This window comes from Aedes albopictus, chromosome 1, assembly GCF_035046485.1.
Source record: "Aedes albopictus strain Foshan chromosome 1, AalbF5, whole genome shotgun sequence".
NCBI lineage: Eukaryota > Metazoa > Arthropoda > Insecta > Diptera > Culicidae > Aedes > Aedes albopictus.
In genome coordinates this window covers 104,133,085-104,205,173 of record NC_085136.1, presented here as the reverse complement: position 1 = coordinate 104,205,173, position 72,089 = coordinate 104,133,085, and the positions used below count along the sequence as shown (strand labels likewise).

The 72,089-nt window shown below is 40.2% G+C and overlaps 4 protein-coding genes across 4 annotated transcripts in view; 2 read left to right on the top strand and 2 right to left on the bottom strand.

Annotated features, from left to right (window-relative positions):
* Window positions 1-650: 650 nt before the first annotated feature.
* On the top strand, window positions 651-2,136 carry LOC115253466 (serine protease Hayan-like). Its single transcript, XM_029855445.2, has 2 exons — window positions 651-1,046; window positions 1,110-2,136. Exons 1-2 carry the CDS (start codon window positions 956-958, stop codon window positions 2,105-2,107), a joined length of 1,089 nt encoding a protein of 362 aa, XP_029711305.2. The 5' UTR covers window positions 651-955; the 3' UTR covers window positions 2,108-2,136.
* A 20,008-nt stretch (window positions 2,137-22,144) lies between these two features.
* LOC109409534 (serine protease persephone) lies at window positions 22,145-24,320 on the top strand. The gene is made up of 2 exons (XM_019682972.3): window positions 22,145-22,577; window positions 22,641-24,320. Exons 1-2 carry the CDS (start codon window positions 22,478-22,480, stop codon window positions 23,654-23,656), a joined length of 1,116 nt encoding a protein of 371 aa, XP_019538517.3. The 5' UTR covers window positions 22,145-22,477; the 3' UTR covers window positions 23,657-24,320.
* A 10,190-nt stretch (window positions 24,321-34,510) lies between these two features.
* Window positions 34,511-44,647, bottom strand: LOC134285428 (uncharacterized). The gene is made up of 2 exons (XM_062846116.1): window positions 41,889-44,647; window positions 34,511-36,970 (listed from the first exon to the last, which is right to left on the bottom strand). Exon 1 carries the CDS (start codon window positions 44,484-44,486, stop codon window positions 42,237-42,239), a length of 2,250 nt encoding a protein of 749 aa, XP_062702100.1. The 5' UTR covers window positions 44,487-44,647; the 3' UTR covers window positions 34,511-36,970; window positions 41,889-42,236.
* A 27,437-nt stretch (window positions 44,648-72,084) lies between these two features.
* Window positions 72,085-72,089, bottom strand: part of LOC115256661 (serine protease persephone) — a 1,616-nt gene continuing 1,611 nt past the window's right edge. The window contains exon 2 of the mRNA XM_062846114.1: window positions 72,085-72,089. This exon is cut by the window's right edge and continues 1,108 nt beyond it. The gene's annotated coding sequence lies outside the window, so the exon portion shown is untranslated.

The following is a 72,089-nucleotide window of genomic DNA, read 5'->3' as shown; positions in this document are numbered from 1 at the left end:
TTCAGAAATTCCTCAAGCAGTTTCCTCGAAGTTTTCTCATCTGGGATTATTTTCTTTTAGGAATTCTCCTTTTGAGGTTTTTCCAGAACCTCTTTCTAGAACTCCTACAGATGTTTCTTTTAGGATTGCTCACAGAGTTCCTTCAGGCATTTTTCTAAGATTGACCAGGAGTTCCATTTTTGATTCCGAAATATGTTCTTTCTCATAATGGTTAGGAAGTTCCTCCTAGAACTCCTCAAGGAGTTCTTCTTTTTCTTCTGAGATTCCTTGAGGAGCTCTTTCTGGGATTTCTCCAGTTTCTTCTGAAACTGATCCACCTGAAGCGCGAAGCAGCAAATGTCAAAGTGGTGGTGAGTACGTCAAAAAAATACCGCATAAAATACGGAAATGGCGCTCTACTACATATATGCTCGGCGCTGAAGTAGGACCATGCTGTAACCAACAAGATGAAGATAGGTAGATCAACTCATTTTAGGTTTTGATTTACCTGGATATTACGTGAAAAAAAACAAAGGTTTTTCGTTCGAAAGTTGCGTGAAAGCTACACGTGTGATGTGTATACTGGTTTTTCCGTGTACTCACCCTCATATTTTTCACAAATTCCCTCTCTCTCTCTCTCGTTTTGATCCTCTCAAACGACGATCATCATCTGTCGCGCAACAGCAGCGACGCTGATAACGAATCGTTGCTCACGACGCACAAGCCAGGTCCTATAAGATTGTACCCTACTAGGTTCTGACTACCGTTATCCGTAGTCGGAGAGCGAACTTCAAGTGGGTCGGAACAGACCTCGCATCGGTCGTGCCGGTCGGTTTTCCCCGTGGTGGTAATAGTATTTGAACTCGCGTAGATCAGCGTTACACACTTTCGAAGACGTGACATCAACGTAGATCAACCGGATTATACAAGTTAAGAGAGCTCAACAAATTGTTTCGATTACTACTTCGGTTTGAGTATGGATCGAGCGCTGAACGTCATTATCGCGATGCAATTCGCCTGGATCGGGCTAGCATCTGAGATTACGTTTATTGATTCGCTACTTCATGGTAGGTCCGGAAACACCAGTGATTAAAGTGTCGCCAAACGTTTAATCAGTGATTTGCTTGCAGAGGGTGACGCATGTACCTTGGCGGACGGAGTAACTCGTGGAACGTGCCGGCGAGATACCAGCTGTCTCTATTTGAAGACTGTATCACAGGATGAGTGGAAAACTTGTGCGTTCGTTGGGAATTCTGCGATCGTTTGCTGCCCAGATAAGACACCAATCGCCCTTCAAGATGTACCAGGTCGTTTCAAATACAAAAGCGATGAAATGTGTGCAAGTTTTAGGGATACTCCTGTAACCACGAATCACATTCTCAACGGAACGGAAGCCCAGATCGAGGACTTTCCCTATCTGGGTGCTCTGGCACTCCAGGAGTCTCATGAACCAAAGTACGGTTGTGGAGCCAGCCTTATTTCTGATCGATTCCTACTCACTGCCGCACATTGCGTAGTTGGCAAAAAAATTGTTCACGTTCGGCTTGGAACTCTGAGCCTCGAGGATAATACCGTTGGCGAAGAACCGGTTATCATTGGCATCGAGGAACCAAAATACATCCATCCTAACTATACCAAAGTCAATCGCAGGATGCTCAGAAATGACATTGCCTTGCTCAAGTTGAATCGCACGGTAGTAGAAGAGTTCTTGATACCGGCCTGCCTGTATACGGAACAATCCGATCCCTTGCCGGGTGTGCCGTTGTCGATTGCCGGATGGGGTGTTACCGATGCTAATGATGGGGACATGTCTCCAATCTTACTGAAGGCTCAGGTGTCGACTTACGAGCGAGATAAATGCGACTCTGATATGAAAAATGACTCGAATCCATTTGCGAGAGTTGGACTAGTCAGCGGTCAGTTGTGTACCCTCAGTAGAAAGGAAGGGGAGCTTATGAACGATACTTGCCCCGGAGATTCAGGAGGACCTTTAGAGCTATCCGTCGGTCGTCGGAATTATATTGTGGGCATAACGTCCACAGGTATGCCATGCGGTACCAATTTTCCAGGTATATATACCCGTGTATCACAGTACATCAGATGGATTGAGTCGATTATTTTTCCCTAATAAAAAGAGTGTGAAATTATTTATTCAAATTTTCGTTTGTTTTCATTTCAAGCCGCGGTGAACTATTACAGTTAACGATTTCATCCATCAAGTTGCGCGGTTGCATTTTTTGCAAAACGTCTTTTCACCATTTTTACACCCCTTCATTCGTTTAATTTAACATCAAAATTTATGATATGTAACACTGAGTCAACAATTTACCGCCAACGTCAGTTATGCCCAGCGCTCGCCACGCTCCACCTGGTCCGCCCATTGAGTGCAGCGCGCTCATGGTTCGTCCTTCGCCGCCGCACACCGTTCTCCTGCACATCGCCGAAGATCGTCCTTAGCATGCGTCGCTCGAAAACGCCAAGTGCTTGTATGTCCTCCTCGAGCATGGTCGGTCCATGTCTCGTGTCCGTAGAGGACCTTCGGTTTTATTGGCGGCTTGTACATGGTACATTTGGTGCGGGGTGAATCTTTTTGACCGCAGTTTCTTCTGGAGCCCGTAGTAGGCACGACTTCCACTGATGATGCGCCTTCGTATTTCACGACTCATGTTATTGTCAGCCGTTAGCAAGAAACCGAGGTAGACATATTCTTCTACCACCTCGAAAGTACCAACATATTCTTAGTATTATAGCCACATTCACCACCGCGGTGTACGACAGTATCGACCGCACAGAGCTATGTAAAATTATGGACGAGAATGGCTTCTCCAGAAGGCTCACAAGACTGATCTAAGCGACGAAGGACGTTGTAATGGTTTCGGGCGATCTGTCAATTTGTCTGTTTTGTGGATGACATGGATATTATTGCTAGACAATTTGAAACGGTGGCAAAACGATACATCCACCTGAAACGTCAAGCAACAAAGTTTGGGCTGGTGCCACTATGGGGCGGCTCCATACAAACAGGTGGCCAAAAATATTTTAGCGTCAATTTTATAATGTACTGCCCCTTTTCGAAGAGTTTATGCCCTAAATATATGAAAAACATGTTGAACATGTCATAAATACTTCGTAGGTCTCCAAACTCCTTGGAAATTAGCCCTACTCTTTAATGGTCCGCGAAGGAATATAGAGGTCCGCAAAGATCTACAATGGTCATTGAATATTATTCAAGGCCTTTTGGTTATGTCGTGCATGGTGCGCTCTCATTAATTGATGGGTTAGGGGGATTAGGGGCATAATGAACACCCGGGGCGAAATGGACACCCCTGTTTTTGCCGGAACCATTGACTTTTATGTTAAACTTTTAATGCCTAAGCTGCCGTGTGCAGCATAGTTGTCCCAAGTTCTATGGGAATCCCTATTAACATGGGACAACTATGCTGCACACTGCAGTAAGGGTAAAGGAACAGGTCATGGTTCTATTTTTCAAAAGTACCATTTATATTGCTGCAAAATAACCAAAATATCATTGAAATTAAAATATGTTTTTCATATGATGAAATTCTTATAATTTTGAAGCAGCAGCAAATAAGGTATTACGAGTGTTGGAGTGTGTCCACCATAACAACAAGTGAATTGTTACCTTATCTACATGTATACGGAGATTTAGCAATGGATGAAGTATTTTATTTTTGATCAGAATTTACTTTATATAGCAATTTTAATGTTGTAGTCGATTCGGGGCGAAATGAACACCGGCAATTTCGAATGGATGTACACGCATTGCATACTGTTAGGCGTTTTAAACAGTTTGGAAAAAAATAACCCGATTATTTTAGCCTAAAGTTTATTTAATTAACTTTGACGTTATGTAAACTCGTCTAAGATGTAGTATTACATCTGTGGCATTGATCTCCGTAGGCAGATTACTTAACTGATCGATGTAATCAAAGAGATAGCATAAAATATGCAGGGGTGTCCATTATGCCCCGATGGGTGTCCATTAGGCCGTCCCTTATTTTGCAAAATTTAGAAATGTTATAAGTTCGTTAGTGGAAAATGATCGTTTTAGCTAAAAAATTATCGTGTCAAAATTTGAAGCCCGTATCTCAAGGCTAAGTGGTCCCTCAAGGGGCCTAAAGTTGACAAAAATTGTATGGGATCAAAAAAACATGACATTTTTTTCGACAAAAAAGTACGCTATTCTACTAAAACCGGTGATTTGAAAGGGCAAAAAATGTGCTTAGATTTGCGATATCTCTACTCGTTTCCAAGAAATTGACAAAAAACAACTGAAAAATCAACATTTTTGACCATTTTTTTAGATTCCGAAGAAAACTCACCCTATTTTGTTCAATAACTCAAAAACGAGTAGAGATATCGCAAATCTAAGCACATTTTCCTAAAATCACCGGTTTTAGTAGAATAGCGTATTTTTTTGTCGAAAAAAATTTCATTTTTTTTTGTCTCATACAATTTTTGACAACTTTAGGCCCCTTGAGGGACCACTTAGCCTTGAGGTACGAACTTCAAATTTTGACACGATCATTTCTTAGCTAAAACGATCATTTTCCACTAACGAACTTATAACATTTCCAGTTTTTGCAAAATAAGGGACGGCCTAGTGTCCATTTCGCCCCGTACCTTTCCTGCTAGCTCTAAAAAACACACGATTTAAAATTCGTTATTTCTTCAAAATAAAGACATTCTAAATGCTCTGCCGTTCTACACATAGTTGTCCCATGTTGAAAAACTTGAAACTGAGGAAATCGCGATTTATGTTTCATACAGGTTTTTCATGTTTTTTGGTCAAATGGTAGAACAAATCGGATTTATGTTTTCATAGTATCGTTAGAAATCGCTTATATTTCCATGCCTGAAGTATTTCCAATCAAATATTTTTAAAAATATAGTAGGGGTACTCACTGAACAGATTAAATTGCTGCGTAAGCCATGATTTTCTGCTTATTTGAAATGTTTCATGATTTTGCAAATGAAATAATCAAAGATTGCCTTGGCGATTGCGACGTTTAATCAGTTTAATCAGTTTACGCTGTTAAGTGAATCCCCCTAGTGTTTTCAGCAAAAAAATGATTAGTGGGACTGTTATGCCTAGAAATGTGGTCATGTTGGCGAAATTTCTACGCATATCAGTCCCACGAAAATTAGTCGCCTCTTTTCACGTTCGATGTAATCTGTTCTGTACTTTTTTGTTATGTTTTTTAATAACAAACAGTGTTAGCTTCTCTTATAACATTATAAGACTCTCATGCATAAGGCTCAATTGTCTCGAGGCAAAACGGAGCCGAAAGACAACATAAGAGTGACATCACATTTTAAAATTTTCTTAATAATCGGGTAAGTAGGAACTAGGTGAGTGAGTTGGTGAATTAGAAGTTGATTAGTGAATTAATGAGAGGATGAATGTGAGGTGCTCCAAGATTAAGTGAGTTGGTGAGTGAGTCAGTTACGAATTAGGAAAGTTACAGCTTACAGGGAGTTGTCCCGTTAATTTTAATGTGTTGGTAAGAGAATTGTTAAATTGGTGAGTGTGTGTGATAGTAAGTAAATGAGTTAGTGAGTCAGTGACATAGTGAGCAAGTGAGTTTGTTGGTTTATGAGTATGTGAGATCTGTTCCGTAGGAGTGAGTGCATTAGTACGGGTGGTGGGGGTAAAGTGGACAACCTAAGCATTTTGGTCGTTTCCCGCGGAAATGCGGCAAAATCCATCTGCTTTTTTTCGGTCAAATATATTCTTCAACGTGGACTTTATTGGTTTAGGGTGTAAAACTTGTAATAATATAAAAATAACTCACGAGTAAACCTTAGCAATTTTAAGCAGATTTTACACCATTTCCGATTTTTCACGTGATTTTTTAAGTTTTTGTCATCTTGAAGAGGTTTATTTGATTTTAATGTTCAAGATCAGCAAAAGTATAATGATTCATGCTTAGGCATAAGCTTCAATCGTTGAAACATTTTGAAAAACAATAAAAGCTATAAAACTGTACTCTGTCCATTTTACCCCACCTGTCCACTTTACCCCCACCACCCCTAAGTGAATTGATGAGTTTTAAAGTATGGGTTTCGTGGCCGTGCGGTTAGCAGCGCCAGCCATTTAGGCGAATTGATATCCACGTAGTGTGACTTCGATTCTCACTCCAGTCTGAAGAAACTTTCCATCAAACGAAGAATTCTTCATTGGGCCACTGGGTGTCGTACACTCAAATCTCCATTAAAGAAATAAGTCGGGGATATTTAAATGTATTCATTACGTAAATGGATTCATTTTTTTACTTAAATAGCTCTTCCATCGCAGTTTACGTCGAAATATATACAGTACTGTGGCTGTCCCGGCAAACTTTGTCTTGCCAAACTGAGATGGTTTGACAACTGTTGAGGTCATTGCTGCACCGCACTCTAGATTGGTTTCATGTTGATTTTGAATATGAAGGGTCAGAATGCCGTTGGTAATGGTACGGTTCTATATTCATCCTATTCGAAAACAAGCAGTTACGGCACTATGTTCACTTTTAATACAAATTGGTCGGCTGTTCGAGTCCGTATGAAGTTGATATGTGAAAAACACGTGGAACACTAGCGCCATCTACGATTCCGTAGCGGAACTATCGCTCATGATTTACACTGTTATCATGTTTACCGCATCTATCAGAAAAGCGCCTCTATCGGCACTTTAGCAAAAAGGCCGCTGCTTGCTTACTATTCAATCAAATTATTGGGATAACATATTGAAATAAAAAAAGTGAAACTCATCAACTGACTTACTAACAATATTTCAAGCTTGCATAAATTCTGAAAATTTTCATATATACCAGTCATTCAATTCAACAACCTCTTTGTCATTATATTGGATTGGCTTCGTCATGCTTCACGTCATTTGAGCCTCTTAATCAAGTTAAAATGTTTATGTTTGGTTTATGAGCTTAACGAGCATTGCATCAATGTTTGAATTTAGATTGAAACTGCAAGTTGCGAAGAAATAACAGTTTTTGTTTAACTGGAAAACAAGTTTCGTTCCAGCTGGAGCGTAATGCCAACATAAAAGGAGAGTTTTTATCATACAGTATTGAAATAGCCATACTATTAGGTCAAGTAAGTTACTAAAAATGCTAAATGTATCGGTTTTACGTAAACAATTTATAGTGGGACTGTTATGCGTAGAATTTTAGTTGTGGAACAGACATGCGTAGAAATTCAACAGTGGGACAATTTGACTTTGTTAGAATATTTGGGAGAGCTAATTAATATCGCTCGTTCGGCTGGAGCAAGTGGCTTCCAGAACGAAGCAGACAGTGCCGATTAGTGTGCACCATTTTATGTCCCGTAGCCGAGAAGAAAGAAGATTGTGCCATTTTGACCCGCGAAAAGTGACTGTAGCCGTGGTGGTGTTCGATCGAAATCGAACCGAAGAGACTCTGCCAGTGTACCGTCTACGTGTGTGTAGGTACGGCGGGTACGTTCGAGTGTTGTTGGTTGTACCTTCGTGAGCACAGTGTGCGCCAACGGAAAAAAAAGAACTTGCGTAGAAATGACAGAGAAAGTCAGGCCAAACATGTCTAAAGGTCCAATCTGCAGAAGAGAGGCTCTCTTTGCCCAAGTAACAATTTCATTGCTGATGGGTTTTGTTTTATTAAAGTTTTATTACAGCAATAATCAAAACTATCAGTTTTATGACTGCTTTTATGAAAACCATTGATAAAATGTTTTATAGTATACTTGAAGATATCCATAAAGATAGATTTTAAGAGTAAACAAAACTTTCCGATTTGTAAACCATCTGGCAATTATTATTACCACAATAAAACTGTTAAAACTCTCAACAGATGGCGATCCGTTCGATTAGTAACGACATCTGTTGGTGGGAAAGCAGAACTACGACATTTCTAGATTTATTGCGGTCATCATAAAAGTAAACTTGCTTTCGTTTTATTTTCGCTGATAATGGTTGTCGCCATATTGAAGAATTAGCTAACGTGAATGGAAAATAGTTAATTTTGCTCAAATTTGCAATGAATTGATAGTTTGCCACCATTTCCATAACATGCTCACATAAATAAACTGTCTCTGCTGAGTTTTCTTGTAATTCGAGATAGTTTTACTAAATAAACAAATTGATTCATTTCAATCCAAGATGATAATATTCACTATTCTTGAAGCGCATTAATTTTATGATTCTGCCACCCCAATATTCACGGAAAAATTGAATGCGCATAAGCCTACCAACACAATAACAACTAAAATATTACTTTGAAATGACCGCTTCTGCTTACGAATGATGTATCGTCCTGAACTTTGCGTGCCACCGAAGAAGCTTCTCTGCATCTTGAGCTGTCATTGTTTTTGTTGAAAAAAAAACAACAACAATCGAGAATGGGAAATTTCTCTACTAGGTTTTAAAACGGTTTTATTGCTACTCTTAATGCGGTTTGCAAAACCTCTCCGAGAGTGGTCCACTTAGCCGGAAGATGCTCTTAAAGAGGTTATCAAGAGGTTTTGATGTATAAATCAGTTTTATTGCAAGTTTTATAAAATTGGTCATGAAGATCTCTTGTAGAGCCGCACAAAACTTAAAATGTTACTTGGGTGGTTTCCCTCTGTTTCGTTAATATCTCAGCTGTTTATTTGAATTATGATTGTCTCCTTGCATGGAGCGATGGTCAAAACAATCGTCTTTTGATTTGTACTGCAAAAGTAGTTGAAAAGTGTACCATTACATTGCAATAATTGAAAGAGAAAGTGAACAAAGAGAGCCTCTCAAATGCAGATAGGACCTATTGAAATGTTTGGCCTGAAGTGTTAATTGCGCGTTTGAACAATAAAAACTTTCAATCGTGGAAGATCAAAATAGAAATGTTATTGATCAGCTACGATCTGTGGCATACGGTTTCAGAAGCGAAACCGGTGCCGGTGACTGCGGCGTGGTCTAAAGAAGATCAAAAGGTAAGAGCCTTGATAGTGTTAAACGTCGAAGATAGTCAGTTGCCGCTAGTTAAAGACGGGAAATCAGCGATCGATGTGTGGGAAAAGTTAAAAAGTACCACGAAAAAGCCACGGTTACGTCGCGAGTGTCGCTTCTGAAGAAGCTCTGTAGTTTGAACTACGAGGAAGATGCGGATATGGAGAAGCATCTATTCTCCATCGAGGAACTGTTCGATCGGCTATCGTGTGCGGGGTAGAAGATCGAGGAATCGCTACAAGTGGTGATGGTGTACCGGAGTCTGCCGGAATCCTACAACGGACTGGTGACGGCCTTGGAGAGCCGTCCGGATGCCGACCAGTCGCTAGAATTCGTGAAGCAGCGGCTGATGGACGAGTACCACCGACGGATGGAGAAGCGGCAAAGTGTGTCCGAGAAGCGCCACGACCGGGCGCTGAATGTGAACAACGGAAGCAGACGAAATGGACGAGTGCGACAGCGAGTGTGCTATAACTGCCGGAAACCGGGCCACTTCCGGAGAGAGTGCCCGATGCTTCGTGAAGAAGGTAGAAGTGATCCGGAAGTGAAGAAGACGGTGGCGAAGAAGATTCCGGGAATTTGTTTCGGCGTGGGAGGTCAGCGAAAGCGCAACAGCTGGTATGTGGACAGTGGCTGCTCGAGCCACATGACCAGTGACCGCAAATTCTTCGTGAAGATCGACGAGCGTGTGAAGCAGGAAGTGAACTTGGCGGACGGCTCAGTGATCAGGTCCGCCGGTTTTAGGGAAGGCTTCCTGGAATGCGTCGATGGAGACGGAAGAAAGAACAAAGTGCACGTGAAGGAGGTGTTGTATATCCCTGAGCTGGACTGCGGACTGCTGTCGGTCCGGAAGCTGGCACGGAAAGGACTAAAAGTGAACTTCGTGAAATCCAAGTGCCAGATTGTGAATACCAGCGGGAAAGTGGAAGCCGTCGCGGAGCTTCGTGGTGAGCTGTATGCCCTGAATGTAGCTGGAGGAGCGGAGATCGGCAACCGCCGGAGAAATGCAGCTGGGCATCGCGTTGAAGAGGAGTTCGACCAAGAAGGTTTTTATGACTGTTTTGACGAGGGACTCCGATACTAAGTGGAACTTTGTGGTTTTGTGATAGGACTTTGTGTGATACTTGACGAAGCAGAAGTGTTCGGTGCAGAAGGAGGAACTTTGTGTAGGCTGTGTTGTCCAATGTGAACTTTGAAGACTTTGTGAAATTGTAACCTTTGTGAACGAACTTTGTGATAGTGATGACCAACATCGAGGAGGAGTGTTAGAATATTTGGGCCGGCCTAATGTATGTTGCGATGTTTATCATCAATTGCCCTGCGCCGACCCTGCCTAATGTATGTATATTGTTATTGTTTTGTACATGATTGTTGTTGCTAAATAAAACTGACCGCCGCGACGTGCACACGCATCTTTGTGTTGCTCCGTGTTCTCCGCCGTACGCGATCCGAAACATTCCATCGGTAGTTTGTTGTCGGTCCCCTGGGTAGCTTAGTGGTCCATTGAGGATAGTGTTGGCCTCAGTAATTAATCCAACAGACTTGACATGCTTTTCATTGAGTCTTCGAACAAAGTATGTTATTTTTTTATGTTATATGAAAATATACTTATAAATAGAGCGCCTGGTGCAAAAAAGTCAAAATCGTCAAAAAGTGACATGGGACAACTATGCTTATAACGGCAGTGCTGTAAATGATTGAAATACGTAGGAAACAAGTGTAGTGATTGAAATGTTCTTGGATCATGAGGGATAATAAATATAGGATATGAATATAATCCTTTATTTATTATCCCTAATGATCCCTACAACAAGCTAAAGTTGTAAGCCAACTGATAATATGTCAAGTTTTTCACTGTTATACAGTCCTATGTACTCATTTGCTTAGGGTGTCCATTATGCCCCTAATACCCCTATAGAAATTTAAATAATCAACTTTACACACCACAGTTTCAACAGCATGAAAAATCAAGGGCATTGTATACTTTTAGTAGGCGTTTCATTTGTATATAAGGGTTCCTGCTACAATTTACAAAATGGATTCTAATTTGTAAAAACACGCTCCACTAAGAGATACAGATCAGATTTAGACCAGATGATTGAATTTCCGAGAAAAGCGGCCATGACGACTAAATGTTTCTTCCAAGGTATTGTTAGGGTATATGGTGATTTCATATTGCAATATCTCAATCATCGCCGAAAACTTTATTGGAATGGCAGAATAGCAGCTAGTAGCTGCCAAATTTGATTTCAATGTCTCCCAGGGATCCTTAGCAATGACATGGAAGTAGTCCCGAAGCAAAACTTTGCCAAACTTTTGTTTGTATGGAACTGTTTGTATGGGGAAAATTTGATGTTTTTTTAAATGTAACATCATTTAATAGTTTTAACCTTTCTACGTCTGATATATCATTCAAAAGGATTATAAAAAAACCTTTAAGTTTGAACATCCAGAAGTTCAACATTTTTCATACATGCCGAAGATATGCGAAGTTGAACATTTCATTCATTTTACCAAAAATTGCCAATGGTCTTATTCAGCTGCCAATATCTCGATAAGTAAAGGGACTAGCAAACTAATATTCTGGGGTTTACTGGTCCAAGTGGTCTACTTTCTACTATCGGACCTAAATCTCAAATTGAATAAAGTCGTATTTAGTTTTTAGGCCACCTGAATCCCCTTAGTGCGCCACCTTCAAGGCGATGAACAGGCAATGCGTTGGGACCTCGTATTCGCGACATCTTTGGAAAATTTATCGCACGGTGAAGATCTGGTCCGTTGACGATCGGCCATCGACGAAGCCGGCTTGATAACTTCCCACAAACGACAAAAGATGATCTAGGATATCTCTTTAAAGGCGACATTTCGGCTCGCGGCACGAAGCCTTTCCGGAATGCGTTGAGCTGGTAGTACATCCATGTTTCTTGTGAACGGCATATTGAGCTTTGCAGGAATCATTTCAGTTTCCGCTTCACTAGGGTGAATCCTGTCATGCACAGTATCCGTATTTGCATAATGTAAAATACATTCAACCGGAATCGACCGCGTGCGATCATTACAAGACTGCGTGCAACAAAAAATGGCACAACTAATCGAAATATGAACAATTACAGAAAATTCGACACTGATTTTTCATTTGGGCCTAACTGACATTTTCGAATTTTCTTCATCGATCCTCTCTTTGTGTTATTAAAGAATGTATATTAAGCTTGCCAAAGTTTTTTTGCTTGAAATGCGAAGAAGACGACTACATCTTTCTGTAGAAACAAAAAGAATAATGATTTTGTTTGTTTTGATCATGTTATTAGCGAAAGAGAAAGTCGACGAAGAGAAATCGATCAAGTCAGTTTGGCCCTTTTGAAAAATCATTGTCGGCTTCTCAGCCAGAAAATAAATTGTATGCAATTTCGTTTAGTGTTACTGCCAATGCTGAAAAACCGAAACCCGCGCCGTACCTTTACGAGAAAACTGAACAACTAAACAACTAAATAGAATCGTTGCTTATGAGTTTCATCTATGTTCTTGTATTATTTTTTTTTCGCGTTCCCTTGTTAATAAGATTGCGGATAATACAACCGCTGTACATATTTATTATCCGCGAATGTTCGCAACGCGTAATATAAGTTAAAGGTGTGATGAACAAAAATACATTATCGTTAATGTTCGAAAAAAAAAATCGAAATTATGGAACTCGGCACGAAAACGTGGTCTACTTGTCACTGTATCGTACGGTAATCTTGACCTTCCTAAAGAAAGAGATACTTCGCCGTTTTGATCGCTGATTGCCTGCTTGTAAATCTGAAATAGAAAAAAGTATTAAATTGTGATATGTTCTCCACTGTTATATTTTTGTAAATTGTTATTTATATATAGGTTAAATTTACCTCCATCCCTCTGAAACAAACGGTATATTAGCAGTGAAAAAAAATAGAATAAAAAATAAATAAACAAATGGTGTAAAAAAGTACACCAAATCTTGATCCTGGAATGTTCCTGCATCTAAATAAACCAGGCTGGAAAATAGCAAGATCAAAACTTGAAATGGTAGATCTTACATCGTAACGCACCATTAAAAGGTGATCTACCCACGTTACGGGTTGTCACTTTAATTTGAAGAAGAGAGAGTCGATGAAGAGAACTCTCTCATGTTACTTTCGCCCTTATTTAAACTCAATCTAGAAATGAGCTTTCCGGCTCTTCTTTTGCAATTTGTCTCGGCGATTCTATCCTTGATGGCACTCACGGCATAAAATATATTCCTTTTCAAGTTTAAACACTTTTAATTGAAATTTTAAAAGATTGTTGACAGTCATAATCTTATCCATCCCCTGTTTGTGGATGCGTGCTAGTAACTTATAGGATTAAGTGTGCCCATCGTTGTGGTATTAAGCTAAATTCATTTTAAAAACAATGATCGTACCATCTAATGAAGGTAGTTTTCTATCCAAATTTGCTTGGAAAAATATAAAAACTATTGTTTCTCTCTGTTTTCGATCAAAAATCGCTTGCCATGAAACTTGGCATTTATTTTGGAGATAAAATTTAAGTTTGGTTTCTAATGTTGCGGTATCCCATTGAAATCATATGGGATACCGCAACATTAGGAACACAGCAGCAAAAAATATTAAGCAAAATATTTTTTTGATAGGTTTTTGGGCAAATCTTAAGCACACAAATGGTGCAATCTCATAGTTTAAGCATAATACATCTATTAAAAATGCCTTTTGGTAACATTTCAGTCGAAAAAGTGCTCAATTGCCATTACCGCAACAATAGGAACTACCACAACGAAGGGAACAATTACCCTAATCAAAGTTTAACAATAGTTTGGGTCTGTAACCTTTGATTAAATCTTCTTCTACTTTTTTCTTGCTGAGCACAATTATGTCGCCAACAAATTTCTGTTGAATATTTCCACGGAGAGCCTCATTGAGGATGAGATTCAGTTGGCGGTAGCCACCATGCCTAACTGCCGATATGACTCAAAAAAAATGTCTCGAGAGCATGGTTGAATTACGAGTCATTAGAACAACGATGCCCACTTTGATGGTGGAATGACTATATGGATGAGTCAATAGACCGCCTCGCGGCGAAAATATCTGTGTTTCGATCCTCCATAACATTAGAAACAATTCAGTCCAAACATTTCAATAGGTCCTATCTATATTTGAGAGGCTCTCATTATTCACTTTCTTTTTCAATTATTGCAATGTAATGGTACACTTTTCAACTACTTTTGCAGTACAAATCAAAAGATCATTGTTTTAACCATCGTTCTACGCAAGGAGACAATCATAATTCAAAAAAACAGCTGGGATATTAACGAAAGAGAGGGAAACCAAAGAGAGCCTCTCTTCTGCAGATAGTATCCCGAATAGATGGTTAAGCGAATGGATATCTGAATTGGCGCTAGACTAGGTGCAGTAAACTCGTTCAAAATCAACTTTCCGGCAGAAAATATCCACAACAATCACTGTTAACACCAAGTTGACGCAATAAGGTACCTAATTCAGATGGAAGAAGTGGACGAAAACGATCGTTTCGTTATGAATTTAGGTAATGCGTAATTTTGTTCACCTGTTGTGCCGAGAATGGAATCAAAAACCCTATATATCGTGATGCAGGCATGAAGATACTATTTCCCCAAGGAAATTGAGAATAGTTTCATTATAAATAGTTCATGTACCGACCAGGAATCGAACCCGTCACTGTCAGCATGGTATTTTCGAATACACGCACGTTTGCCACTTCGGCTATATCGACGATCCCATTTTCATTTTCATTCGATTGCTACAACACTGGTTCAACAAAGTAGAAACATTGATTTACACATGTTAAAGCTAAGTGGTATGAATTTTAAAATACGAGAATAACTAATCGGAAGTGCAATATGTATTCTGTATGTAGATTATACATCATATTTTATAAATCCAGTTTGCTTCTCGTAATTTTATCGACACACGAACCCAACCAGTAGTGGGGAAGATTTATGAACGTGAAGCTCGCACATCACTCAACGCAAGCGATCCCCACATCACAGACAAACAGACGTAACAATAACGTTCTGAATCCAGTGTTGGAAATACTCACTTGCAAGAGTGATACTCACTTGCTTCTATCTAAGTCTAGAAACATGCTATCAAAAAAGGATGTTTGAAGGGGTTATAGATTGTAGTTTAATCTAAAAGTTTGCCGAATAAAGTAAAGGTCGCAGACGTATACCAAAGTTGTGAGAGAGCTGTGAGTACCTGGTGAGTAAAATTCGTGTAATTTATTCTCACCTTGTGCTCACAGCTCTCTCACGGTTTTAGTATGCGTCTGCGACCTTTACTTTATTCGGCGAACTTTTAGATTAAACTACAATCTAAAACCCCTTCAAACACCATTTTTTGATAGCATGCTTTATGGATTGAGATAGAAGCAAATGAGTATAATTTTTGCAAGTGGGTATTCCCAACACTGTCTGAATCCATGCCAATTTTTTACTTTTATATGTTTTATCCGGCGAGTCGGTTCTAACGATTACTAGATGCTAAGAACAAATCAGTTCTAATTTGGGGTAGGGTAATTTGCCAATTGTTGCACACCTCGTAAGAATAACACGGAGTGTGCAACAATAGGCGTGTTTTTAGCCATGCAACAATTGGAAAATTACCCTATCTTCGACGACGTAAATTTACATGTTTTAATCTCTAAATTTGTGTTTTTGAAGGTGCTCGAATAGGTCAGGTCCAGGACATCTAAAATTTCATGGGTTTTCTCTAGGTGCGATTGATCTTGAATCAAATCGTGGGTTGCTGTGGTAGCCCATAACCGCAGAGCACCCAAATGACTTCGAACTGGCTGATGACGTTGCTATTTTAGCTCAATGGTGCTCTGATACCGTCTTACCCCGCTGGTTCGACACGTTTTAATACGACACTTTTTAATTCGTACCCGAATTGAAAAGTGGTGAAATGTCACAGTGATGTACACTGTAAATGCAAAACAGTTTGATATTGCGCTTATACTCGCACCCCCAGCAACTCCTCTTGCAACCGTCAATAACGGAAGTTCTGATTTGGTGCTATTCGACACCCAAACTGGCTGGAGACCAACCCGAATGAACTGAGGATGGCAACAATCGTAGAAAGAACGAGCTTTTCATTCGCACCAGCGCAATATCTGTTTGAAATTATATTTCATAACAAATCCAGAAATCGAAACAAAAACAAAAATAGAGTTGCCAAATTTCAATAAGCATGGTGGTGTAGGGTGACCAGTTTGTCGAATTAAAAGTTTACCCCGGTTATTCGACAACAGTCGGTGTCGTATTAGCGGGGTAATACGGTATGCAGAGTAAGCTCGATGATCGTCATGGGCGTAGCCAGAGGAGGGCAGGGGGGAGGGGGGGGGGGTGTTGGCCGTGCCCCCCCCCCCCTGGCCGTCAGATTTTTTTTGAATATCGAGCCAACTCAAAGATTATCAATAATTCAGAGCTCCAGGAAAAAATATCTCAAAAAATTTAGTATTTTAATAATTTTGTGTTTTATCCACAATTATCAAACCTTTTTCACTCCAGAATCACAGGAAATTTTGCCAAATATTTCTCAGAGAACCACTTCAATCTTATCTTAGATTTTTTTTTCAAATAACAAGCTTGGTTGAATGGCTAAATTTTGTGATGTTCATTCATGGAATACAAAAACAACATGCTAAATTTTCAAAATAAAGGAAGGACTTTGTAGAACGATATGCTGCTATAGAGTGCAGTTATGTGCTACTGCCACACGAATTTTCACTAGTATTCAATTAAAAAAAAATACCTGGGATTTCTTAACGAATACTTTCAAGGATTCTTTTAGCCATTTATTCAGGAACTTCTTCAGGGAATCTTTCAGAAATTTCACAAGGGACTTCTCCAGGAGTTTCTCTTTCGTGAATTCTTCCATGGGCAGGGTTCCGAAAGTGATTGTTTCAGGGTTTGTTCCGAGAAATGCTTCAAAAATTCCTCCCACGATTCCTTTAGATTTTTTTATAGATACTTCTGCAAAGATGCATCGACGAATTCCTCCGGGATTTTTTCCATAGCTTCCTTCAGTGATGGCATCATAGATTGCCCCAGAGAATTTTTCAAGAGTTCCACTATGGGTTACATCAGACTGGGATATCTATAGAGAGTCCCCCAGTGATTGTTCCATTGTTTTTTTTTTTTTTTGAGGTTTCCTCCAGCAATTTCTTCAGTGATTCTCAAAGTAATGTCAACAGAAATTGTTTAAGGTATTTCTGCAAGTGTTCCTTCAAAGATTTCTTCAGGAATTTCTTCTTATATTCCTTCAAGAATTCCACTAGAGATATAATTCAATCTGGAATTATCAAAAATGTTTCAGAATATCTTCCAGAAGCCCTTACAGGAAATTTTACCAGAGATTTCCTAAGGAAATCCTCATGGGATTGCTTCCTGCATTCCTCATGTTTTTTTCAGGAATTCCTCCATGTTTTCCTTCAAAAATTCCTCCAGGGATTCACCCGGGAATTTCTTCGGTGCTTCTTTCAGGAACAACTCAAGGGTTACCCCCAGGAACACTTTTTAAGGAGTTCCTCTCATGGTTCCTCTTGAACTTCTTCCAGGAATTAATCCAGTACTTCCTCCATGGACTGTTTAGGGATTCGTTTAGGAATTCTTCTAGGCATTGCTTCCGGGATTCCTTCTTGGATTTCTTCAGGAGCTCCTGCAGGGATTCCTTCAGGAACTGATACAGGGATTCCTCAAAGAGTTCCTCCAATAACTCTCCAATAATTTCTTCAAGGATTCCATCTGCAATTTCTTCAGGAATTCTTCCTGGGATTTCTACAGGAATTTCTCAAGGGATTCCTCCACGAATTTCTTCAGAGATTCCTCCAGGAATTGTTCCAGGGATTCCTCTAAGCAATCATCCAGGGATTCCTTCAGAAATGCTTCTAGGGATTCCTCCAGAAACTCCACCAGGAATGCTTCTAGAGATTCCTCCAGGAGTATTTCCAGAGATTCCTCCGTTAATCCTACAGGCATTTCTCAAGGATATCCTCCAGGAATTTCTCCAAGGATTCCTCCAAGATTTTCTGCAGGGTTTAACTCGGGAATACCTTCTGTGATTCTTTTTGGAACAACTTATTTTAAAAATTTCTACAAAGGTTCTCCCAGGAACTCTTCTTAAGATTCCTTCAGAAATTCTTCCAGAAATCCTTCAGAATTTCTCCAAGAATTCCATCTGTGATTTCTTCAGGAATTATTCCTGGTATTCCTCTATGAAGTTCTTAAGAGATTCATCCACGAATTTCTTAAGGAATTCCTCTAGAAATTTCATTTCATCTTGAGATTCCTCCAGAAACTCCGTCAGAAATTCCTCTAGAGATTTCTCCAGGAGTTCTTCCACATTTTTTTCCAGAGATTCCTCCAAGAAATCCTCCAGGTTTTCCTCAATGCATTCCTTTAGGACTTCCTCCAAGCATTCCTCCAGAGATTCCTCTAATAATTGCTTCCAGGATTCTTCCAAGAATTCCACCAAGAATTCCTACAGAAAATTATCCCGGTAATCTTCAAGGGATTCCTCTAAGGATTTTCCCCAGAGACTCCTACAGAAATTCATCCAAATATTTCTCCAGGAATTACTTCAGGGAATCCTTCCAGAATTCCACTAGGAATTCTCCTAGGCATTCTTCCAGAGATTCATCCTTGGATTCTTGCAGAGATTTCTCCAGGATTTTTTACAGCGGTTCCTCCAGCAATTCAACCAGATATTTCTCCAGGAGTTGCTTCAGGGATTCCCCCAAAAATTCCTCCAGGAATTCCCCAGGAGTTGTTCCAGGAGTTTCTCCTGGTATTGTTTCAGGAATTCTTCCTAGGATTCCTTTAAAAATCCACGCAGGCATTCCTCCAGGGTCTCCTCGAGGAATTTCTCCAGGAATTTATTCAGGGATTCCTTTAATAATTCTACCAGGATTTTCTCTGGAAATACCTTCTAGAATTTGTTCAAGAATTCCTCCAAGAATTCTTGTAGATTTACCTCCAGGCATGGATTTCTCTAGGAATTTATCTAAAAATTCCTCCAGGAACATCTTCAGGGATTTTTCCAGGGATTTCTCCACGAATTTCCCCCAGAAATTCCTTCGAGGATTTCTCCAGTAATTTCTCCAGAAATTCCCCTAGAAACTCCTCTAGGAATTTCTCATGGGATTTTTTCAGAAATTTCTCCCAGAGTTCCTCTAGAGATTCCCCAGAAATTCATCCAGTAATTGTTGCAAGAATTTCTCCAAAGATTCCTCCAGGAATTTCTTAAAGGATTCCTGCAGCAATTCTCAAAGGAAAACCTCCAGAAATTCCTCCAGGCATCTCTCCACGTTTTAATCCAGGAATGTCTCCAGGAACTCCTCCAGGAAACTCGCCAGGAATTACCCCAAGAATTTCTACAGGAATTCATCATTACTCAAGGAATTGATCCAGTAATTGCCCCTGCACATCCTTCAGATATTATGTGAGCAACTTCTCCATGATTTTTTCCCTAAAATCTTCTTGCATTTTTTTCAGAAGTTCTTCCAGGAAATTCTCCAGGAATACCCTAAGGAATTTTTCAGGGATTCTTCCAGGCATTTTTCCAGGAATTTCTCCTGATATTCCTTCATGAATTGCTTCAGGAATTCCTCCAAGGATCTCTCCACGAATTTCTCCAGGAATTTTCCCAGGGATTCCTCCAAGAAATTTTTCGATGATTTCTCTAGGAAATCCTCCAGAAGTTCCTCTAAGGATTCTTCCAGCAGATCGTCTAGGGGTTTCTTCGGAAATTCTTGCGGAAAAGTCTCCAGAAATACCTTTAGTAATTTTTCAAAGATTCCTCCAGAAATTCCGCCAGAAATTCCTCCAAGATTTTCTCATAAGATTTTTTCAGAAATAGAAAAATAATATACATCTCCCAGAATTCCTCTGGAGATTCCTCTAGAAACTTACCCAGTAATTATTTCAAGAATTCCTCTAGATATTCTTCCAGAAATTTCAGCATGAAATCCTCCAGCAATTCCCACAGGAATACCTCGATGAATTTCTCCAGGCATTCCTCCGGGATTTTATACAGGAATTTCTCCAGGAACTCCTCCAGAAATTCCTCCAGAAATTACCCCAGGACATCCTTCATAAATTTTGTTTGCAATTCCTCTAGGGATTCCTCCAGGCATTTTTCCAAAAATTTCTTGAAGGATCCCTCAGGGATTCCTTCAGGAATTCCTTCGAGGATTTCTCTAGGAATTCCTCCAAAAACTCCGCTCCAGGAATTTCGCAAGGGATTTTTTCAGATATAGAAATAGAAATCTCCAAGAATTTCTCTGGAGATTCCTCTAGAAATTCATCCAGTAATTCTTCCAAGAGATTCCTCTAAGAATTCCTCCAGGCAATTATCCAGGATTTTATCCAGGAATTCCTGCAGGAAATACCCCGGAAGTTTCTTCAGGAACTCCACAAGAAAATTCTCCAGGAATTTTTTTTTATCTGTATTAACGAGATTTTTAGCCCTAGGCTAGTTCATCTCGGGACCCACGCTTTACTTCCCTTCCGAAGGAAGAACTCACATTTTGCGAGTTTGTCGGGAGTGGGATTCGATCCCAGGTCCTCGGCGTGATAGTCAAGTGTTCTAACCATCACACCAGATCCGAATTGCTTCTGGACATCCTTCAGAAACTATGTCAGCAATTCAGGAAATTCTTAAGGGATTTCTTCAGAAATTCTTCAGGAATACTTTTAGGAATTTTCAAGGGATTCCTCCAGACATTCCTCCAGGAATTCTTTCAGAGATTTATCCAGGAATTGCTTCAGGGGTTCCTGCATGTAATTTTCCTCGAATTTCCTCAGGGATATTCCCAGAGATTCCTCCCTGGGATCATCCAGAAATTCTTCCAAGGGTTCTTCCAGGAAATCCTCGTGGAATTTCTCAAGGGATTTTTTTCAGAAATTTCTCCAGCAATTCCTGCCAAAATTCCTTTGGAGATTTCTCCAGTATTTTTCCCAGGGATTGCTCCAAGAATTCATCCAAGAAATTTCTCCAGAAAATTCTTCAGGATTTCCTGTTGGGTCTCATCCAATAATCCATCCAGGAATTACATCAGAAATTTGTTTAGAAGTTTCTCCAGGCATTTCTCCAGGATTCTCTCTAGAGATTTTTTCCAGGCATTGCTACAGGGATTCCTCCTGGAGTTCCTTCAGAAAATTCTCCAAGAACTCCCCCAAGGAGTTTTTTTTTCTCTAAGGTGTCCTCTTGGAATTCTTCAAGAGATTTATTCTGATATTTTTCTAGGGATTCCTCCCAGAATTCCTCCAGGAATTTCTCCAGAGCTTCCTCCAAGGAATCCTTCAGAAATTTATCTAAGATTTCCTCATAAAAAGATCAGATATTACTCTAAATATTCGTCCCATAATTTATACAGGAATTCCTCCAGGTATACTTTCAGAAATTCTGCCAGGGAGTCCTATGGGAATTTCTCCGGGAATTCCTCCAGGGATTCTATAAGGCTTCCTCCAGGCAATCCTGTAGGAGTTGCTCCAGGGATTTATCCAGGAAATCTTCCAGGGACTACTCCGGGACATCCTCAGATTATTTCTTCATAAATTCCTCCCAGATTCTTTTCAAAAATTCATTCAGGAGTTCCTTCGGAAATTTTAGAAATCCTTCAATCATTTTTTCAGAGATGTACCCAAAAACTTCCAAAACCTGATGATTTATTTTTAATTATTTCAAGAGTTTCTGAAGAATTCCTCCAGCATTGATAATTTGATGTGACACGGGTAGGTCATTTGAATGTGACACGGGTGAATAGGTCTAATGCAGACGTACGATTCAGTGAAAAGAAACTAACTCTGACAGATAATGTCAGAACATGGTTTTCCGGCGAAACTAATTCGAAGATTGCTAAGAGAATACGATCTACCTAATAGTGGACCCCGGGGAGTATACTAGGTAACAGTATCACAAGTGGAGATTCGACAAAAGGGCCCGCTCCTCTCCCTAGCTACATACTTCGGTAGTCCGCAAGTGAAAAAGAAAATAAAAAGGAAGAACAAATCAGTGAAAATATTGAAATAAGATCAATATAAATAGGTACCAGTGAGTGAAGTGTCATGTCTATTTGTCTGTGCCCATAAGTTCTCGCGCAGACTGGCTTCTCGACACTCCATCCTCATCTGCCGTGCAATGCAACTCAGCGACAATCAATGATAACGAATCGTCGTCACTTGTACGGGACAAACCCTATAAAAATAAACTGTTCTGGCTGCCGTTTTCCGTAGTCGGAGGGCGAACTTCACGCGGATCGCAACAGAGCTCGCGTCGTACCTGAGGGGGTAACTAGTGTCCGGTAGATGTCGTCATAACTGTTCTGAACTCGCGTAGAACAGCGTTCACCTGTGGTTCACCAATTGCACATCCTTCAAGTGGCGATATCGTAGAGATCAACTTGGCCGATGTACAGTTTTTAAAGTGTAGAATATCTGTGATTGATGACTTCAGTAGCGGTTGAAGTATGATTAATACGTGGAATATCGTTATCGCACTGCAATTCGTCTGGCCGTTGCAATTCGGGTTAGCTCTTGAAGTTCCTTTTCATGATTCGTTGCTTCATGGTGAGTCACAGGACGTCAGTCATTTAAATGTCGCCAAACATTTAATCAGTGCTTTGCTTGCAGAGGGTGAAACATGCACCTTGGCGGACGGAAAAACTCATGGAACGTGCCGCCGAGATATCGATTGTCTCTCTTTGATGATTGTACCACAGGATAACTGGAAGACATGTTCATTCGATGAAATTTCTGCGATCGTCTGCTGTCCAGAGTTGGAACCTCACACTCTTCATGATACGTCAGATCGCTTCAAACGCATAAGTGATGATATTTGCGCAGGATTTAGCGATATGCCTGTAACCGAAAATCACATTCTCAATGGAACGGCAGCCCAGGCCGAGGATTTCCCCTATCTGGGCGCTCTACTACTACAGGATGCTCGTGACGTACTGAATGAATCATGGTACGGTTGTGGAGCTAGCCTTATTTCTGATCGATTCATGCTGACTGCCGCACATTGCCTAGTTGGCAAGAAAGTCGTTCACGTTCGGCTTGGAGCTCTGAGTCTCGAGGATGTCAAAGGCGAAGAACCGGTAATTATCGGCATCGAAGAAACGTTTATCCATCCAAACTATACCAAAGTCAAACGAAAAGCGATTCCCAGAAATGATATTGCTCTGCTCAAGCTGAGTCGCAAGGTTGTCGAAGATTTCTTGATACCGGCCTGTTTGTACACGGAACCATTCGATCCCTTACCGGATAAACCGTTGGCGATTGCCGGATGGGGTGGTAACGATACTGATGATGAGGAAATGTCTTCCATCTTACTAAAGGCTCAAGTACCGATTTACGAGCGAAATAAGTGCGATTTTGATTTAAGAAACGCCCCAAAAGGACCAACCCGACTATACGACGATCACTTGTGCACCCTTGGTAAAAGCGACGGTGAAGTTATGAACGACACTTGCGTCGGCGATTCCGGAGGGCCGTTAGAGCTGTCCGTCGGTCGTCGAAAGTATATTGTGGGCATTACTTCCACGGGTAAAATATGTGGTACGAATTTCCCGGGTATATATACCCGTGTGTCACACTTCATTGATTGGATTGTGTCGATTGTTTGGCTCAGAAAAGGAATAAATTAATCTAGTCAATTATGAAACTGGCTTTCGCATGCCCTCAATCAAACACATTTGTAGTTTGAATACGATTCAAATATATAATAAGTATTTAATTATGTTTTGCGGAGTTTCGACACCATCAAATCACACCAAATGGATAAATCTTTGATCGATTGTCAGACAATAACAGCAACAACTACAACAGCAACACGTGCTCTCAGTTCTACCATCAAAGGTAGCAGATATAGCTGGATTTCAATTATCAATGTTAATTGTATGTATGAGGCTCTGCATTTCTAACAGTGCAGTAATCAAAGGCTGTAAATTAGGATAAGTAAATAAAGAAAATAAATCATTCTGAGGATTTGAGAAGTTTGGAATGTTTGGTTTGAGATACTAGATTTTCTAAGACAACTTTTTGCAAATCTCTCGAATATAAAATACGATTCTGTTGATCACATTACAATGTGCTGATTTGTGGAGTGATAATAAAACAAGTATTAATAGTTTCGTGATTGAATAATTGAGACAGGAATACTGGTATTGTGACGAGATGAACCAGGCGAAGGCTGAAAATCTCAATAGTGAAAATAAGTTATAATAATAATTGATTTTGTTTAATATTGTTCAAGTAGATATCAGATATTAGGTAACTATAAAAATGATACACAGAAATAGTTTTTATAAGCAGGAGTTTCAATACATTTATTATCTACAATCACTTTTGTTTCTTATTAATATTTTTAGACGGGAGCCTCGTGGCCGTGCGGTTAGCGTCACCAAGCGTACCATGCCTAGGGGGTGAGGGTTCGATTCCCGCTCCGAGTGATGCAACTTTTCGCAAGAAATGTTTCTTCCTCGTATCCACTGGTGCTCATCATGTATGTCGTGTCCGTTGTCTAGTGTTAAGTTTCGTTCATTCTGTACAGCCTCTGGCTGAAGACGGTGTCCATTTCTTTTTTAAATTAATTGACAAATCATTTTGTATAAACATTATCTACAACATCTCTACAGAGATAAGCCTGAGTCCACAAACCTATGCCGCAAATTTTGGTTCGCTGCTGCATTTCTCTAACCACGCCATATCACTCTCGACTTGATCAGCCCACCTTGCCCGCTGTGCTCCACGCTGCCTCGTATATCATCCGGATTTCTTGCAAACACAATCTTCGCATTATTGCTATCTCCACTCCTTATCCTACCCGCTTTGGCAAACATCTGGGTGCTGGGTTCGCCGTCAATCGCAGTGAGCTTTTATTGTTTATTCTTCGCCGTCACACTAAGTTTGCCTGCACGCTGCGAAAGGTCGTTTAGCACTCGTCGCTCGAACACACCAAGTGCTTGCAAGTCCTCCTGGAGAAGGGTACATGTCCATAGAGGTCCACAGGTCTTATTAGCGTCATGGTATCTGCTGATCAGATATTCAAGAGGTTGGTCTTTGGGTTATGTGGGGGTCGACTCACTAGTACCTCTTTCTCTCTTCCTTACCTTCGCGATACGCCTGTTGGATCTTCCACCAACGAGTTCGAGGGAGCAGGATTCCGTAAATATGGAGAGACCCGTTTCGTCTACCCAGTTACGAGAGTCGTTGTCAACTCATCCATTTGGACAGCTTAGCCATTCGTCGGAATGTGGCCCGAGCTCTGTTCATCTCAGATGTGTTAACATCAAGGATCGATACGGCTGTTCGAGTCCGTATGAAGTTGATCATCAATATTAACTTCTTTTCTCGATCAGCCTAGATAGCTGTGTAGTGTCGGTAGCGATTGTCTCAATTGGCTAAGAACAACACTACGGACCGCCTGTTCCGGTGGTAAGAATCCACCAACAGGTGACCCCTAATTCATGGTGTGATGCGGCTTTATGCTTACCGTGCCTAGGAATGAATGGCTAGGGGGGTCTAATAAAAACCTAACCGCTAACGGAGCCTGTGAAGTACCAGGGCGCCCTCCACAGTATGTAGCCCTTACTGCGCTAACCGGAGCAATGGTGCAGTGGACCTTGTGTTTCTCCGAGACAATCAGCTGCCCTTCTTTAGTCTCACTTGAGGCTAAATAAGGGCGGGATTATGAAGATGCTGTTAATTAGTTTAAATTTTCACCAATATGGTTTCGCATTATGCGATTTACACAGTGTATTCTGTGTATCCTCGCCTTTGGCGTTTTCCAATCGATACCGATTTGGTTTTATTGTTGCTGTTCTTTGTTGTGCTGTTGTTGCGAAGAGTTTAATCTTACCTAGTTTGAGTAGTGGCTACGGTTAAGATAGCTCAGATCAATCTTCAGCATAAAAGAACAGCAACGATCAATCTTTGCAGACTTATGCAAAATGGTACATCCCAAGTGGCCTTAGTACAAGAACCTTACTTTCGTAAGGGAAATTTCTATCTAGGAAACCTTGTGAACCCGGTGTTTGCCACTTTCAGTAAACATGAAATGGCAAACTCGCGTGTCATGCCTCGAGCCTGTGTGCTTGTCAACAACGCAATAGTTGCTACACTCATCTCTGAACTAACCACCAGAGATGTATGTGCTATCACAATTGATGTATCTGTTGGAAACCTCAACAGGAAATACGTCTATTGTTCTGTGTATTTACCGCATGTTGAACCATCCCCTACGGATGCTTTCAAACAAGTCATCGCATACTGCACTTTAAAATGCCTTCCGCTAATTGTTGGCAGTGATGCTAATGCTCACCATATCATCTGGGGCAGCTCAGACATTAACTTGAGAGGCTCCAGTTTGATGGAGTACTTAAGTAGTACAAATCTTGCATTACTTAACATAGGCAACCGCCCAACCTTCATGATATCTGCTAGAGAGGAAGTGTTAGATATAACGCTTTGCTCTAGCAGAATTAGTCACGAGCTGACCAATTGGCATGTATCAGATGAAGAATCTTTATCTGACCATCGCTATATCTTTTTTGAACATTTAAATGTTACTTCGCAAACATTACGTTTCAGGAATCCTCGGTCAACAAACTGGGATCTTTATACTGATTTGGTTGCAGCCAAATTTCATGGATATTCACCATCCATTGGCACTCCAAGTGATTTAGATGATGCCGTTGATACTACAACGACCTTCATCATGGAGGCTTTTGAAGAAGCATGCCCTCTACGGTCTGTGAAGATCACAAGAGGAACCCCTTGGTGGAACTCTGATCTGGCAAAACTCAGGAAACAATGTAGAAAGAGTTGGAACAGACGACGTTCGGCTGGTTCGGAGGCTTTCAGGTCAGCTCGCAAGGCCTACAAGAAAGCTCTCCGGTCTGCTGAACGATCCGGCTGGAAAAACCTTTGTACAAATGTTTCCAGCTTGAGTGAAGTCAGTCGGTTAAACAAAATCCTTGCGAAATCTAAGGATTTCCGGGTGAACGAACTTCGTTTGCCAAATGGCGATCTGACTTCCTCTGATGAGGAAGTTCTGGAATGCTTATTCAGCACACACTTCCCTGGATGTGTGGATATTACATCTTCGGATGATCCTGATGTCTTTTCTTGTAGTTATGATTCTTTAGCTTCGGCTCGGAGTATTGTAACTATAGAATCGATTGAGTGGGCTCTTAATAGCTTTGCTCCTTTCAAATCTCCTGGGGCAGATGGGATTTATCCTATTTTGCTTCAGAAGGGATTTGATTATTTCAAACATGTTTTGAAAAAACTACTTGTTTGCAGTTTTGCTACAGGGTATATTCCCAAATCCTGGAGGGATATTACTGTAAAGTTTATTCCGAAAGTGGGTCGTGCGTCGTATGAAGAAGCAAAGAGTTTCAGACCTATCAGTTTGACCTCTTTTCTTCTGAAATGCTTAGAACGCATTGTGGATCATCACATCCGTGATGTTCATCTGGCCAACGTGCCTCTTCATGTGAACCAACATGCCTACCAATCTGGTAAGTCCACTGTGACTCTTTTACACAAGGTTGTTTACGATATCGAGAAAGCATTCGCTCAAAAGCAGTCTTGTCTGGGTGTTTTCTTAGATATCGAGGGTGCCTTTGACAACGTGCCTTTCGATGCCATATTGGAAGCCGACCTGATTCAAAACGCTCTTCAGGTAGTTGAGGGTTGGTGTCGCCAATATGGCCTTTCGGTAAATCCGAGTAAAACATCTATTGTTCTTTTCACGGAAAAGCGAAACCGTAATGGTGTTCGATCTTTACGTCTCTTTGATTCTGAAATCAATGTGACTGAACAGGTAAAGTACGTTGGAGTCATTCTTGATTCCAAGCTTTCCTGGACACCTCATGTTGAGTTCAGAATCAAGAAAGCTTGTATGGCCTTGTGGCAATGCCGGCGAACCTTTGGTACAACTTGGCGTCTTAAACCCAAGTATATCAAATGGATTTACACAACTGTTGTTCGTCCAATATTGGCTTATGGATGTCTGGTGTGGTGGCAAAAGGGCGAACTCCTACGGCAGCGCTCGAAGTTCTCTTTGACGTTGCCCCACTACACATTCATCTCAAACAAGAAGCACTTTCTTGCACTTACCGTCTATGGGTACTCGGTTTACTAGAGGAAACTCCTGTGAACCGCAGTTCAACACACACCTCGTTGTTTCCACTTTTGGTGAATTGGGACAAAGTTGTCCTTGCTCCAAGTGATCTAACAATTGCTTGTAATTTTCCATATAGGACATTTTCCACGAAATTCCCTTCCCGGGAAGAGTGGACATCTGGTTATCTGGAGAGAAGTATTTCAGACGGCATCGTATGTTACACTGATGGCTCCCTTTTCGAAGGTCGAGCAGGTGCTGGTGTTTATTCTCGTGAGCTAAGGCTGTATCAGTCTTATTCACTTGGTAGACACTGCACCGTTTTTCAGGCCGAAATCTTTGCTCTTATGTGTGGAGTGCAATCAGCACTTCAGCAGCACGTAATGGGCAAAGTAATATACTTCTGTTCAGATAGCCAGGCTGCTATTAAAGCACTTGCTTCGGCCAACTCCAGGTCGAAGATAGTTATCGCTTGTCGAACTCAAATCGAGGAGCTGAATTCAGCAAACGCTGTTCACCTTCTATGGGTACCTGGCCATTCTTCCATCGCTGGAAATGAATTGGCTGATGAGTTAGCTCGCACTGGAGCATCACATGACTTCATTGGCCCTGAGCCAGCTATTCCGGTATCCAAGTGTTGGGTGAAGCTTCAGATTGACACCTGGGCTGCCACTCAGCACAAACAATACTGGAATAGTCTGGAGTCATGTCGTCAAACAAAATTGTATTGTACTGAGCCATCTCTAGGGGTGGCAAAGTATCTAACAAATCCGTCAAAGCAGAATTGCAGCATGCTGGTCAAAGCGTTGACTGGCCACTGCCGACTCAGTTATCACATGGCGAATATTCAGCAAGCTGATTCATTTGCCTGTGATAGCTGTGAATCCGATTATGGAACTTCGTTTCATTTAATATGTAACTATCCAGTTTATGGGCAATTGCGTTTCCGAGTACTCGGGATAGTGTATTGTAATGGAATGGTTCGCTAAAAGCTTTGCACATTGGTAGCTACTATACATTTACATCCGATCTTTATGTAACAATATATTATACTGTTTTTCTTACGTTTGAACCATTCACTATTCCGAAACAATCTTTTTCCGTGCATTTTTAATTATTTATTCAGTTTATGATTTTTTCCGTGCTTTGTTTTTGTTGCAAAGGAAATGAAAGAGAAAAAAGTGAATAAGTTGAAACATCTATTTAAAGTCAATAAAATGTTTAAATAAAGTGGTAAACCAGGTGTCCTAAGGACTGCATATCCAAGAGATATGGTGGGCTAGGTATGTAGAGTGCGATGAGAGGAATACGAATGTAGGTCAACCCGGAAAGACGCAGTCCAGATTACCGTAAATCAGTGGATGAGTTCAACACTATTCTTTCTCTTCTTCTCTCATGTGAAATTGCCTTGTACAACAACCGAATTAAATGCGATTTATCTTTGACATTTTAAACATAAGGACTGGACACTGAAACGACTTCTGATATAAGTTCGTCTTCGCTTTTTAACCTAACTTATAGTTGAATCGAACTTGACAGTTTTCTCATGAGTTGTTATGTACATATTTCATAGTTCAGTCAAACTGGAGCCTCAATATTGCAATAACGGTTAAGCACGCTGTAATGATACTTATGTACCTCGTCACCCACTTCATGCAACTACATTAGTGGTCTAATAATACTTAGCGCGCTAGGCATAGTTCCATCATGCCGCTCAAAGTGTTGCCACAAATAATGCTTAGTTTGCAAAACCCAGTTATCTGGCTGGTGGGACATGGGAGCCTAAGCTTCAACTGTTAATGCAATCAGAGGCTACTCAGACTTAGACGAGTTTAGGTTAGTTTGGCTAGAACTGCCATTATCGAAGGAACATGACGAGATAATATAACATTATATGGTTTATCTAATGTAAAACAATACAACATAACAAAAGAGAACTATTCCAAAACCATGATTAAATTTATAACCTGTAGTGAAATTACAATTAAAAACAATATATTTACGGTACATTTTATTGTTTGAAACCATACGTGTACCATACAATGTACGGTATATTAAAGCCCACGCATCAGTATTTCAAACAATTCATTTACAATAAAATGTATGGTTTTGTAAAAAAATATATATGGAGAAAAATATTTTTTTATATTGTTACGATACTTAACAACCCGTATAGTATATTGTAAAAATCTTATTTACAATTCACCATACAGTTGTCTACATTACATCTTATTGTTTTTGTATTTTTGCCTTTCTCGTACACTAAGTGTACTGGAAAGGCTATATGTTCACTCCAAAAATGATTTTTTGATAGAAGGCCCGGAGAGTCGAGTCACATATACCAATCGACTCAGCTCGACGAATTGAGGTGATGTCTGTGTGTGTGTATGTATGTATGTGTGTGTATGTGTGTGTACAAAATAAACTCACATCACTTTTTGGCAGTAAACCTCAACCGATTTTAATGACCGATGGTTCATTCGACGCGGAATCTGGTCCCATTGTTTCCTATTGAAAATGGTTCGGATCGGTGCAGCCGTTCCGGAGTTATGGCCATTTAGGTGTTCCGGACCGGTACCCCTGGAAGGGGCCAGACATGAAAATGCAACAACCCCATGCATGCGACCCATCAAACCACGGCATTTTCGATTGTCTGATGAACGGTTAGCAGAAAAATAGTCTCAGACCATATCTGAATCGGTAGTGCTCCGGAACCGGCTCTGGGTGTCCCGCCGGAAGTGGCCAAATATAAAATTGAACATAACCTGTTCATGCGACACATCAAGCAGCGGCGTTTTCGGTAACCTGATGAACAGTTAGCAGAAAAATAGTGTCAGACCATATCTGTAGTGTTCCGGATCCGGTTCCGGCGGGGGTCACGACGGAAGTGGCCAAATATAAAAGTAAACCAAACCCAAGCATGCGACACATCAAATCACGGCTTTTACAATAACCTGATGGCCGGTCAATCAGAAAGTAGGCTCAGACCACATTGGGGGCTTCCGGCTGTATTCCGGAACCAGTTCCGGGTGTCTCGACGGAAATGGCCAATTATAAATGTGAACCAAACCCATGCATTCGACACATTAAATCGCGGCTTTTTTTTATAACCTAATGAAAGGTTAGCAAGAAACTAGTCTCCGACCATATCTGAACCGGTAGTGTTCCAGAACCGGTTCCGGATGTCCCAAGCCCATGCATGCGACACATCAAAAAGCGACAACCTGATGAATGGTTAGCAAGAAAATAGTCTCAGACCATATCTGATCCGGTCTTGTTCCGGAACCGTTACCGGTTGTCCCACCGGAAATGGCCTTATATAAAAGAGAACCAATCCCATGTATGCGATACAACAAATAACGGCTTTATGACTGGTTATCAAGGAAGTAGGCCAAGACCACATTAGGGACTGCCGCTAGTGCCGGAACTAGTTCCGGGTGTCCCTCCGAAAGCGGCCAAATATAAAATTGAACCAAACCTATGCATGCGATACAGCAAAGCGCGGCTTTTTTGATAACCTTATGAACGTTAGCAAGCAAATAGGTTCAGACTATACAGGGTGGTAGGCTCGTGAATGCAAACTTTTTAAGGAGTGATAGAGGATCATAAATGGTGAAAACAAATTTCTACGCACATGGTCAAATCTCAACCGTTACGTAGTAATTGAACTCTACATGTTTTTGACTTGCATGCCTCAAACTGGCTATAGATTGAAAACCTATTCATTGGTTCCTTGTGCAATTTCGATTGCTTTGGTCAATCACGGAGTAGCAACTAGGAATTGTGCGGTCATCTATGCTCATGCTTAAACTGGCTACAACTTGAAAATGGTCAATCTTATCACAGTTTTTTTTACCCTCATTCGAAAGATTATTAAAATTTCTACCCAATAAAGATCATTGAATCTATTGGTTTAGTTAAAAAACTTAGTTTTCTAAAGCAAGTAAGCTCAAAAGTATTGTTTTTTATTTGTTTTTGTAAATTATTTTTGAAACATGCGTAATAAATTTGAATTTTCTCCTAAGCAAATTTGTGGCCCCTATTCCGTTCTACAATTCGTTCTTTGACATCAAAGGTCTAGCTCCACTCATGTTCTTGTAATTCCGAATTCAACATCGTATTTCAGATCATGAATTTGCAACTGGTCAAAATTTTCATATACGCAAGAGAACAAAATCATGACCAAAGCAATCTAATCAAATCACACCATTTCAAATTCCTGCGGTGTTAATATAAAGTAGGATGGGGTCTCCAGCTAGCTTAGTGGTTAAGGCTACGGATCGCCAATCCGGAGACGGTGGGTTCGATTCCCGCTCTGGTCGGGAAAATATTCTCGACTCCCTGGGCATAGTGTATCATTGTACTTGCCTCACAATATACAAACTTCATGCAATGGCAGGCAAAGAAAGCCCTTCAATTAATAACTGTGGAAGTGCTCCAAGAATACTAAGTTGAAGAGAGGCATGCCAAGTTCCAATGCGAACTTCGAGCCGTAAAGAGAAGAGAGAGGATCAACGTGTTATGGGAAAATTATAATTTGATCGCATCAACACTGAATCAAGTTTTTCTAATCTCCTTTTGCGTCTAAAATTCCTGTGCACAATTAAGCGTTTAAGTGTTCTCAGGATCGGCTAATGTCGACGTAAAGACCATGAGTAGATTTTCGACGAGAAAGGCACTATCACCACTAGGTGGATCAATCTGGGTTTTTATTTTTACAGTGGTGTTTATTGTAACAATATGGTTCTAAATAGTACTGTTACAATACAACATTTGGTTTTTCTACTGTATTTTTTATTCGGGTACGCTTTATCACAGTGCCCTTCTCAGGGCGCTGTTTGAACCCATTGTGGTACGCTTATGCGTTATTACAGTGTCCTTTTCAGGACGCTATGTGAACCCATTGTGGTACGCTTTTGCGAGTTTGACGATCCTATTCCCTTACCTGTCCTTTCCCATGTCCTATCCTTTTTCCTTCCCTTCTCCGTCAGGTAAATGATGAATAGGCTCGTGTTCATGGCGATGGCACAAATTTCCCGAATGGAGGAGAACGTGCCTCTAGAGCCGACCTACTGATACCTGATACCTGATACTACTTACGAATAATTTTAAATTGATTTTATATAGATCCAGTATCATTAGGGCATAAGTTGGCCTGTTGATAGTAAAAACAAAAACAAATAACTACCATAGTGAAACACAATAGCTGAGTGTTGTTGGAGCGCATAGTTATAATTTTCCTAATGGGGAACAGTAATTTTATATAATAGAAGTTAGTGTTTCATAATACACAGCAAATTCACTCGATAGTTCACTTTTACATTTGTGTAATTCATTGTAATATAGGTACATACAGCTTATAATAACTTTGAACTTACATTTTAGTCCCTTGAATGTTCGCCTAGTGTAGCCTCGTTGTAGTCGTTAGCTTAACGTTTTAGAATAATCTGTATAATAATCCGTATTTCAGGTTATAGCGGATATTTACAACAGATCACGGTTTGACAACTATGATACCTGACGCCTATGAGTTACTATCGATCCTTTCTGATGGTGTTCGTAGATCCAAGGTTGATACGAGGTAGGTGCGCGCTGACAGCAGGGGTCTGCCAACATGGGATGACTTCGAAAACATGAGTACCCAAGTAACCATGACGCTAGATATAGAGCATTTATTTCGCTTTATAGTGTGTTATATGACCTGACCATGCTCGAGGAGGACCTGCAAGCACTCGGAGTTTTCGAGCGACGCGTGCTAAGGACGATCTTCGGCGGTGTGTAATAGTACAGTTTAGACTTCCAAAAGTGATTGGAATATAAGCTAACTTACGTTTTGTAATTTCTCGAGCTTCTATCCCGGAAAGTGTTTTGGAATAATTGCTTGTAGGAATGTCTAGGTTATTAAATTAAAGCTAATTAGATAGTACATTGAGTATATGCTTTTACAAATTACCGTATCAAATCATAACGAATCCATATTTTGTTTCGATACACGGTTGCAGCTACTGCAAATTCAATGTAGCCTAGCTGTATGTAACTGCAAATTAATTCGATTTAGTTCACGTCATTTAGCGCGTAGGTTATCAAATTTTACCTTAGGAAGTAAGTAGAATAACAAATTTAGAGTTAAGCATAAAAAATAACAAATTCAATAAATGCAACACTTGAAATAAACAATTTAGGATTTCATCACTCGCATCGTGGTTAAAGATTGCACCTTTTCGTTTCTCTTTTCCTCCTACATCTTTGTCACTCGCTCACGTCAGCAAGTTTGATGTGTCAGCCAAAAACGTCAATCATTTCCGCTACGATGAGTGGAAGGTGTGCTCAGTAACGAGGGACGTTCGTGACACTCCCCCCCCCCCCCCCCCCCAGTAACTGGACACTGGTCCTGCCTACTCCCATTTGTCCCGATGTTCAATACTGCCAACTTCACGGCTGGTTTATCGTATACTCCTGATGTGGTCTGCACCGTTGCCGATCTCACCTGACCATCTTTCGATTGTTTGACAGCAATGACCCTTCCTTTTGGCCAGCAATTTCTGGGGAAGCTGGGGTCAACTATAACGACTATGTCCCCTATTGAAATTGGTTTTACAGGGTAAAACCATTTGGATCTTCGCGTTATGGTTGGCATATATTCAACGACCCAGCGTTTCCAAAACTGGTTCGCCAGAATTTGAGACGTCTTCCACGATTGCAACAAAGAGATACCGCTATCGTCGAATGGAACTAGAGGTTTCAAACCATTTGAAGAACCCACTAAAAAGTGGTTTGGAGTCAACGCAGGGGAAGATTCATCATCTAACGGAACGTGTGTTAACGGTCTGCTGTTGACTACGTTCTCTATCTCAATGAAATAGTTTCTCAGGCATTCATCAGTAGGCAAACGTGCTGATGGCTTCACTTGAGTGAGGATGCGTTTTACAGATTGTATCAACCACTCCCACGCCCCTCCCATGTGTGGAGAAGAGGGTGGGTTGAAATTCCATGTAGTTGATGCCATCGTGAACTCTGTTACCATTTTATTGCTGTCGAGATTCCTGAGTGCCTCTTTGAGTTCTTTCGATGCCCCTACTAGGTTGGTTCCACGATCACTAACTATCTGAAGTGGAGTCCCTCTTCTGGCAAAGCAATTCTGAAGAGCCATTATGCAGGAAGTCGTAGATAGAGAGTGCGCAATCTCAATGTGTATTGCCCGTGTAGTCAGGCAAGTTACTAATACTCCCCGCCGTTTCTCAGGACGTCGACCAACAATAACATGGTAAGGGCCGAAATAATCCACACCTACGTACGAGAATGGACGAATGTATGCTGCCAGTCGTTCCTTTGGTAGATTGGCCATCATGGGAGGGTCGGGTTTCGCTTGACGAATTTTACAGTGCTGGCATAACCGTCGAACTTTTCCGCATTCTGAACGCACTCTTGGGATATAAAATTTACGACGAGACTCATTTACAAAGGTTTCATTGCCCGTATGGTGAAATTTCTCGTGTACGTGTTGCAGTACCAACCTAGTAAGAGGGTGGCCTCGCGGGTAAGACGATTGGAAACTGCGTGTCCTTGTCGGCAAAGTCACACACATCGATGCGACTCCGTATTCGCATCACACCGTGGTCATCAATGTAGGGATTGGTTTTGTACAGTGGGCTGCTCTTCGAAAGTATCTTCTTACCGATCAACGATTCCATTTCCAGCATGTAACCATCGACTTGAGCTCTTTTGTACAAAATACATTCTGCCATCATCATTTCCTCGTTAGTCAACGGCCCTCGAAGCAGTTGTCCACCTTTCATTTTCCGTAGAATATTGGCAGGGAATCGAAGCACCCACGCAGTGTGTCGCAGTAAACGGATCCAACTTGAGTAATTTTCAGGATCTAAGATCTTGTCATCTACTTCGGCGCTGTGATGTAACAATCTCGGACGGAGCTCTTCCATGGTACTTCCTTTCAACGGTGATGTTTGCCATTCGTCCATTGGCTTTGTCAAGAAAGGCGGTCCAGCGAACCACCTGCATTGGGCATCGAAACTCGGTAGCCCATCCCACTTCGTGCCCTCATCAGCAACATTGTCTTTTCCTTGAATCCAATTCCACTCTGTGATGTCGGAGGTGTCCAATATTTCTCCGACACGGAAAGCGACGAACTGGGAGTATTTCCGGTGGTCTGATCTAAGCCAGAAAATCACATCACGGGCGTCCGTCCAAAAATAGCGTCGTGTAATTTGAATGGAGTGTCCTTCCTCAACACATTTAGCCAGCCGAGTCCCAATAAGAGCCGCTTGGAGTTCTAGGCGTGGAATTGACACAAACTTCAGAGGCGCCACTTTTGCTTTTGAAGCCACCAAGGAGCAGGATATTCGATCTCCTTCGACGAACCGGAAGTAGCAAACTGCTGCATAGCCAAGTTCGCTAGCATCCACAAAGGTATGCAGCTCTACCATTCTATCGGCTCCCAGCGAAGGTGAGAAATCATAGCAACGCGGAATGCGCGCTGATTCGGCGTCAGACAGTAATCGCAGCCAACACTTCCACTTTTGCAATTGTTTTTCCCCGACCAGCTCGTCCCATTGTGTACCTTCCCTCCAAATCTCTTGGAACAGCAGCTTCAAATATACCATATAGTGCGACAATAAGCCGAGAGGATCAAAAACTGACATCATAACACGTAGGATGTCTCTTTTTGTAGGATGTTTTTCGCCAGAAAGTAGTTGTTGATGTCGTTCAATGCAAAGTTTGAAACGGAACGTGTCTGTCTTAGTATCCCACCATATACCGAGAACCTTTTCTAGAACTGCATCTGTGTCAGCGCCTAAGCTTTTTTCAGCTGATCCTGTTGTGGTAACTTCCCGCATCCATTTTCCGACCGCAAAATAGAAAATCAAAACGCAAATTAAATGAACGATAAAATGGCGTCCGTCATTTCAGAAAACGAAGTTCAGAGCGGACGGACGCCATTTTATCGTTCATTTAATTTGCGTTTTGATTTTCTATTTTGCGGTCGGAAAATGGATGCGGGAAGTTAGTTTTGGGTAAGTCGCTATGAAACGCATCTTGAGGGAATATTTCTGGTGGCCAAGAATGTCCTCTGATGTGGAATGCTTAGCTCCTCTTGCTGAATCTGCATCGCTTTTGCTGATTAATTTCGATTCAGCATCCTTTTCGCGTACATCGGCCCGATCTAGTCGCTTGCAAGTGTTTTCCCACAGACATGGGAAATGCCCGAGGAATTTCCACCCACACATCAGTTCGAATGGCGTTACTAGGAGTCTTGAATGTGGAACCAAATTGTTATGGTTATAGACGTATAGCTGAAGAGCACGCCTCCAGTTGGTCCCCTCAATTTTCGACGCTGCAAGTGCTTTCGTGATGCCCTGGTTCTGGCGTTCTACGGCCCCATTTGATTGAGGACTTAGTGGGACCGATTTACGCACTTTAACGCCTTTGTCTTCCCAGAACTTGATGAATGGTGCGCCCTGGAACGGAGGGCCGTTATCACTCTGAAGAATGAGTGGACAGCCCCATCGTTGAAATACCTCACATAGTGCCGCGTTGGTATTTTCTGCATCCATCAGCTTCATTTCAACCACTGAAATGTACCGCGAGTAGGTATCGACGACCACCAGGAATTCGCCAGATCCAAATCCGGGGACGCTGAGGAAGTCAATTTGAAGGATTTGCCAAGGACCTTCTGGCAATTCTCTGCTACAAAGTGGAACAGGCGGGTTCTTCTTAGCAAGCCGGAGACATGTTTCACACTTTCGAACGAAGCATTCCACATCAGAGGACATTCTTGGCCACCAGAAATATTCCCTCAAGATGCGTTTCATAGCGACTTCGCCGATGTGGCCACCATGAGCTGTCTGCATGACACGTTGACGCATACCATGTGGTAAGATGACTCGGTATTCCTTGAAAATGAGACATCCTAGTGTGCGACTATAAGACTGGGTGCGCCCGTCGGCCTCGCGGTCGGCGCGGTCGTAGTGTGGCGCAGATGCCTTTCATCGGGTGCAGTGTTTCCGCAAGCCCAGCTGCTATTACCTTGAACAAATTAGAGTGCTCTAAGCAGGCTATCCTACCGACTGCGCCATGGTTTAATTTGCGTTTTGATTTTCTATTCCAAATGATTCCGGCAACTTGGTTTCTTGCTTACGCTTCTTAGAGCACCTTTACCGGTGCGCGACTAAACTAAATTACATAGCGCAGTATCATAGCGCTATACCTTATCGGGGGCTTCTAACCGGGCTAGTAAAATAGCAGCGAGGCTTTCGGGAAACATCGGGCGCACAAATTTAGGCGCCCGATAGTTGCGCGGGAAACGATTGCTATTTCATATATGCCGAAAGTGCTGTATTGTTTTTATTTGATTGTTTCGAACAAAATGCACCAGTGTTAAGCAACAAATTTTGTAAACACTTGCACTTAGATAAAATATGCTGCGAATATCACAAGCGAAAATGTCCAGGAGTGCTGGAAGAATCAAAAGAAAATATCACTCCCAAACGGAAGGGACAGCCTCTACGAAGGAAGCACGACACCACAATAGAGGAGGAGGGGTGGAAGCTTCTCCGTTAAAGCGGGGCAGAGTACGACCACCGAAAGAATCACCGGAGGAGAAGCCGGAAGAAATGAGTACCACTGCTGTGGGATGTCTCCCGGGGCGCGAGCGAGAAACGGAAAATCTTGCTCTGCACGTCGAGGGGATTTCGATGAATAATGGTTCAGGAACTGTGTAGATCACTGGTCCACCCGAAACAGATTAAACGGCCATCCTGACCAAAATTCTTCCAGGGATTCCTACGGGGTTTCCTCCAGGAATTCCTCCAGAAATTCCTCCGAGGATTTCTCCAGGGATTCCTCCAATAATTCCTCCGGGAATTCCTCCAATAATTCATCCAGGAATTCCTCCAGGAATTCCTCCGGGCATTCCTCCAGGAATTCTTCCGGGAATTCCTACAGGAATTTATCCGGGAATTCCTACAGGAATTCCTCCGGGAATTCCTCCAGGAATTCCTCCGGGAATTCATCCAGGAATTCCTCCGGGCATTCCTCCAGGAATGCCTCCGGGAATTCCTCCAGGAATTCCTCCGGGAATTCCTCCAGGAATTCCTCCGGGAATTCCTCCAGGAAATTCCTCCGGGAATTCCTCCAGGAATTCCTCCGGGAATTCCTCCAGGAAATTCCTCCGGGAATTCCTACAGGAATTCCTACAGGAATTCCTCCGGGAATTCCTCCAGGAATTCCTCCGGGAATTCCTCCAGGAATTCCTCCGGGAATTCCTCCAGGAATTCCTCCGGGAATTCCTCCAGGAATTCCTCCGGGAATTCCTCCAGGAATTCCTCCGGGAATTCCTCCAGGAATTCCTCCGGGCATTCCTCCAGGAATTCCTCCGGGCATTCCTCCAGGAATTCCTCCGGGCATTCCTCCAGGAATTCCTCCGGGCATTCCTCCAGGAATTCCTCCGGGCATTCCTCCAGGAATTCCTCCGGGCATTCCTCCAGGAATTCCTCCGGGCATTCCTCCAGGAATTCCTCCGGGCATTCCTCCAGGAATTCCTCCGGGCATTCCTCCAGGAATTCCTCAGGGCATTCATCCAGGAATTCCTCCGGGCATTCCTCCAGGAATTCCTCCGGGCATTCCTGCAGGAATTCCTCCGGGCATTCTTCCAGGAATTCCTCCTAGAATTCCTCCGGGAATTCCTCCGGGGAATTCTCCAGGAACTCCGGGGGATTCTCCAAAAATTCTTCAGAAATTCCTCCGGGGAACCCTACAGCATTTTCTCCTTAGATTCCTCAATAATCTCCTCAAAGAGTTCCTCCAGGAATTTCTTCGAAAATTTCTTCAGGCATCCCTCCGGAGATTAATCTAGAAATCGGACCGGGTATTTCTCTTGAGATTCCTCCAGGAATTCTTCCAAAGATTCCTGTAGCAATTGCTCCTGTGATTCCTTAAGAAACTCCTTTAATTTCTTTTGGCATTCCTGCAAGAGTTCGTATAGGAATTCCTCCGGAAATTTCTCCAGCAATTCTTCCGGTTATTCCTACAGAGATTATTGCAGAAAATCCTCCACACACCAAATTTTTTGAAATGCTTCCAGCACAAAAAAAAATCAGCAAAATAAATTGCTGAATTTCAGCAAAAAATTTGCTGAATTTCAGCACAACGTTGCTGATCAATTGTCAAAATTGCTGGATACTTCAGCAAGTTTAAAAATAATTGCTGATACTCAGTAAATTCGTATTGCTGAATGAAATAAGCACAAAAAAAATCAGCAAAGTTTGCTGAATACCAGCAAACAAAATTTGCAGTGCAGGATTGCTCAAAAATTTATCCGGGGATTAATCCGGAAGTTCCTCCGGGAATTTCATATAAAATTTCTGTGGAGATTCCTCCTAGAATTCCTTCGAAGATTCCCCTAGAAATTCATCCAAAAATTCCTCAGGTGAATTTCCGGAGGAATTTCCGTGAGGATTCCCTGGAGAAATGCCTGGAGCAATCCTCGGGGAATAGCCGGAAGGAATCTCCGGAGGAATTCCTGAAAAAAAAACCCACGGAGGAATTTCCTGAAGGAACATCCGAATAAAACTCTGAATGAACCCCCGGAGGAATTCCTGGAGAAACTCCTAATGGAATTCCTGGAGAAATTCTTGGAAAAATTCCCGGGAGTCCTCGGAGGAATTCCTGGAAGAATCCTCGGAGGAATCCTCAGTGAAATTCCTGGAGGAATCCTTGGAGGAATTCCCGGCGGAATCCTCGGAGGAATTCCCGGAGGAATCCTCGGAGGAATTCCCGGAGGAATCCTCGGAGGAATTCCCGGAGGAATCCTCGGAGGAATTCCCGGAAGAATTCCCGGAGGAATCCTCGGAGGAATTCCCAGAGGAATCCTCGGAGGAATTTCCGGAGGAATCCTCGGAGGCATCCCGGAGGAATCCTCGGAGGAATTCCCGGCGGAACTCTTGAGGGAATCCCCGGAGGAATTCCTCGGGGAATCCCCGGAGAAATTCCTGGGGGAATCCCTGGAGGAATCCCCGGAAGAATTTTTGGGGGAATCCCCGGAGGAATTCTTGGAAGGATCCTCGGAGGAATTCCTTGAGGAATCATCGGAGGAATTACTAGAGGAATCCCCGGAAGAATTCCGTGAGTAATCCCCGAAGGAATTCCTGGTAGAAACCCTAGAGAAATTCCTGAATGAATCCCCGGAGGAACTTTTGGAGGAATCCCCGGAGAAATTCAAGGAGGAATCCCGAAAAGAATGAGAAGTCCCAGTAAAAATATTTTGTTTATACCGCAACAGTATTTGGCAACGACCGGTACGCAATCCGGTAACTAAATATAGTAGCGACCGGTGTGGAAATGAGTAACTAAACTAAAATGACAACTCTGTGGGCAATCATTTTACTCACCCAGATAGTAGCCCCCGGTAAACTTGCTCTTAGCGACCTTTTTCCTAAAAATAAACAAAAAGGCTTTTTTGAAATCAACTGAATCTTTTCTAGGTATCGCTCATCTGGAAGATGTGTCATAGTAAGCCTACTAGATTTTCCCAGCCTACTTACTATCACATTTTCTTTTACTAATATTTTTTCATTTATGTTTTTTTTTCCAGCCTCCTTACTACCGTTTTGAAATAATCTCGTGCATTCAGAAAACGAAGTTCAGAGCGGACGGACGCCATTTTATCGTTCATTTAATTTGCGTTTTGATTTTCTATTTTGCGGTCGGAAAATGGATGCGGGAAGTTGCCACACCTGTCTCACCAAGTTCTTGGACAACGGTTGGAGAATTTGATATCCAGTTTCTCATAGTGAAGCCGCCTTGTTCATGTATGAAACGGACATCTTTTGCCAACTTGATGGCTTCTTCTTCGCTGTCGACGCTTGCCAACATATCGTCGACATACTGACCTTTTTGAATAACTTCTGCGGCTTCCGGAAACTGCGATTCGAATCTGCTTGCATTTTGGTTGATAATATACTGGGCGCAGCTTGGCGAACACTTGGCGCCAAAGGTCATTACCGTTACCGCGTATTCGGCAGTAGTACCGTCGTCGTGACACCAGAAAATGCGTTGACAGTGTTGATCAGACTCATCCACTTTTACGCGAAGAAACATTTCAGCGATGTCTCCAGAAGTCCAGAGACAGCGACTGGTCTTTCTCGAAACCGAAAAAGTACGGAAGGCAAATCGTTCAGAAGATCTGGACCTTTTAAAAGGACAGAACTGAGCGAAACTTCGCCTACAGTTGCTGCCGCATCCCAAACTATGCGGACCTTATTCGGCTTATTTGGGTTAAATACAGGGAATATCGGCAAATACCAAACTCTACTCCTGGGTTCCTGAATCTCTTCGGTCGAAAGTTCACGAATATAACCCTTTTGCAAATAGTCGTTCATCTTCGATTCAATCGCTGCAGCTAGGAGTGGTTCACGTTGCATTCGCTTCATCAGGCAGTTGTGACGTCTTAACGCCATCGATTTGTTGTTTGGAAGACGAACGTCATCGTATTTCCACAATAACGAAGTTTGGTATCTACCGGCATCAAGTTTTGTGGACGTCTGCATCAACCTAATCGCCCTTTCATCTTCTGTTGACAACATTGCTTTTTGCGGCCTCACAATTCCCATGTTGTCTAAGGCAAAGTAGTCCTTAACAACTGAATTGAGCTCTAAATCACTGGCGGCCGAGTGGTGGCAAACGTGGAAGCTGTGTGGGAAGGCTGCAGGAGCTAACGCGTTTTGTACGGGCCATGCTCCAAAGATCATCCATCCTAATCTGGTCCTTGCTGCTACGGGCTCATGTTTTTTACCTTCACGGCCTGCCAGGGGATGTACAAGGCGGACATTGTTCATGCCAATTAGGATGCGTGGCTGTGCATTCGCGTAAGAATCAACTGGTAGCCCTTGAAGATACGCGTACTTGGCTGACAACTCTTCAAACGATAGCGATTGTACCGGCAGTTTCAGGTCCTTGACAGTGTACACTTCGTCAAGTCGATGCTTAACAGTTGTTTCGCGGGATCCGGAAATATCCAATGTGACAATCGTTGCTGAGTCTTCATATCGGCACGTATCGGCAGTCCAACGCAGGCACAATGGATGTTTTTCTCCTTTTAGCTGCAATTCGGAAGCGAGACCATCTTCGATCAATGTCAATGATGATCCACAATCTAGAAAAGCGTATGTGCTAATTTTCTTTCCTTGATTGTGGAGGACGACTGGGATGTATTGGAAATATACCGACTTGTTGTTTCCTCTGTGAGTGTTACACGCATGTTCGGTGGAACCTCTGCTGACCGAGTTGTTTATTGCATTTTGGTCATGTGCGCCTTCAACACGTTTGTCCTTGGCAATATTGTGCAGCAACTGGTGATGCTTGAACGGACAACCATTTTTTCCACAAACCTTGGTGGACTTACAAGGACCGACATGCTTTCCAAGGCAACATCGACAAAGTTTGATCTCACGTAGAGCATTCCAACGAGAAGCATGATCGAGATCCAAGAACTTCTGGCATTCATCTACTGTTTCACATTCTCCTTGGCACACAAGGCATCTTCGCCATGTCGTAGAAGCTGTATCCTCACATGGCTTCGCAGAAGTTTCAGCATGGGCATTCAAAAAACCGTCGTCCTTACGTACGTTGCGCTGTTTATCAGGCCAGCTGAGAACTTGAGGAACCGTCACCGAACTGGCTGCTTCAGCAAGGTTGTACAACCAATCACTGAATTGAGTTAGAGTTACTCGATACAAGCCTTGGCGGTGAGTTGCCCAGTTAAGCCGGATCATAGGTGGTAGTCGGTCCACAAGACTCTGTAGCAACGAAATATTGCAAAGGTGCTCTTCTAACCCGAAATTCTGCACTGTGGCTACCATGTTTCTCACAGCAATGGAAAAGTCAATGAGGGTGTTGAGTCGGTCGGATTTTGGCGCTGGCAAAGACTGAATCTTTTGGACTAGTGCGTGTACAACGATTTCTGGCCGACCATACAGCATTTTTAGCGTTGCTAGGACATTATCCAGGTTCCCCGGATGTAGAAGTTGACACCTTACAGCTTCCAGTGCCTTACCTTTGAGGCATTTCTGTAAGCGTATCATGTTCTCCTCAGGAGTGAAACCACAGATACGAGTCGTGCTGTCGAAGGTAGCACTGAACAACGGCCACTGTTCCGGGTCACCGTTGAACTCTGGTAGGTCTTTCGGCACAGCTTGGCGGGCGGCTATCTGACTTCTGTTCAGCATTGCAAACTCGTTCCCCAGTCCTATGGTTGATAGTGGATCCATGCTGTGGTGATTTCGTAGGCTAGGTTGAAAAGGGTAGGTTGGCACGCATGTTCCTGTTGGTTTCATGCAAACTCTGCAGTGGGGATGAATGATATGGTGGGTTTGGAATAGTTGAAGTAGCAAATCCAACTGTTGGCGTTTGTGGCTGGCGAACCGACGAAGAAGGCTGCTGAATAAATGATGCGGAAGTTATATTTGATTGCTGTGATGCGACGGGAGGTGGGACGGTCCTATGTAGGTTACCTTGTACCATACCGCTTGTTTATCTTTTGGAATTCGATATGGGTTGTCCATAAATAACGTAGCATATTTTAGACGATTCTTGACACCCGCTCCCCCTCTTAGCCTATTTTCCCATACCTAAAACATGGTTCGTAGCATAATCAGAGGCTCCCTCTCTCTCCTGAAACGCTACGTCATTTATGGACGGCCCCTAAGCATTTTTAGACAAAAGAGGTTCTGCCTCTTATGATTTCTTCAGAAATTTCTTCTCGGATCAACCTGGATGTCTGTTTTTAAATTTCTCCTGGAGTTTCTTTGGGGATCCCTTCAAATATTCCGCCAGGAATTGGAATTTTTTAACCATACTTAATACTTATGCATTATGTTGGGAACAGTTCGCTGACGTTGTGTACGATTTGGGTCTGGAATAACCCTAATGCACAAGGTGGGCTAAGAAAATCATTGGGGGATTTAACCTAGGTCCTAGTTCATCAATTCATCCAAGAGTTGTTTTGGAAATTCACCAAGATTTTACTTTTGAAAGATAGGAGTTTCTCCGTTTCTTCAAAATTTCCTACGAGAATTCTTCCAAGACTGCTTTGTGAAATCCTTCCAGGGTTTTTTTCCCGATATATCTCCAAAGGGTTCTTTCTGGGATTCCTTGAACAGTTTTTTTTCTAGAATTTCATCAGTAGTTCTATCTTGGATGCTTTAAAAATTTTCTTATGATATTTTTTACCTTTGTTTTGGTATTTTTGCGCAGTAGAAACATTTACACCTACTGGAACTTTCGCAGATGTTCCAATACAATTATATCTTTCATCTTTGTTATTTCCTCATGATTACTAGATGAACCCGCCTTGGGCTGAAAAACTCGTTAATAAAAATTATCCCCGATTTCTAACTGCGTTTTCTGGGAATCTCCCAGATGTTTAGTCTAGTAATCTTCCAGGAGTTCTTACCTAAAATCCCCCAGAAGTTTCTTCAGAGATGATGTTCTGTATGAAGATCTCCGGGGAGTTATTCCTGAGGATCCTCCAGAAGTTCCTTGTGGAAATCCTTGAGAAATTCCTTCTAGGAATCCTGTATAAATTCTTTCAAGAAATCATCCAATTGTTCCTCGAGGGATACTTTCAGAATTAATGGGATTTCTGTAGGATTTTTTGGGAATCTTTTGTTTCTTCTTGAAATCCTTCAGGAGTTGCTGGAGAAATCGTTTCTAAGATCCTACATAGACTCCTGCTTCTTTGAGAAACTTGTTTCTGAAAGATTTAAATCCTACTTCATCTAAAGGAGCTTCTGAATTATTTCCTGACGATTTCTCAAAAGAAATCCATTTAAAAATCTGGAGGAATACAAGAATCGCTAGTAGGAATTACTGAAGAAAATCAAAATTGCATTTTTGGAGCAAACGTAAGATGAAATCTCGGATAAAATTCTATAGTAATCTTCTGTTAGGCTAGTAAATATAGCTGTTTCGATCTGGAAAATTTGGACAGGGTATCAAGGATGACAAGAGAGATCTCTGGTAGAAGTTTGAGCCCCGTCGGAAAGAAATAGCGACCAGGAGAGAAGAATTCAGCACATCGCATAATTTCAAAAAAAAAGTTGATTGATTTATTTGTCTTCATTTAAGAGACTTCCAGCCCTTGGCTGGTTTGTCTCTCAAGAAAACGTGTACAAAATCACGTGAAATTTATTTCACTTAAAAAAAGTATTGTAAAAAGATTGTAGTGTAAAAATTCAGGCAAGGACAGGCACAGAATACCCTAAGCTGTTTAAGTTCTCGAAGAACACTTGAAGTGGCAGGCCAAGTTCCAGGTCCAGAAGAAGAAGAATAATAAGAATAAGAAGAAAGGAGAAGAAGGATCTTCAGAAGGAAGCTCTAATTGGTTCAATTTTTCTCATTTTCAAATAAAAAGTAAAATTATGCTTGAGAGAAAGCATGAAGTATCATTATTTATAGCTGATTTTGAAATGCGTTGAAAGTTACTGTGACGTATGCGTCTTCTATAACATCATTAGTAGTTGTTTCAATTTCATTCATCGGTGCATTCCCTCCAAGATTAATGTTAAGCTTTAAATAACTCGTGTTCGAGGGAACAAATTTGACAAAACATTTAGTGTTGACAAAAACGGAATGAAATGTTGACGAAATCGGATAGTGACGAAAACGGATAGTGATTAAAACGGATAGTGACAAAAACGGAACATACCTGTACACGGTTGCAGCTACTGCAAATTCAATGTAGCCTAGCTGTATGTAACTGCAAATTAATTCGATTTAGTTCAAGTCATTTAGCGCGTAGGTTATCAAATTGTACCTTAGGAAGTAAGTAGAATAACAAATTTAGAGTTTTTTTTTTTTTTTTATATAACAAAATTAATAGCAAGGAATTGATAGTGTTGGGTGTGACATCCCAGTGGAACCGATTGTTCCTTTTAAGGGAGCCACTTTCAACTAAAGTTTATACAAATAAATTAAAGAATAATATTTAATTAAAGACTTGTTTGTGATAGGAGGTGCAAAATTTCTTAACCAAGAATGCTGGAAACATGCAATTTATAGTGTTGTTTTAATTTCTTTTTGAAGGTATGACGGTTAGTTATTTGTTTAAGCTCATCAGGGATTTTATTGTAAATTATAGGACCAACGATCGAAATTCTTTTTTGCCCGAGTGCGGTACAAGCTCTGCTTTGATGTAGATTATTGGGACGTCTCATGGAGTATCGATGAGAAATAGAAGGCATTTGAACATTGTGGTGAAAGTTATCTCTGTGAAGTGTATCATAAACAAATAAAGCTGTTTGCAATTCACATAGACCATTTATAGGAAGTATGGAATGTGTACTGTCAGAGTAAAGCTGTAAAGATGGGAATAAAAACGGTTTTCCAAAAACTGTTTTCAAACATCTATTTTGCAGGGTTTGGAGCTTTTTTAAATGAGATTTGCAAGCACGACCCCACGCAATGATCAAATAGTTGAATGCTGAGTGGATATGGGCAAAATAAAATTTAAGCAGTATATTGCGAGGCAAAAAGCTACTAACTTTTCGTAAAATGAAACAAAGTGATGTTACTTTCTTCTCTACATGTCTAATATGCTCGGACCAGCAAAGAGTTTCATCCAAATACAATCCTAAATACTTAAATGAATCTACCTTTTCAATAACACAGGAATTAAGGGTAACTGCAATATTATTTTGAACGAGCTTTCTTGGAGAACGAAAAACCATGTATTTAGTTTTTAAGAGATTTAACGACAACAAATTCGATGCCAAATATTTAGATAGGATTTTCAAATCTTCATTGATATCAGCTACAACTGTTTCTATATCACAACGTGGATAGAAAAGTGCTGTATCATCAGCGAAAAGGCGCGGCACACCTTTTAACTGAATATTACCCAGATCATTGATATATAGTAAGAACAACAACGGTCCAATATTGCTCCCTTGAGGTACACCTACCGTAATTGGCATAAAAGAGCTAACAGAATCATCAATTGAGACATATTGCTTTCTATTTGTTAAATAACTACATATTATTTCGGTAGCAATACCTCGAATTCCGTATGCATCAAGTTTTTTGACCAGAATTGTATGATCTAATGTATCGAACGCCTTACGTAAATCTAAAAAGAGGGCTCCAACTAATTTCTTGCTATCTATTCCCTTAATTACATCGTCCAATAACTCAGAAACTGCCGTTTCGGTACTGCTTCCCTGTCGAAATCCGTATTGCAATTTATACAGAATATTGTGTTGATTGAGAAATGGTACTAGTCTATTGATGAGCAATTTTTCAAGTATTTTGTTAAACGTAGATAAGGTTGAGATAGGCCTATAGTTGCTCACATCGTTTGCATCACCAGATTTGAACACTGGAACAACCCTGGCTACTTTTAGGCAATCGGGATAAACACCGGTTTCGATGATCTTATTAAATATTTGCGATAAAATCCTAGAGAAAGTAATAGAATTAGCTTTTATTACATCAGCTTTTAAACCATCTGGGCCAACACTCTTCTTGGATACCAAACCATTTATAAGTAAACTCACTTCGTTGATGGAGGCTGGGGTTAGAAAAACAGAATTTGAAACTCTACGTAAATGTGACAATGGATTAGAATTGAGTCCAACTGTGATACTTTTTGCAAGCTCACGGCCAATGTTGGAAAAGTATTCATTGAATATCTCACAAACCTGTGGCTTGTTATCAACGTTCACACCATTTTTAACAAGAACAATTGAATTTGGTTTGGATTTTTTCCCGAAAATACGATTGATGTGTGTCCATAATTTGGAATGCGGTGTGTTATTCAACAGATTTTCATAATACAACCTCTTACAGTTTTTTTTTCCTGATATTAGTTTGTCCGAGACATGTTTAAGCATATTCTTAAGGTGTTGATTATTCGGATCCCGTTTGATCCGTTTAATGTAATTATTTTTTATTTTTATTAAATGCCATAAGTTTAAGGTCATCCAAGGACAAAAATCACCTTTGATACTAACATTTTCTGTAATTATTCTAGAATATCTATCATGTAAGGTTTTATAGGTTGAAATTATATCAGTTAAGCAAGAATTAGCATCCTGAACTTCTCCGTAAGCGTTCAAATAGTTTTTAAATTCATCATTGATTTTCTGATGATCCACAATTGTTTTAACCAGAGTTGTTCGATGTTTTTCCTCTAATAATGTGAAAGATGTTAATACCATACAGTGATCACTTTGATCAGTCAATATAGTATCATTTCTAATTCGGGGCAGATCATCAATTCTACAAACAGTGTGATCCAGTATGTTTGAACTAATTGGTCTTGTGGGAGTGGTATTGGAACACGCAAATCCATATGATTCTAAAAGAGACCTGTACTTGACTACCACATTATTACTGAAAAGGTTCATAGGTATGTTGATATCACCGACCAGGAAGCACGATCTGTTCGAGTTAGAGTTATCTAATACATTTTCCAGTATGGCCAAAAAGCTGTTGACATCATATGATGGAGGTCGATAAAATCCATGAACATCATATAAACGTTTATTAATCGAGATTTCTATGTGAATGTGATGAAAGCCGTCGGTATGTGCATTAGATTTGACCGTGAAAGGAAGGTTACTCTTGACATACACTACTAGTCCGCCATTCGAGGCATCCCTACACGAAAAGATTGAGTTGAAACCAGGAATATTGTATAAAACTACGTTTTCTCTTTTTAACCATGTTTCACTTATACAGATAACATCAATAGAAAGACGACTAAGCTCAAGCATTTCAAGAATAGAATCAAACTTGTGTAGATCATTCATTCCTCTAATATTCCACTGCAAGACACGCAAGTGGATATTATTAGATTCAGTGAGAGGACAAGATTCATTGTATTCGACAAAGTTTGCATGCAAGTAATTATCACAGACAAACAGACGTAACACTTCGAACATTTTCCAATTCAAATCATAGTCACGAAAACATATTCGCCCAATGCTAAAAGGCTTATGTTTGGCCGACCACCAACTAGGTGGCGGTAGTGAGCAAACGTCAAACTCGAACAAAAACGATGCGAGCGCCACGGTTGGGCAGTTGACCAAATATCAAATTTTGAAAAAGACCGTTAAATCGGTGTACGATGTGAATTATCAGAGTGTTACGTCTGTTTGTCAGTGTAATTATTATCATTTGCCATTGTGAATTCTAAATATAAAAGGATCAACGCAAGGACACTACTGGATACTAGGATATTTCACTTATTTCAAGACCTAACCTTTAGTTTTGAAGAAACATTTCGTTGAGGAGACAAAGAAGACGGACAGCCATTAACAAAACTCTTAAGGTCATTTCGACTTTTTATAACTGTAGGCCTGGACGATTCATCTTTTTCACTAATACTGCTCCTTCTCTTCCTGCCCAAACATACTTAAGGTTCATTTTTGCTTGCATATTGCGTACTTCATTTAGAAGCTCTAACGAAAGTGGGGTTAATTCATCTCGAATGGTTACATAAGTTGACTTCCCATTGAATAACATTGATTTGACAATTTCAGATGATGGTAGCCTTCCAAACCTCCTTTTACTAGCCAAAAAAGATTCTTTACCAGCCTTACTCTTGAAGACAATTCTAATGGGCACATGGCATTTAGTACTAGAGCTTGCTACGAATACTCGAGATGCAGATACAAGGGAATCAGGAGGAAGCACTGCCATCAGAAACTTTGGTAACTATTTCAGAAACGTTTTCATTGGATTGGACTGGGATACCATGCATTATTGCGTTATTGGAGAGAGATTCCTTATTAACTTTGTCAGCGTTACACTCCAACTGATTTACGAGACACTTCAAAGATGACAACTCCCTTTTCATAACATCAACTTCTGACCTCAGCTGACAGTTTTCTACCTTCAAATTTTGAAAATCACGCACAATATCTTCAAACTTAGAAGAGAGAAACTGTTGCGAGTCTTCTATTGCTTTAGCGATTGTAGCGACTTCTGCTTTTACTTCATTCATTTGAACAGATACAGCAGTACACACCGATTTCTTCAGTTCGGAGCTAAGGTTATCGATTACAAGTGTGCGTTCAGTTTGCATATCAATTATTCTTTTGTAAATATTGGAGCATTCAGCAGTGCAAAAATACATATTACGCTTTAGCTTCTTGATAGCAGAGCCAATAATGTTGCGGCATTTGAAATGGGCATTAGAAAAGCAGTAGAAGCACGTAATTAGTTTATCTAAATCATTTTCTTTTTGTTTACATTCCATGCAATAAGCAACATCCATAGATTTGTTCTCCGTCATTCTTGGTTTATGTACCTAGCTATGCTAAGTATTTACAAACGAAATAATAACAATGATAAAATTAAAGGTTCAACAACAATTTACGGCAACAACTCAAACATAAACACGTGTAAAGGGCGTGTAAAAATAAAGCATCTGCAAACACAGCACATCGAACAAATTAAAATCTGAAATCAAAAGACAATTTTCCTCAACACAAATTATCACGCTGTGGAATGCATTTCATTCACAACACAAAGACAAAACAAACAAGAAAACTGATAAATACGTATCACTTAATTAACCATCGTAGGTAGAAAGGTCCCTTCACAACTACTGGCTGTTTGAGCCGTCTGTCGCTGGAACTTTCAATCCACTTTCGCTAAATTCTGCGGTTTTTACACCGCAACCATATGCCTACCCGCACTATTTTGCAATAGCTACAGGCAGCGCGATGGCCCTTGCCAGAGACCAGAGAAACCGATTTTCGCGTGCTACTTGTGGATTTACTCGAATCTCAGAATTCTGGATTCTTTCTACCCAATTTCGCCAAATTCTGCAGTTTTTACACTGCAACCACTTGCATACCTACAGACTACTTTGTGGCAGTTGTAAGCAGCGACGATGGCCCTTGCCAGAGACAAGAGAAACCACTTAGTGTGCTACTATTGGGTATACTCAAATCCAGAAATAAACAACAAGACTCTCACGAGCTCCCGTTATGGGGAACCTTACAATACCTTTATGACGGCGAACGAGTGATTGTTCACAGTATATCCACACACAATACACAAAACACCAAGTAATATACACTGCACAGGCGATGAATTGTGATGATCAAATGATAACGTAAATTTGATAATTTTATGCTTTAGATAACACAAATTCCAAATACACGACTTTATGTTTTAACAACCGGACTTAAACTACACTTTAAAATTTGGATTATGAATTAAACGAACAAACAACACTATGAATTTGTGAATAATTAACACTAGGTGCTTTTGCACCAACTACCAGAAACAGTGCTGCCAGAGTTCTCATTCTGGTTAAGCATAGAAAATAACAAATTCAATAAATGCAACACTTGAAATAAACAATTTAGGATTTCATCACTCGCATCGTGGTTAAAGATTGCACCTTTTCGTTTCTCTTTTCCTCCTACATCTTTGTCACTCGCTCACGTCAGCAAGTTTGATGTGTCAGCCAAAAACGTCAATCATTTCCGCTACGATGAGTGGAAGGTGTGCTCAGTAACGAGGGACGTTCGTGACACTACCATAAATGCTTCCACCTTAATCCGTGGTGGCGCTACTAACAGTGACTCCCGATTTTGAGCAGTGTTGCAAGCCTTCTTGATAAAGTGGTCTTCGCTCTTAGGCAGGATGTGCGATTTCTGGACACCACCAGTATCCACTTATCCGCAAGCGGTAATGGCGGCAGCGGGCACAAATAACCGATTCGAATTTTGACGATTCTTGGGGATCGCAATCGGTTGGCGCCACCGAACGGTGGGTGAAGGGGGGAGGAGAAGAATGACAGTGTTTTGACTTTCCTCCAATAAACGTCAAAATTCGAACCGGTTGTATATGCCCGCCGCCACCATTACCGCTCGCGGATAAGTGGATATCGGTTTGCGTTCATTTCTGGGAATCGCCTTGATATTGCGCCGTCACATGCACGGCTTAGGGTTCCGACTAGATCATCGCTGGATGGATCGTCGGTGTTATCCTCCATAAGCAAACGCTCCACAACCGGCTTATCGAAACCCGAGGTCAGCCATCCTCTATAACAGTCGTTGACCTTCGGCTGTGGCCGTCTTCGTCCGTGTTTCACCCTGTATCGAATCGTCAGATGATCACTGTGCATGTATCCTTCGTCTGTCCTCCACTGCGAGCTAGGGTTTAGACCCGGGCTCCAGAAGGTCATCAATTATGGACTCTGCATCCAACACAACCCACGTGAGCGGCTACCCCACTTAATCGCTCAAGTGTTGAAGTCTCCTCCGATGACTACGGGGCTCAATCCCACTAGTGCGCTTGACAGCTTGATAGTTATCGGGAGGGACGCGGTATGGGTCCGAAAGTTGGGCGATGTCTGTACTTGACTCCGAGACTGACTGCCACAGCACTGTTGCTTGCGTCTCACAGTGGTTCAGGTTGAGCTGCGTGCATTAGAGTAATGCGGGGCAAAAGTTCGCATGGGGCAAAAGTTCGCAGTGGGTCTTTTTCTGAGCACGAGTTAAAAACCTAAACAAATCTGAATGGGTTCGACACATAATCAGGTCAGTTACTCGTCAATAAAAATTGGAACGATTTCGTTATGGTTTGTCAGAGTTATGCGAAAAAATGTGTTTCTAGGTGTTTTGATACAATTTTTGGACCTTTTTGAATAAGAATTTGTAGTAACAGGAAGAAGAAAAATCTCATAATCTCTTGATGTCGGAGAATCGTTATTCCATAGTAGTTCGCGAGGTGCACTCGAATAAACAATAAACTACTAGTGCTTCTTGCAGAAAGGGACATTGTTAAAACCTCGACAGTGGGGCAAAAGTTCGCAGTAGCTGTGGGGCAAAAGTTCGCACTAGATTTCTGAATCCAGTACATCAATATAATTACAGAATCTTCGAAGCAATGATGATTCCGTATAGAAACTACTATATATGTATAATATTTATTTATTTATATTTATTTATTTATTTATTTATTTATTGTCGTCAATCAAACGTAGACCAATTTCAATACATTTCATGCTTAATATCTATTTATACATATTTTATATTTATAATTGTTATTAGCTCAGTTTTTTATCATTAAAGGCCACATCTTTCTGCTATTTTATTTAGCTTCTACGATTTCGAATGTTTTGAAAATGTTTCTTCAACTGCGTTCTAGTCATATTTAGGTCAATCATTTCACAATGCCGATTATAAGTGTACATCATTTGATTTAACGGTCCATATTTTGCATAATCAGCATGATGACGTTCCGCTGTAAACAAATTTCTCTCACGTAGATGCCGGCTGGGAGCATAAAAATTCAATTTGGACAATAATTCAGGTGAATCAATACGCTGTGAGACAATATCAGTAACAAACGAAACCATAGCGTATTCACGTCGTTCTTTCAATGTCTGAATGTTGATCAGCAAACAACGTGCTTCGTATGAAGGCAGAGGGAATACTGTCCATCCTAACTTACGTAGTGCGTACAATAGAAACTGCTTCTGAATTGACTCTATGCGTTCTTCATGTTTTTTCATGTAAGGAGACCAAACAACGCTGCAATACTCTAATATTGATCTCACATACGCAATGTATAATGTTTTTATAGTGTATGGATCCTGAAAGTTATAACCAAAACGTTTTATAAACGATAACATATTATATGCTCTATGGATAATTGTATTATAATGTTCTACAAACGTTAATTTTGTGTCTAAAATTATACCCAAATCTCTTATTTTTTCACATTTTTCAACAATTTGATTGCCTAGCTTTATTGAGACATCTGATGGACATCGTTTTCTACTGTACGTTATATGATTGAACTTTTTTACATTCAATTCCAATAAACTTTTAGAGCACCATACATGGAAAATTTGAATTTCATTCTTAAGTACATCAGCGTCATGTTTATTTCTAATTTCTAGGAACAGCTTCATGTCATCAGCATATATAAGAACATTTAGTTTTTTTAGTATAAAAGAGATATCGTTTACGTATAAAATAAAAAGAAGAGGCCCCAAATGTGAACCTTGGGGAACTCCAGATGTGACCTTAATTGGTTTTGATTTTTTCTCATTGAATCGCACTATTTGTTGACGATCAGTTAGATAAGACTTGATCCAGCTGAGGAGCCCCGTTGCAATTCCCATCTTTTCAAGCTTGTAAATCAACATAGGAATGTCCAGTCTATCGAATGCTTTGCTGAAGTCAGTGTAGAGAGCTTCCACATGATTACCGTTTTCCATTGCATTCAAAGAGTAATTGACAAACTCAAGCAGGTTAGTGGCTGTTGAACGGCCTTTGAAGAAGCCATGTTGAGAATTAGTTATTCTATTTTTAATCTGAGCGAAAACATTTCTGTTGATGATTGATTCAAAAAGTTTTGGTATGCATGAAATAATAGCAATTCCACGATAATTTCGAACATCACATTTTTTACCAGACTTATAAATGGGTATTAGGAAAGATTTTTTCCATTCCATCGGGAATTTTCCAGATTCCAGCGACATGTTAAATAACCAAAATAATGGAGTTGTAAGTTCAACTGCTAATGGTTTTAAGAAAGATGGAGGAATTCCGTCTGGTCCAGAACCTTTTGTGATATCTAGGTCATTGATTCTAGCCAAAATGTCTTTGACATTAATGTGACTGACACTAACATCGTTTGGAAAATCAGGAAAATAGGAAAAGTATTCAAAATCACGATCATTATCTGAAAAATTTGTGTAAGTTTCTTGGAAGAATGATGCAAAAAGATTGCAAATTTCTTCTGAATTATGTCCTTCTTTTTCGTCTAATGTCATTTTGGACGGGAAACTGGCTGACTTTAACTTGGATTTAACATAATTGAAAAAGTTCTTTGGACATGACTTAATTTCACTTTCGGTTTTTACATTATAATCAGAAAGAGCAGAAGACATTGCTGTGTTAAGTTGATTGCAAATGTTTAAATACTTCATCAAATTTTCTTGATTTGCGTATTTTTTGTATGTTTTATGAGCCTTCTGCTTTCGATTTTTCAAATTCAGAATTTGTTTGTTGAACCAAATTGGATTTTTGGAATTGTAATTTCGTCGCTTTTTCGTAAGTGGAACTTCTTCTTGAATAATACCCGATAATATTTCGTAAAAAATTCCCACAGCGCAATCAATACTTCGTTGACTCCTTAAAATAGATTGCCAGTTTGTCCTATTTAATTTAGCCTTAATATTGTCAAATTTTGCTTTGTTGAAATCCAATACATTTTCATATTCACATTCGATGGGGATGCTATTATTATGTACAAATACAGAATACTCAATTGCCGTATGAAATACTTCGTTTTTCCATAGAGGTGCAAGAGATTCAATTACACAGAAATCTTCGTGTGTGTTCGTCAGTAAAAAATCTAAGAAATTGTTTTGTTCGTTTTTCACGTGATTTATTTGATTAAGACCTAGAAAGGCAATTTTCTCAAAAATAAATATGTGTAGTATGCACCCTGAAATCGTTGCTGCGGAGGGTTTGAACTTAGTTTTGTAAGAAGATTGATTGTAAGGCAAATATTATGTTTACCAATTTAAATCAAGAAATGAAAAATGGCTAAAAAACATTTTGAAACATTTTCTTTGTCATCCTCGTCGTGTCTTTACGTATGTTTCTGAAGGTCTTATGTTTATCTGCTTTACCGGAGTCTTTCATAGCTTAGTTTGGAAATTCACAATTTTAATTCATCACCATACTGACGGGGATAAGATTCGATTACGGTCCCTTTTAACAGTTTTGCTGCATATTTGTTTTTTTTTTTCATGTATTTTGTACAACACGTATCTCTATGATTACCCCACAGTCTATTTTGACAACTTCAGTAACGCTGGAAATGACAGGTCTTAGTTAATATTTGTGGAAGCCTTCATAAAACACATTCTATACAAAAGCTGAACACCAGGTCGTATTCCAGTTGAGCCGTAATGCTAAGAACAGAAAGAAACAGATTTCAAGGCAATAGTGAAAAGACGAACATGAATTAACATGAAATAAATGAACATCGCACCAATAAACTACCCTGTACAAGGTGCGAACTTTTGCCCCGCATAATGCGAACTTTTGCCCCCACTATGGGGCAAAAGTTCGCATTTGAGTACTTGTATTAAAAATTGTATTACTAAAACTACAAAAGGAACGCGAAAACATCTAGTACTACGTTTTGAAGGCAACATGGTAGGGACCCGTTTAACGAAGAAAAACGATATTGTTTTCTTTTAGTTTAATAGTTATTTTGTGAAGTCTGTTAGGTGCGAACTTTTGCCCCGCATTACTCTATCGTCGGTTGGTTCGACCTACTCGCGTGGCTGGGCATTTAGGCTTTTCGCTCACCTCTGCCGGACGCTTCTTGCAGCTCGAGCCATATGGCGGTTTGACCTCTCCGCTACGGCTCCGGCGAGCTCTGCATGGTTTCGTGCTGCATCATCGCGTTGCCGACATAGAGCCACACGGCTCCTCCCTGCTCGCGTCAGCCGCACTGCGCTCTTCGGCCATGAGATCATACTCCTTCTTGGCTGGAGCCAGCGACTTGCGGAGCTTTAGCAGGCCCTGTTTCAGGTCCTTGCTGATGGTAGTCCACCCGCTCGTGGAGCCGATCAGCTCGTCCAGCTGTTCGGCCACTTGTTACTAATTTACTATTTAATTCAATATAATTTAAGAAAAAGGTAAAGAAAAACACTAACACTAAGAAAAAAGTAAAAAAAACTAATTTCAAGGAAAAAATTCAATATTCACAAAAACTATTTACAATTAAAATTTTGAAGAACTATTTACACTTAGCCCTCTCAGGGTCTGTCCGGGAGAAATGTGAGAACTGTTGGGCGGACTCACTTCCCAATCTTGCACTGCGAATTCAATTTATAACACATAAGAGAGAGGAAAGGGAATTGCGCGCGAAATAATTATGCTTTTTACTAGATATTTGTTTCAAATTCAAGGGTTAGATTTATTCTACAAATTCAATGGAGGGGAATTCAACGGGTTAAGGAATGCACTAATATTTCACCTGTGACGTCGCACAGTGGGATCATTCTGAAAAAAGACGATCAAAACTTCTAAGAGTCGTTAGATGACATTTTAGCATATAGGTGTCTTTGGAAGATATGTTCAGAAAAATCTTCTCTATTTTTATGCATATTCACTGTATGGTAAAACTGTAGGGTGAACCCGTGCAAAAAAAAAATTTTTTCAAAATAATTTTTCAGAGGGTAGATGTCTTTAGCAAAGTTGTAGAACAAGTAATTTCAAGTATCTTTGCTGAAGACACCATATAGTTTGGACTTCATTTTTTGGGAGAAAATATGAAAATTTAAAAAAAAAACAACCTCAAAATCAGTTTTTTGAACTTTTCCATGATTATATCGTAAAATGTCAACGTGATATGTTCTACAAGTTTGTAAGTACTACTGGAATACACTATCTTGCCGAAGACACCAACACTGAAAAATTGAAAATTGCTCCAGTAAACCAATTTTTTTGAAATTTTTTTCACTATTTTCACTATTGAATATTTTTTGAATAGGCACTTTTTGGCAGCCATGCTATCAAAATTTCAATGCTTTATCATGTCCAGAATAGACCAAAAATGACTTAACAATCGGGTCTGATAAGGCACTTTGATTTCTGATGCTATTTTAATAGTCATTTTTCAAAGAAAATATTCACAAATTTCATACAAATCATTTAATACAAACTGAAAACTCACGAAAACTTTTCGACATTAATATTTGTTAATCGAAATAGTATTCTTGTTGAAATAGTTTACATTTCTAACACTGTGGTTGACTTCACATTGAATACTCGACAAAAAATATCGTTTTTTAAATGTTTAGATTAGTTAGAAACTCACTACTGAATATTTTTTGAGTAGGCACTTTTTGGCAGCCGTGCTGTCAAAATTTCTATGGTTCATTATGTCCAGAATAGACCAAAAGTGACTAGACAATCGGGTCTGATGAGGCACTTTGTTTTCTGATGCTATTTTAATAGTAATTTTCAAGGAAAATATTCACAAATCTCATACAACCTTTCGCTCATCCAAGTAGTACTTCTGAATAAACAAAAACAAGTTAAATAAATGTAGACTATTTCAACTGTTAGTGTCATTTATTTTGAACTACAAATTTTGAAAGAGGCAAAAGCATCTTTCTTTGAGTGATTTCCTTATATACGAAATCTTTCTCAAAAAGGCACAAAACCTTTTTATCTTTTCAAAAAATCGTTATAATATAAACTTAAAACTAAAGGCTCCTCCGGAAAAGTATCCATAATCGAGCCGTGATCTTGATGTGGATTTGTCAAGGGATGAACCGAGGTAATATGTCTACGACGAAGGAATTTTGAAAATCATGGACAGGAATTGACCTAACGGACGTAGTTCTTGAAAACTGGAAAAAAAAATTTTAAAGAGTATCAAACAGCATAACCAATTTCAATAAAATATCTGTGAAGAATTTTCATCATAACGTAAGATTTACAACCTAGAATATCTCTAACTGATACTGGCTATTTCAATGTGATGTAATAATGCTTCACTCGTTTTATTTTATTTTTTTATTTTCAACACAAAACTTGTAGAGGCACTCATTATATTTTCGCCTTTTTAGTTTTTTAAGTGAAGTTATAATGTTAACATAGCATATGAAAAAACATGTTATCATTGTATTAGTTGATTGATTAATGTATGTAACATAAACAAATGCATTGGGAGTTACAATAAAAAATTAGATAAAAAACACAGTTTATAATTGGTGTTAAAAACTTATTCAATGTAAAGTCAACCACAGTGTTAGAAATGTAGACTATTTCAACAAGAATACTATTTGGATTAACAAATAATAATGTAGAAGTGTTTTCAGTTTGTATTAATTGATTTGTATGAAATTTGTGAATATTTTCTTTGAAAAATGACTATTAAAATAGCATCAGAAATCAAAGTGCCTTATCAGACCCGATTGTTAAGTCACTTTTGGTCTATTCTGGACATGATAAAGCATTGAAATTTTGATAGCACGGCTGCCAAAATGTGCCTATTCAAAAAATATTCAATAGTGAAAATACTGAAAAAATTTCAAAAAAATTGGTTTACTGGAGCAGTTTTCAATTTTACAGAGTTGGTGTCTTCGGCAAGATAGTGTATTCCAGTAGTACCTACAAACTTGTAGAACATATCACGTTGAAATTTTACGATATAATCATGGAAAAGTTCAAAAAAACTGATTTTGAGGTTGTTTTTTAAACTTTCATATTTTCTCCCAAAAAATGAAGTCCAAACCACAGACAAACAGACGTAACTCTTCGATTATTTTTCGATTCAAATCATAGTCACGGAAACATATTCGCCCAATGCTAAAGGGACAATGTTTGGCCGACCACCAACTAGGTGGCGGTAGTGAGCAAACGTCAAACTCGAACAAAAACTATGCGAGCGCCACGGTTGGGCAGTTGGCCAACTATCAAATTTTGAAAAAGACCGTTAAATCGGTGCACGATGGGAATCATCAGAGTGTTACGTCTGTTTGTCTGTGTCCAAACTATATGGTGTCTTTAGCAAAGATACTTGAAATTACTTGTTCTACAACTTTGCTGAAGACATCTACCCTCTAAAAAAATATTTTGAAAAAATATTTTTTTGCTCGGGTTCACCCTACAGTTTTACCATACAGTGAATATGCATAAAAATAAAGACGATATTTCTGAACACATCTTCCAAAGACACCTATATGCTAAAATGTCATTTAACGGCTCTTAGAGGTTTTGATCGTCTTTTTTCAGAATGATCCCACTGTGCGTCGTAGTGGTACCTTTTCGTCCTTCAGAACGAATGTCTTTCGTCCAGGGAATATCGAGCGGGCCGGAATGCTTGCCGACAGCTATGGCGACGGCCGGGTTGGAGCTCTGGATAACGGCAGCTTCACCTGCGTTTTGACGGTGGCGGTTCGCTGTCCTTTGCTATCCGGGGGCTGGCGGGAAATTCGTCCGTTGCACCAGACTGCTGGATGTCGCAGCTTCTTGATCACTCTCGGTAACAAAACGTTTCACCGAAATCACTGGCAGAAATTTGTACTGCACTCACTTTATGAATTTTGTTCCTGAGGGGAGTGGAATAAAACTTTTGAGATAACGGAACGTTTAAACTGTTGGAATTTTGTTACCAAAAAGGGGCCTTGGCCTGAGCTTGCTTAGGCTTATAAGGCATTCGCTGACTCCGCAAATTCCAAGCATAGGAGAACATTTCCCGGGAGGGTTTGTCTCCGGAAAGTTGGTACCGCGCGCCATGATGAATATTTACATAGGATAGGGAATGGTTTAGCGTTGAGATACCAGGGGGATGATAGGGCACGGAAATTCAAATTCAAATTTATTTATTTTATTTCATTTTAGCAAATTCATATGGTTTTATTATTTACAGGAAGTTTAAAGTAACTGGTATCATAGGAAAGGAGTATAGGAAAGTATTTACATATTTACAGGTCTGGTTTATTTGTTCTAGTACTTAAGCATAATTATTTACAAATGAAAACAAACAAGAAAACGAAGAAAAAAACAAAAAGAAAAATGCAAAATTGGGATTGGGACCTATCACAGAGGTAACACACTATTGTATACCAACGCAACATCTTTGGTAGACGGCTCCTGTTGTGGTTCACCGCCTGCGTGAGGTACGCGCCAGTCATCTACGCTTCCTCGGCCGGTGCTGCGCCGCCTTGTGCTCCTTCCGTTGAACCTCCTACCGCCCGCTCGCTAGTGGGTACACCAGCTCCTCGTAGTAGCGATCTCGCCAGTCCTCCTCGCGCGAACGGGTTCAACGCCGTTCCCTCTGCCTATCCACTCTCGATCACATTATTGTTGTTCGTGAATTTAGTAGTCATCATTTCTGTTGGGCCCCTCTTAGAGCCGCTGTCCCTCATTGCAAATGAAGTATTCGCCAATGATCCTGGTGGTTATCTATGCAAGCAGGAAGGCCACCCGAGGGTTGACCCAGGCCCTTATGGACACGGAGCTCAGAGACGGATCAGCGTTAGTCAGTGAACTTACTTCCACCCAGTTAGTTGCCTAAGCTGGGTACAGGTCAGGTTTTATGGGACGGACGACAGCGCTGACATTAGCCCATCCGCCGTTTCAAGTCAGCGTCACCCGACCTTACTAAGAGGATAGATTGCCGTCGCTACCAAGCTCGCTACCAGCTCTCTTGTGCGTGTAGGGGTTGAGAGAGATAGAGAGAAAAAGATTAATAGGGCATATAGCGTCAGTTGTGGTGATGCACCACCGGAAAAACAAAGCAAACGATCAACATGAAATGAAACGTCAGTCTTGTAAAGCATTTTGTGCGAGAAGGAATCGCTCCTCCTCGTTGGCGTGCGTTTGGCTGCAGGATTCGGCTGGTGTGCTCGGAGGTGTCCCTCCGGACACTACAATGGCACAGCCGGTAGGTAAGCTCCCGTGTTGTGGTTTTGTGGCCTCGAGATGGAGAAGTGGCGGCGACGGCGACTGAAAGCGGGACAGGGTGTCCGTTTGTGTTGTGGATTAAATCCAGTGTTTGGCTTCCGTAGCTGCAGGTATGTGCCGGCGGCGTGTGGGGCTGGTGCAGTCGGTGCAGGGTGATTTTTGTTTTTGGATTTGTTTGTTGATTTTTTTTTTTTTCTTTGAACTTGTCTTGACGACTGGCTAAGACCACTGGTTGGTCCATCTTGCTTGTTTGTTGATTGACGGAGCTGGTCTTGTCGATGAGACAGTGACGGGTTGCGGTTCCGTCCTGCTATGATTGTTTATTTGTCATTTGCTGCTTGATGGGCTGGTGAACGGTTTTCTTTATTTTTTTTTCATGCCGAGTTCAGGCATTGGTTTCATGGCGTGACTTTGGTAGCGGTCGGTCACCGAGTGGTCGCTGGATGTTCTCTGGATAGGAGATGTTGGCAATTATTTGGCCCACTGTTAAAATTTGCATGTGGATAGTGGATGGAGATGACAGGATTTGCAGCTTCGTTTTCATTTGGAGCATTGTGTTAGTTTTCGGTGGTTTGTAGGTGTAAGACCGAATGGCTCGTTGTAACAGGATGGAGTGGGGTTGGTACATTCTATGTATAAATAACACATAAAAAAGGTCCTTCGTTGATGTTTTTGTGAACTTGTGTATATGTGTATGTAGTTTGATTCAAGGCTTTATTAGTTGTAATTACCGAAGAAGAGCGGCAGAAATGAAATATTTGGTAACAGAAAAGCAAATTCCCCCGAGAGGGTAAGCTGCAACAGTAAAGCGAATTCCCCCGAGAGGGTAAGCTAACAGCGAATTCCCCCGAGAGGGTAAGCTGCAACAGTAAAGCGAATTCCCCCGAGAGGGTAAGCTAACAGCGAATTCCCCTGAGAGGGTAAGCTGCAACAGTAAAGCGAATTCCCCCGAGAGGGTAAGCTAACAGCGAATTCCCCCGAGAGGGTAAGCTGCAACAGTAAAGCGAATTCCCCCGAGAGGGTAAGCTAACAGCGAATTCCCCCGAGAGGGTAAGCTGCAACAGTAAAGCGAATTCCCCCGAGAGGGTAAGCTGCGACAGTCAAGTGAATTTAGGTTAAAGGATGTTTATGATGATAATGTAGGGTGGAAGATGTAGAAAGGAAGATGAAGGATAAAGGATGTAGAATGATGGTGATGATGATGAGAATGAAAAATGTAGGATGAAGGAAGAAAGATGTAGGATGAAGAAAGAAGGGTATATGATGTAGGATGAAAGATAGAGGAAAGTTGTTGGAAGAAGTATGAAGGATACAGGATGTGAGATGAAGGATAAAGGATGTAGAATGATGGCGATGATGATGATGATCAAGGATGAAGGAAGAAAGATTTAGGATGAAGACTGAAGGATATAAGATGTAGAATGTAGGATATGGGATGTAGGATGAAGGATTAAGGATGATGATGATAATGATTATGATGATTATGATGATGAAGTATGAAGAATACAGGATGCTGGTGATGATGATGTGAATGGAAGATGAAGAGGATAAAGAATGGATGATGTAGGATGAAGGATAAAGAATTAATGTTGTAGGATGAAGGATGATGAATGTATGATGAAGGAAGATAGATGTAGGATGAAGAAGGGAGGATATATTATGTAGAATGAAAGATAGAGGAAAGTTGTTAGATGAAGTATGAAGGATACAGGATGTGAGATGAAGGATAAAGGATGTAAAATGATGGCGATGATGATGATGATCAAGGATGAAGGAAGAAAGATTTGGGATGAAGACTGAAGGATATAAGATGTAGGATGTAGGATATGGGATGAAGGATTAAGGATGATAATGATGATGATGAAGGATGAAAAAATGTAGGATGAAGGAAGATAGATGTAGGATGAAGAATGAAGGATATATGATGAAGGATGAATGATAGAGGAAAGTTGTTGGATGAAGTATGAAGGATACAGAATACAGGATGTGAGATGAAGGATAAAGGATGTAGAATGATGGCGATGATGATAATGATCAAGGATGAAGAATGTAGGATGAAGGAAGAAAGATGTAGGATGAAGACTGAAGGATATAAGATGAAGAATGTATGATGTAGGATTAAGGAAAATGGTGATGATGAAAGGAAGATGAAGGATAAAGGATAAAGGATGTAGAATGATGGTGATGATGGTGAGAATGAAAAATGTAGGATGAAGGAAGAAAGATGTAGGATGAAGAAGGAAGGATATATGATGTAGCATGAACGATAGAGGAAAGTTGTTGGATGAAGTATGAAGGATACAGGATGTGAGATGAAGGATAAAGGATGTAGAATGATGGCGATGATGATGATGATCAAAGATGAAGAATGTAGGATGAAGGAAGAAAGATTTAGGATGAAGACTGAAGGATATAAGATGTAGAATGTAGGATGTAGGATATGGGATGTAAGATGAAGGATTAAGGATGATGATGATAAAGATTATGATGATGATGATGATGAAGTATGAAGGATACAGGATGCTGGTGATGATGATGTGAATGGTAGATGAAGAGTATAAAGAATGGATGATGTAGGATGAAGGATAAAGAATTAATGTTGTAGGATGAAGGATGATGAATGTATGATGAAGGAAGATAGATGTACACACTTATTTTGGATTTAAGTGTTCGGTAGTTTTCTTTACCGAACTCGAATCGTAATTCAATAAAATTGCGACTCTGCATGAAAAATGCAAAGATACCGATATTCAGTAGAATTATTTGCATTTCACTGAGTATGGTAAAGAGAATAACTCATTATACGGTAAACATGATCGTTTGCCGAAATGAACCATAAGCCAGTAAACACCAGAACCGATTTTCGGTAATTGATAAAATTTTACTGAGTTTTTGTAAAAGAAAATCAAAACATCGCACTGACCCTCCAAACAACTGTCAAACGATGAAGATAGAATCTAGCAGCAGCGGCAGCAGCAAAGTTTGACTAAAGCAAGATAGGAATCGCGGTTCTATCAGGAAGTGAAGCGTTTTATTTTCGTCGTCTAGGTAAGCAATGGAAAATCAGCGAACGGCATCAATTTCGTATGGAATCACGGTCTCATGAAACTGATTCTGAGGCTTCTCTTGTGAGGTTTTTCAGATGCATTCGTTCAGCTTCATGTCGCTACGTACAGTGTCGCTTGCATCAAGGCTGACAAATTCTCACCGAAAAACATTGAAGCTTTAATGGTTTTATCCCGTATTTAAATCCTATCCATCCGTCGCTGATTTTCCATTCTACTTAGTGATAAAAGAAAAAGCGCAATGAAGATCAATCCAAAATAGCATTGTATGAACTTGGAAGATCGGGGAGCTGGGCCGAACCTTTTGGGAAACCGGGGAATTCGGTAAAACAACATAAACAAAAAATTTACTGAAAAGCCAGTAAAAGTTTGTCACAAAATGTACTGACTTTTTCGGTATATTTTGACAACTGTACGATTTTTCAATTTACTGGGTTCGTTCGGTAACGAAAAAACTACTGGGTGATCAGCAGTTCAAAAACCCAGTAAAAAAATTACCGAAGTCGGTAATCGAAACTAGCTGTGTAGGATGAAGAAGAGAGGATATATGATGTAGGATGAAAGATAGAGGAAAGTTGTTAGATGAAGTATGAAGGATACAGGATGTGAGATGAAGGGTAAAGGATGTAGAATGATGGCGATGATGATGATGATCAAGGATGAAGAATATAGGATGAAGGAAGAAAGATGTAGGATGAAGACTGAAGTATATAAGATTAAGAATGTAGGATGAAGGATTACGGAAAATGGTGATGATGATAATGATTATGATGATTATGATGATGAAGTATGAAGGATATAGGATGTAAGATGAAGGATAAAGGATGTAGAATGAAGGTGATGATGATGATGATGAAGGATGAAAAATGTAGGATGAAGGAAAATAGATGTAGGATGAAGAGTGAAGGATATAATAAGATGTAGGATGAAAGATAGAGGAGAGTTGTTGGATGAAGTATGAAGGTTACAGGATGTGAGATGAAGGATAAAGGATGTAGAATGATGGCGATGATGATGATGATCAAGGATGAAGAATGTAGGATGAAGGAAGAAAGATGTAGGACGAAGACTGAAGTATATAAGATGAAGAATGTAGGATGTAGGATTAAGGAAAATGATGATGATGATAATGATCATGATGATTATGTTGATGAAGTTTGCAGGATACAGGATGCTGGTGATGATGATGTGAATGGAAGATGAAGAGTATAAAGAATGGATGATGTAGGATGAAGGATAAAGAATTAATGTTGTAGGATGAAGGATGATGAATGTATGATGAAGGAAGATAGATGTAGGATGAAGAAGGAAGGATATATGATGTAGGATGAAAGATAGAGGAAAGTTGTTAGATGAAGTGTGAAGGATGCAGGATGTGAGATGGAGGATAAAGGATGTAGAATGATGGCGATGATGATGATGATCAAGGATGAAGAATGTAGGATGAAGAAAGAAAGATGTAGGATGAAGACTGAAGTATATAAGATGAAGAATGTAGGATGTAGGATTAAGGAAAATGGTGATGATGATAATGATTATGATGATTACGATGATGAAATATGAAGGATACAGGATGCTGGTAGTGATGATGTGAATGAAAGATGAAGAGGATAAAGAATGAATGATGTAGGATGAAGTATGAAGGATAGAAGATTAAGGACTAGGGGCAAGACACTGTGCAAACAAGAGTAACTCTGAGAAATTCTGAGTAACTCTTTTCACCAATGATCGACGAAATTTGTTGAAAAACACCCCTAAAACTGCAAGAAAGGCGAGATATCGGGCAATATTGTTTTGATTTGGCGATGAATCAGGCAACACCCAAGCAAAAACGGGAGCAATCCGGAGGAATTCTGAGCAGCCCTGTGAAGGAAAATGTACTCTCCAGCACAGTGTCTTGCCCCAAGATTAAGGATAAAGAATTAATTTTGTATGATGAAGGATGAAGAATGTATGATGAAGGAAGATAGATGTAGGATGAAGAAGGAAGGATATATGATGTAGGATGAAAGATAGAGGAAAGTTGTTAGATGAAGTATGAAGGATACAGGATGTGAGATGAAGGATAAAGGATGTAGAATGATGGCGATGATGATGATGAAGAATGTATGATGAAGGAAGAAGTATGTAGGATGAAGGAAGTAAGATGAAGGATTAAGAAAGAAAGATATAGGATGTAGGATGAAAGATGAAAGATAAAGGAAAGATGTTGGATGAAGTATGAAGGATATAGGACGTAAGATGAAGGATAAAGGATGAAGGATGTAGAATAATGGCGATGACGATGAAGGATGAAGTATGTAGGATGAAGGATGATGAAAGATGAAACATGAAGGATGAAGTATAAAGGATGTAGGATGAAATGTGCTGGGATGAGTGATGAAGAATGTAGGATGTAGGATGAATGATGATGATAATGATGATAATGAATATGATTATGATAATGGTGAAGGATGAAGGATAAAGGATGAAGGATAAAGAATGAAGGATGAAGGGCAAAGGATGAAGGATAAAGAATGAAGAATGAAAGATGAAGAACAAAGAGTAGATGATGTAGGATGAAGTATGAAGAATGTAGGATGAAGGAAGAAAGATGTAGGTGTAGGCTGTAGAATATAGGATGTAGGATAAAGGATTAAGGATGATGATGATGATAATGATTATGATGATGAAGTATGAAGGATATAGGATGATGGTGATGATGATGTGAATGGAAGATGAAGAGGGTAAAGAATAGATGATGTAGGATGAAGTACGTAGGATGGAAGATGAAGGATAAAGAATTTATGTTGTAGGATGAAGGATGAAGAATGTATGATGAAGGAAGAAGGATGTAGGATGGAGAATGAAGGATATATGATGTAGGATGAAGGATGATGATGATTAAGATTAATGATACGGCATGATAATGATGATGAAGATGAAGGGTGAAGAATATATGATGAAGGAAGAAAGATTTAGGACGAAGGAAGAAGGATATACGATGTAGGATGAAAGATGAAAGATAAAGGAAAGATGTTGGATGAAGTATAAAGGATATAGGATGTAAGATGAAGGATAAAGTATATCTATAAATATATATATGATGATGATGCAGGATGAAGTATTGGGATAAAGGATGATGAAAGATGAAGAATGATGATGATTATGATAATGGTAATGAAGTATGCAGGATTATGGTTGAAGGATGAAGGGTGAAGGATGCAGGATGAAGAATGAAGGATGATGATGATGATTATGATGTTGATGAATGATGTAAAATAGAGGATGCAGGATGTAAGGTGAAGTATGAGAAATGACGAATGTAGAATAAGTAGCATGATAATGATGATGATGGAGGATGATGATCATAATGAAAAGCTTACTTTAAAGGATCTGAATAACAAATGGGCTTTTGGAAAGCTAACTTACCAAAAGGTCGCAAAAAGCTTATAAAAGATTTGCATAACAATGCCAAAGGTTTAAAATAAATATAAAAAGATTTAATCAAGGTGTCTAACAAATTGGTTGGAAATTAAGAAAATGCAATGACGATGATCGATTTTATTACTTTTGTTTTCTAACGAAAACAATTATAAGTTGTGCTTCAATAATGTTCAATGCAGGTTTATAATGTTGGTAGAAAATCATACATTTTTAATTGTTTTTTTTATTCTAACGTTTTGAATTTTTAAAACAATTAGAGAGTAGCACAGGGGGAGAATGTAGGGGTTGAGAGAGATAGAGAGAAAAAGATTAATAGGGCATATAGCGTCAGTTGTGGTGATGCACCACAGTCTTGTACACTGTACTACAAATCAACCCAAATTTAAGTTGTTTTGACGCAATCCCGGTCTTCCGTGGAATAACTCAAATTTGCGTTAAACAGCGAAAGTGGTGAGTGAGTAGTTCTCGTTTGAGAGCGGCAAAAAAATCAACCCAGTGGTAAGTTATTTTCACCCAACGGAGGCCTCAAATGACGCAAATTTAGGTTAATTCAAGAAAACCCAAATTTGACTTCTTCCACGGAAGAGCAGCGGATGCGTCGATGCTTCTCTCTTTGTTTTCGACAACATTGCGGTGGGGCGAGGGAGAAAACAACCCAACTTTGAGTTAAAACTTTAAGCAGTTTAGCCAAATTTGAGTTTTTAAAACTTATTCTTTGGGTTATAATATTTTTCCGTGTAAAGCATTTTGTGCGAGAAGGAATCGCTCCTCCTCGTTGGCGTGCGTTTGGCTGCAGGATTCGGCTGGTGTGCTCGGAGTTGTCCCTCCGGACACTACAGTGCGTAGTTACCTAAGCGTGTACCGTTTCAGTTACAAAACAAGACCAGTATGCCGTAATAAGGAAGTTACTGGCGTCGTTCATGATATGCCCGAGGCATTTCTAACTGGGCTGTGACAATTTGGAAGCGGTGTCGTATCGCTTGTACAGAGTTGCGTCTACTTACGTACTTTCAGTTCTGAGCACACACGGTGGTACAGAGAGTCGAATTGAAAGATCTCCATCCTGGGCGATTGCCTGCCATCGCCTTGACCTGTGGCCAGATCAAATTTCTGTCGTCTTGCTTGATTTCGTTGTTGATCCCGAGCAGAAGGGAATAACAACAGCATAAGGAGCTGTGTTATTTGGGCAAAATAACTGAATAATAAAATCAATTATTTTTATGTTATTACCATAACATATTGTGTTATAACCTTGTCTGTCATAAGCGGCAAAATAACAAATTCCATAACAAAAAATGTTCCTGGAAAACCATTTCAATAACTTGTTTTGTTAGTTTCAATAACAACTTAATAACAGTGAATTCGGAAAATATGTCAATAACACATTCTGATATTAATAATATTATCAATAATCGGAGAGCAGAATTTGCTATGATACCAAACTCGTTACTAAATAGGTTATAATACTTATTATATAAAATTATTCGCTTTGTCTCACAAACCCGCCAATAACATGAAATTCATCACTCTGACGTAAGAAATATTTTCAAATGATCGAAAAATACTATATTCAGCTTTTAATTTATTCTAAGAGATTTGAAGTCGCAATATATTCGAACTTTAGTAATTTCTATATTATCAAATACGACGAGCTTCGATTTCCACCTGTACTTTATAAACTGTTATACTTTAATTGTTTTCGGAGCACGCGTGACCTTTGTTTTTTTTTCAGTATTTTTAGAATGCTCAACAGATTTGCAGAATTTTTTTGGGATATTGGAAATATTGTACAGATTATTACAATTTTCCTGGAAAGATCTGGATTCAAAAATTATGTCGAATATTCCTCCTGGATTCTACAAGAATTCCTCCAAAAAATTTGCTACAATTTCTCCTACAGGACTTTCACCAGAAATGTTTGCAATATTTTTTTCTAAAATTCCACTATTTATTTCTCTAAGGATTCCGTCAAAAAGTCCTTATATCCTTATCAAATGACTTTGTCATAAAATTCTTCCAAAAATTTGTCGACAGATTTGGTCATGAAGTTGTTCATAAATGACTCCAAAAATCTTCCAGAAATTTCTCCGAGAATTCTTTGACGGAATCTTTCATGGATTTTCGAAGACTCCTCTAGAAATTCCTCCAGAATCCTGCATAGAATCCCTTCAGGGGTTTCTTCAGAATTTCCTGTGATCATTAGTCCTGAAGTTCATCTTAAGATTTCTCTGAAAATTTCTGTGAGGGTTTCACCATGAGTTTTTCCGAAGGATTCTGCAGGAGTTTTCAAAAGATTCTGCCAAGAATCCTAATAATTGCTTCGAAGAATTAACTTCGGAATTTCTAAGAAAATTGCGCCAGTAGTTCTCTTGAAGACTTCTCCAGGGATTTTTCGAAAGGTTCCTCCAGAACTTGCAAGCGCTTATCCGAAAATTATTTAAGGAATTCTTAAAAGGAGTCGTTCAGGAATTTCCTTTTCAACTGAATAGAAAAATGGAACAACATAAAGGGACAGGTCATAATGGTCGAATTGTTGCTGTGATTTCAAAACTTGTTACTGTTGCGCTATTGCTGATAAGTTGATCAATAGTACAACAATAACTAAACTTGTTCTTCAACAAAACATGTTATTTAAATGTAATTTAGTTAATGTATATCAATAGCTTCATTATAACAAAATGAGATTGTCCAACAAAATTTGTTATGGAAAAGCTATGTCTTGATAATTTAATAATAACAAAACAAGATATAAAAACAGGTTAAGTGATTTCGTAGTTATAAACTTGCTATTCTCCTCTGCTCGGGGAGGCTGCGCCGCCATGAGCCTCTGGGTCTGCCTCTGCTGCGATGTCCTGCTAAATACCAATCTAACGCTTGTTTGCAGAACGCCGTTGCGCTAAGAGAGCAACGTCATCAACCAGTGCGAAGTTGCTTCCGGTATCCATAAGCCGAACTAAAAATTACCGGAAGCGAA

What these genes read in the sequence shown, in the direction of transcription:
- LOC109409534 (XM_019682972.3), top strand. Translation starts at nt 22,478, where the DNA reads ATGATTAATACGTGGAATATCGTTATCGCACTGCAATTCGTCTGGCCG. An exon ending in TCATGATTCGTTGCTTCATG is followed by an intron (nt 22,578 to 22,640) that starts GTGAGTCACAGG and finishes CTTTGCTTGCAG; the next exon opens with AGGGTGAAACATGCACCTTG.
- LOC134285428 (XM_062846116.1), bottom strand. Translation starts at nt 44,486, where the DNA reads ATGAAACCAACAGGAACATGCGTGCCAACCTACCCTTTTCAACCTAGC.
- LOC115253466 (XM_029855445.2), top strand. Translation starts at nt 956, where the DNA reads ATGGATCGAGCGCTGAACGTCATTATCGCGATGCAATTCGCCTGGATC. An exon ending in TATTGATTCGCTACTTCATG is followed by an intron (nt 1,047 to 1,109) that starts GTAGGTCCGGAA and finishes ATTTGCTTGCAG; the next exon opens with AGGGTGACGCATGTACCTTG.